The sequence below is a fragment of the Nycticebus coucang genome, chromosome 13, assembly GCF_027406575.1.
Source record: "Nycticebus coucang isolate mNycCou1 chromosome 13, mNycCou1.pri, whole genome shotgun sequence".
NCBI classification, from domain to species: domain Eukaryota; kingdom Metazoa; phylum Chordata; class Mammalia; order Primates; family Lorisidae; genus Nycticebus; species Nycticebus coucang.
In genome coordinates this window covers 89151187-89223275 of record NC_069792.1, presented here as the reverse complement: position 1 = coordinate 89223275, position 72089 = coordinate 89151187, and the positions used below count along the sequence as shown (strand labels likewise).

Sequence of the window (72089 nt, the reverse complement as noted above, 5' to 3'; positions counted from 1 at the left end):
AATACAATTTGGAGTGCTTGTATCAAACTAGTTAATATAGCTTTCCCCTCATTTACTTAATTATTGTGTTAAGACTTTTATACAAAATACTTTTAATAGATATATGAGGTCCAAGTTTAATCCCATTACATATATATTGTATGCTGATAACGTCTGGGATTAGTGTGGCCTTCACCCAAATAGTGTACATTGTACCTTATAGGTAACTTTTTGTCCCTCACACCTCCACCTTCCCCCTTTTAAGTCTCCAGTGTTTGTTATACCACCCCGTGTGTCCTTAGATAGTCAATTCAGCTTCCACTTACTTGAGAACATATGGCGTTTATTTTACTGTTTCTAAGTTTCTTCACTTAGGATAATGGGCTCCAGTTCCATCTAGGTTGCTTCAAAAGACTTTTTTTTTTTTTTTTTTTGCAGTTTTTGGCCAGGGCCAGGTTTGAACCTGCCACCTCTGGTATATGGGGCTGCACCCTACTTCTTAAGCCACAGGCGCCACCCAAAAGGCATTATTTTATTCTTTCTTATGGCTGTGTAGTACTCCATGGTATATGTACCACATTTTTTAGTTATTTTATTTTATTTGGCTTTTTACAATTTTATTTCGTGCTTATTTTTTATTTCTTTACTTTGTTGTTGTTGTTGAGACAGGGTCCCATCCTATGCCCCTGAGCAGAGTGCAGTGGGTGTGGTAGCTCACCGCAACCTCAGACTTGGGCTGCCTCAGCCTCCGGAAGCCGCTGGGATTATAGGCGCTCGCCACACACCCGGCTGGGTTTTTCCATTTTTTTCATGAGTCGGGGTCTCACTGTCGCTCAGGCGAGTCTCGAACTCCTGAGCTCAAGCAATTCTCCCTCCTTAGCCTCCCACGGTGCTGGGATTACAGGCGTGAGCAACCGCGCTGGGCTGTACCACATTTTTTAAAATCTGCTAATCTTGGTAAACAGTCTGTAAAGCTAGTGAATGATGCCCCATGATCATATCAATGTACACAGCTGTGATTTAAAAAAAAAAAAAAAAATCTGCTAATCAGTTGATGGGTACTTAATTCGATTCCATATCTTTGCCATTGTGAATTGTGTTTTGATAAACATCCAAGTGCAAGTATCTTTTTGGTATAAGAATTTCTCTTTCTTTGACGAGATACCCAGTAGTGGTATTGCAGGATTAAATAGAAGATCCTACTCACTTTTGGTTTCTGTTTGGGTGGAATAACTTTTTTTAGTCTATGTTTGTGTTTATAAATAAGGAGAGTTTCTTATTCATGTAATTAGATCTTTTTTTTAAATCCATCCTGCCAGCCCATGTATTTTAAGTAGAGCATGTAATCCGTCTATATTCAAAGTTAATACTGACCTGCCATTCGATCCTATAATTCCTTTACTAGGTTTATACCCAGAAGACCAAAAGTCACAATATAACAAAGCATCTGTACCAGAATGTTTATTGCAGCCCAATTCATAATTGCTAAGTCATGGAAGAAGCCCAAGTGCCCATGGACCCATGAATGGACTAGCAAATTGTGGTACATGTATACCATGGAATACTATGCAGCCTTAAAGAAAGATGGAGACTTTACCTCTTTCACGTTTACATGGATGGAGCTGGAACATATTCTTCTTAGCAAAGTATCTCAGGAATGGAAGAAAAAGTATCCAATGTACTCAGCCTTACTATGAAGCTAAATTATAGCTTTCACATGAAGACTATAACCCAACTATAGCACAAGACTATGGGGAATGGGCCAAGGAAGGGGAAGGGAGGGGGGAGGTTTTGGTGGAGGGAGGTTATTGGGTTGGGCCACATCTATGATGCATCTTAGAATGGGTACAGGCGATTGCACTAATGTACACAGCTATGATTTAACAATAAAAAATAAATAAATTAATTAATTAATAAATTAAATTTAAAAAAAAACAAAGTTAATACTGATACATGAGGCTTTGTTGTTGTCATATTCATTGTTTTCCAATTGTTTCCAAATTCATGGCTCTTTTCTGTTTTTCTATTTGTTGTCTTTATGGTGTGCTTAACTTCTATCATCTTGCCATTTAATTCTTTTTTCTTCTTTGTGAAAGTTTTATTAGACTTTTGAGTTTTATATTTTCATGTGCTTTTGTAATGGTGAATATTAACCTTTCATTTCCATGTTTAAGATATCTGTGAGTATTGCCTGTAGGACCAGACTATGGTGAAAAATTCTCTTAGTGTTTGTCTGGGGAAGACTTTATTTCTCCTTTGTTTATAAACCTTACCTGGCTTGATATAAAACTCTTGATAGACAGTTTTTTGCTTTTTGTTTTTTTTTCCTTTCAGCGTTTTGAAATACCATCTGATTCTCTTCTGGTGAGAAGTCTGCTGTTAGTGTTATGGGATTTCCTGCATTGGTGACTATATCTTTTTCTATTGCTCATTTTAAAATTCTTTCTTTCACTTTGACTTTTCATTCTGATTATAATATGCTGGGGTAAAGTCATTTTTGGAAAGTATATGCCTGGGGACTGTTGAACCTCCTGTATCTGACTTTCTAACTCTCCTCTTAGTCTGAGGATTTGTATTATTTATTTCCTTAAATAGATTTTTTAAACCTTTTGATTTTGCTTCCATCTTGGGAATATTAATAATTCATAAGTTTGGTTGCCTATGTAGTCCTAGATATCTCAAAGACTTCATTCTTTTTTATTATTTTTATGATTTTCATTTTTTTATTATTTTTGTCTGAATTATTTCAAAAGCCCCATTTTCAGGTTCTAAGATTCCTTCTTCTGCTTGGTCTAGTCTGTTTTGAAGTTATGTAATGTGTTTATATTTCTTTCAATGAGTTTTTCAGCTCCAGAATTTCTGAGGTTTTTTTTTTTTAAAAGATAACTATCTCCTTGGTAAAACTCTCGTTCTTATTCATTGAATCAATTCAATGAATGAATGAATCAATGATTGAATCATTAAATCAATTCAATTCATTGAATTGATTTTCTGATTTGTTGTATTGGTTTTAATATTTATCTTGCATGTCATTGAGATACTTTAAAATCAATATATAGAATTCATTATCTTATATTATAAGGAATTATTTTTGATTGGGATCTGTTGCTGGATGTTTGTTGCAGTCCTTTGATGGAGTTGTATTTTCTTTGCTTTTTAGGTTTTCTATGTCCTTCTATTGATATCTGCAGCTCAAATGTAACAATCACTTGTTCCAATATTTGAAAACTGTTTTCAAAGGATAGGATATTTTTGTGAAGATGTATATATATTGTTGATTGAGGAGAACACCTTGTCTTAGGTTTGGGATGCCTATGGTAGTATGATCTGTGTATGATTTCTTAGCACACAGGGGCACTAGTATTTATGATTTCCTTGGTGGCTTAAGGTAAAGTCATTAGTTGAGGCTGTAGTGAAGTTTTGCCGAGGATTTGCACATCAGCTAAGTCAGTCTTCAGGCTCCAGTAGTGGCAACAGTGGGCTAAGTAGCTGCATCAGCTTGAATTCAGCCTAAGGCCAGGAAGCAGCACAGCTTGAAGCGTCCCAAATCTTACCTTAGGTCTGTGACCAGAGTGGGGCCCTTCCCAGGCAGGCTGCCTTGTAAGAAACTATGGGGAATGCAGTTTGAAACTCAGTCTCACAGCAGCTCATTACAGGGTGGTGAGTATTGTCTTAGATATGGATCAGAAAGTGGTGATTTCCTGTCTCTCCCAAGCCATGAGACAGCTGCAGGCACATCACCCTAAACTCGGGCCAAGCTGCTCTAGGTTCAAATGCCTGAGGGATTCCAAATGGGTTCCCTTTTGGAAGCAACATCTCTGTGCAATCTCCAGCAGCCCTCTATGTTAGGCCCCAGACTTGTGTGGGTCAGGGGCTTCTCTTTATGATCTTGGAGCCAAGATCTTAAAAACTCATCTAGGATTGTGGAGTTTGGGGAACTTTTCTTTTACTGTTTCTCAAGTCCAGGAGCTTCTCCCACCTTTCAGCTTGTCCCCAGCTCGGCAAGTTGCCCTGAACTCTCTTATTTCCCATTTTTGGTGCTTCCTGACATTTCTTCAGGAATTCCTGGCCTTCTGTCCTAGGTGATATATTCTGAGATGTGAGAATATGCATACTCTTCTTGTTTTTCCCTGAGGAAGAGGTGTATACTACCTGTGTCTCATCGGCTATCTTGATCCTATCTTTTGTGTGTGATGCTTTTTAAACAGAAGGAAAGAGAACAGTTAGATAGAGGTGCAGCAGAAACAAAAGTAACAGATTTCTTTCAAACATTTATGTGTTCAAACATATTAGTAAATATTTATGAAATGCCTATTATATGCCATGCACTATTCTAGCTACTGAGTTTGCATTGATTAAAAAAAAAAGGCAAAAATTTTTGCACTTATCAACTTTCATTATAGAGAAAGTAGATGAACATCAAACAAAAAATATATTATATATAGAATGGTAATAATGGAGAATATCTGTAGATAACCAAAACAGTAAAAAGGTTTTACTGCAAAGGAAAAGAGGAGTTGCAACCTGGGGTAGGGTAGTCAGGTGAGAACTCCTAGATAAAGTGACACCTGGGCAGAGACCCAGAACTGAGGGAGGGAGACACGCACATATCCCAGACAGAGGGGACAGTAAACACTAAGAACCCAAAGGCAGTGAAGTTTGGACTTTTTAGGAACTATATGGAGTTCAAAATAGCCAGAGTGCAGGAAGCTAGAGTGAGTGGGAGGAACTGCAGAGAGGAATGGGAGCCAGATTAAATGTGGCTTTCAATATCATTTTAAAAACTTTGTCTTTTACTCTGAGTGAGGTGAGATGATGAAACATTTTAAGCTGAGAAGTGATATGGACTTATTTCTATTTTATTGTGAAAGTTATTACTCTGGATACTATGCTAAGTTAGCTAAAGCTAACCTTGAAGCTAAGGCCAAAAGAGCTAAAGACTCTTTTCATTAAGATAACCACTAGTGAGTGGGGCTTGCCCTCTTCCCAAAGATTTATGCAGAGCTTATAGTTTTAGAGAATCTGCCACTCCAAAAGCATTCCCCTTCATTTCATCCTACTCCTGTGTTGCCAGTATAGAGGGAAGTCTAGGGAAGAGATTGTCTTTGAGAGAGACAAGGGTTACGAAGCGTGGATATGTTATCTTTCCTCAAAGCCAAGGGAGGAAGACTTCATAAGTATTGTGTGAAAGACGGGGGCAAAGGGGCCACACACGAGAAGAGGTTTTTGTTCCCTGATTTGTTGTCTACTGTAGACTTTTGAACCTTCCCCTGTGCTGTCAGAAAGCCAAATGAAGACAGATTGGGGAGAGATGGCATGGTGTGGATCTGCTGAAAGACACACACACCACCACCTCCCAACTCATCTTGAGAAGGTATGGAAGTTGAATCCTAAGCATGCCTGCATGTTCAAAGGTTCACCACTATGATAAAAGAGACTGAAGATTTATGGTGTTGTTGGCATCACTGCAGGGACCTCTAAAGTGCCAGGGAGAAGATATGGGAGGTACTTTCTTAGCACCAGCTGTATCGCCTCCAGGATGTATACCAAATCTCGTGAGAGTGACAATGAGTTAAAACAAAGTCTTGGAAAATCAAATAAAGGACTGCAACTACATATAATAAAACAGAAGACATTAGTGCTTTTCCATCTATCACTCAAACAGTCAAATCTGGAGAGTACTACTTTCCCTCTCCACACCAACATGCATGCTGTTACATAACTCTGTGATTTCCATGGTTTTGTGTTATGCATAGGCAAATACTTAAAAAAAAAAAAACTGTCCTAGATGTAATACACATAAAGGCTCCAAAACATGAGGTGGTAAAAGAATTGTTGAAATTTAAAAATCTGTGATTCAATTCAATGTGCTTATTTTATACAACATGCAAGTGAGAGAGGGACTATGACCTTCACAAGGTTACATAGCTAGTTAGTAGTATCTCTAAGTCCAGAACACAGAGAGGTCTCTTTGCTCAGTGGATTGTAAGATCTTAAAAAGCTGATCAGAGAAAGAGACAGCAGACTAATCATGTGACGTGAGGATGTGGGCATATTTATGCTCACAGCTCCTTGTGCCATCTCCAAAAATAAATGACCGCACATACAGAAAACAAAGAGCCATGAACCAGAGCGCTGGTACACTCACTCCATGGTGTTAGGACAATAATTTATAATGCTATTGCAATTACAGTAGAATTATAGCACACTCAGCACCTAATAGAGCTGTGTGCATACTCTTGAGAAAGACAGATGTGCTGGCATCTCGAGCTGCAGAAATGAGATTAAATGGCTCCTATCCCTGATTCTGCCATTGATTTTTGTAGCCCTCCCATTAACATGAGACTTCACATACCATCCCTCTATCATTCCTCAGAGGTGAAGACATAGTTTTAGAGTATAAATAATTAGACCCTCAAAATCCAAGGTGACAAATCTTCCACACCTCCAACTGCCATGAATTAAGACACATAAATCAAAGCCTCTTTTGAGGATGTGTTCGTGAGTTGGAAGGCATGTTTACAGAATGAACCTGCATTGTGTTTCTTTTTCTTCTTCTTTCATCCTTTGTGCACATTTGACTTTGGTTGTGTTATCAGTGAGGGTAGAGTAACTATATAAATCAGAACATTATTGTAATAATAGGGAGAGCATGCCTATGCTAGGATAACTAGACCCAACAAGGACAGGTCCCAGCAAACAAGGGCATATATTTGCTCTGGTTTGGGGTCATAAACCTCTACATGAGGAATGTTGGTCTATGCTTTGGTTTCTTATAGTATGCTCTTCTATAAGTTGCTCAATATTGCTACTAGACAATGTGATAAAAGGTAATAAACTTAATACTTAGAATGGCTACCTTTTACTAAGTACTCACTTTGTGGTTCTGAATGTGTAGCTAATGATTAAGAAAATTGGACTGGTTATCAGAATTTGATAGGATGATAAACTGCTTTGTGTCTCAGTCTTTAATAACTATAAAGCACTAGTATAAAGTAAGCACTCCAAGTGGTGAGATACTATGATTGTATACATAATCTTTTACATACTTGATATCTCCTAATCTTCTCAAGGTATGATGCAGATAAAACACTAGCCCAGTTTTTCCAATGAGAAAACTGAGGCTCAGCAAAGATATCTTCTTATCTCAAGGTTACAAAACTAGCAGAAGCTGGAAAGTTGGTATTCACACTCAAGCTTGGTCTAACCTAGGTTTATATATTTGTTAATTTACTCATTTGCCCATTCGATACCTTCTAGGTGTTTTATGTATGTATTTGTTTGTTTGTTTACTATTCAATTATTTCATTTGTTTACTATTCAATTATTACTATTCAATTCATTTCATTCTAGAAAGATATACAGTAGTTTATTTTAAAAAAGCTGTATTGTTAAAGGTACATTAAAAAATCAGGAATAAAGGAAATAAGAGTTGAGAAAAATCAGATGAAGCTGAAAATGAAGCCAGTATTGAAAACGTGAACAAACTTCTACCAAGCTCATTCACTGCAGCTGACACCACATAAGAATTGGGAATTTTGTAAATGTCTTGGCAAAGTAACTAAGAAAATGCCAAGAGGGCTATATCAACCAATGAGATGAAAATGTGTCAAATATTCTATGAAACAAGTATATGGTGCCCCATGATCATATTGATGTACACAGCTATGATTTAATAAAAAAAAGAATTGGGAATTTAGAAGAAAAATAACAAAGTTCTTTCTTTACATAAATTTGGATTCTTATGGAGAAAATAAATATACAAACAATTACAAGGTACTAGGCAAAGTGGAAAAGAATGTACAAGCCCCGGGGAATCATGTAAATAGACAAAACTACATCACATACAAGTAAATGCTCATCACAATCTGGCATGTTGTGAGCTTTTTCTGTTTCCTATCTGTTTTCTTTTTGCCCTTTCCAGAATGTAAGCTTCAAGAGATGTGCTGCCTGGTAGTTAGCTATTTCTCCTGTGCCTAGAACATTGCCTGTCACATTACAGGTGCTCAATGGATGAGCAAATATGGGACTCGATGAGGCTTAAAAATTGTTCCTCTTTGCACAGCTTATAATTGCAGAACCATCCCAGTTTCTCCTGTTTCCCGCAGACTTTGGAGGTGACTGGCATAGGTGGTTACCTGTACAAACATTAAAACTAAGCATAAGATTCAAAAATGGTACATTGAGAATGGGCCAGTGAGTAAATGATCTATAAACAGTAGAGGAGACAATAGTAACTAAAGCAAGAGCAGCACTTCTGGATAAAAACAGTATAAGAGGAGTGATTTGTCTACTTTGACATATGTGGTATGAGGAAATCAAGGTGTTTGAATACAACTCTCTCTGGCTCCAGGTGTGAACACTTTCCATCACACTACATTGCAGAAATGAAATAGGGCAGGAGACCTGAGAAAATACAGAGAGAAAGAGAAAATAAGACAATTGGAGCATGAAGTAAGGACAAAGAAAGGTGGAAAGTCTAAATACACATACACTTATTGATTCACTTAGAAAAAAAGCAGATTTTAGTAACAGAAAAATTGCTATGCATTTATCAATGCTTCATTAAAATGCATCGAGACAGTGTGATGACCTTAGCCTTTTGAGAATGTTCTAGCTTTAGCTGTTTTTTTTAAAAAACTTTTTTAAATGTAGTACTCTCCCCTTGGGTCTGGGAAGTTGGTTTGCAAGTCAGAATAGACTTATTGATGAAGCTCTAGAAATTCCATATTCTTAACCTAACAGTTATAATAAAGCGGAGGCCATAACTTCCCTTCTTGGGGCTTTAGTTTCTGCTTGATGTCAACTAAAGAATTTGAAATCAGTTATTCTCCAGTTTCCATCTAGCTCTGCCTATATTTCCAGTGATCTAGATAAAAACAGGAGGGTTGGTTTTGGTTCCAACTTGGTGTCTTATTTTTAGCTCAACTCTCCTGTGTCTGTTTCCCACCCTTGCAAGTAGAGATATGATGCTGGATATTTACATAGAGCTTTGGTACTTGCAGATCCTGTTTATTAGAGCCCACTTCGAGGCAGTGCAATCATAGACACTTTCTATCTTCCAGTTCCTTTGCAGATCAAATGAGGTCATGCATATGTAAGTGCTCAGGTGACTACCACTTGCAGCCATATAAAAGAGTCAAATGTTCTCGTTACTAATACTGGTTTTTGTTGTTGTTGTTGTTTGTTTGTTTTGCAGTTTTTGGCCGGAGCTGGGTTTGAACCCACCACCTCTGGTATATGGGGCCAGCACCCTACTCCTTTGAGCCACAGGCACCGCCTGCTAATACTGTTTGTACATAGACTGACTAGTCTTTTTTTCAAGAGAGGTTAAAAGCCTTTTCCTAGGAGACAGGTTAAGACAGAAGTAGAGTCAGAAAGATAGTAAAAGGAATTTATCAATACCTTTTTTGTTCAAGTCACTCTAAAATGAATTCTGCAGTTAATTAAAAATAAAATAACATAACATAAAATAAAATGAAATCAAATAAGATAAAATAGAAGACATAATATATCTTATGTGGTTGAGAAGACAGAACACCGACCCAGACAACAAGAAACATGGTGTTTAGAGTAAAAGAAGAGGAGGCTGAGGGCCTCAATTTACTCATCTGTAACAGAAGAGGGGAAACTTGGAGAGACAGGAAGCAAGTGACCCACTCAAAAGCCTATAATGGCCCCATCCCTGGAAGCCGCATGATGTTAGGAAATGAAGAGTCTGGGATGGGGAGTGGAGGCCACCTGGACAGCTGTTGTGCATGTGCGCTGGTAGGAGAGGCATCCTCTTCAGCTCCAGCTGATGTCTGCCCTGTGTGATTTATTTAGAACATAGACCGATTTTTCTGAGATGCCAAAAATCTATATTATGATGCAAAAATCTCTTGACATGTCAATGCTAGTAATTGAACTTGAAGAAAGAGGAAGAAGGGAGGAGGAGGAAAAGGAGGAGGAAGACGTTCTCTGGATGGTTTAAAAATGTCAGGCTCATCTAACTGTTCATGGTTTTCCATCTTTGGGCTGGATGATCTCTGACTCCTCTTCCTGCTCTAACATTCTAAGACTCTGTGAGATTATAGAAGTATTATCTGAGAACAGATCAGCTGATCATGGGTGACACTGAGTAGTAATAATTACAGCAGTGACATTAACATCTTATACATATGTAACTAATAGCCACAAGCAAACCATTTTAGCGCACATCTAGTCTTCTAATTATCACAGCAACCCTATACGCTAAGCCAGGTATTCAGGGAGATGAAATCCAAGAGGAGCTAAAAGACTGGTCTACTTGTAAAAACCCACGGCAGATTAATAGTAAAGCTAGGATTGAAGAATGATGCTTAAGATGTTATGGATGAGCATTTTCCTAACTGGGTGACAAAGACATAATGGGGACCATTTTCCCTGTTGATATCTATGTATCCTCTGGAAGGGAGCATTGTGATGAAGGCTGGGGTGTGACAGCCACTGATCACTGATTGGCAGATAAGTGGGAAGTGGGCAACAGAACTTCTGTCCTGATATTGCCCACTTGGGGCTTCCAGGTCTTGAGTGGAGGCCTGGGAATGTGGGACAAGATCCTGGAGAGCCCAGTGGCATAATGCTGACTATTGTGCTACGTTGGGTATTTTTTATTTCCTTCTTTAGTGGGAGGTATAAAGATGCTGAAGGGAGTTGGAGAAGACAGGGTGGGTAGGGTGTGTGGGCGAAGCTCAGGCCTATAGCTACTTACCAAACAGCATGCTTTAATATTGGAACCAGCAACAAGGCTGTATGTCAGTACAGCCTTGAGTTGAGTCACAAAAAGCTCTAAGAGCTCAGTGTTATAAGACTTTCTCAAAGAAATGGCTAAAAATCATGTTTTGTGGATGTTTAGTTATTGGAAGGAATGTTTTGGATTGACAAGGCCAGGGCTTCTCACAAGGAATCAACAAGGAAGCTAAAGGAGCAGATCTGTGAGTTCCAAATCCTGCAGTCCAGGATGATCACATGACCTTGGTAGGTCTCTCTGGTTGGCAGTTCCTAGTGCCAGGAATGAGCACTGGTATGGTCACAAATACAAAACAATCTCACATAAACATACACAGTTATTATTGCAAAGCAAAAGTATGTCTCGAGGGAGAGATGGGTCACTCTCTGCAGTGGACAAGATCCTGACCTCTTAGCACACAGTCTTTTAGGTGCTCATTAGTTCGTCCCATCTCTCTTTGGATGGGATTGTTTGCCATTTTGTGCCTTTCAATGATTGATAGGTTAGGGTTACATGACAGGGTGGAGTTATATGTATAATAGCTTCCTTTTTAAGAAGGCATTTTTCCAGAATCCTTCATGAAAAAACCCAAAGGAGGTCAAAATTGTAATGCTAATTAGATAGTAATAAGCCAAGGTCAATTAAGGTCACTAGAAGTAACACATGGTCCAATCAGGGAAAGGTCTGTAGCCACACATATTTGATATTGTAGTTCCTTTTCAGCATTCTGATTGATTTTTGCTCTCCACCCTCTACCTGCCTTGACACTTGTTTGCCCTCTTCTCTACCTACCAACCTGGTTGGTCTTGGATAGTCCCAACTTGAACTGGACATATATTTTAGTTCTCAAAAATGTCATGGTTTGGATACTGAGTTATAGCATCAAATTAATACTGTTTTCTGGCCAATGGAAAAACATAAAAGCCAGGAATGAGAAGTGAGGAAAGATAGTGAAAGTTCACCTGACATGATCATGGCTTGACATGATGAAATGGGCCTGAACAGCACAGTTAAAGTAGAAGTAGGCTAAAAAGAAGAAGTCTAGGAAGAAAGCTATTGGACTCATCATTTTGTGAAATTCCCAGTCAAGGGGATTTCTGCAGAAGTTGAAAGTCAGGGCAAACCACACCAACAGCAGTAAGAGTAGCTACCGTTTTACTAGTGCCCCCTAAGCTCAGGGCACTTTGCTAACAATCTGAATTATAATCAGATTCATCCTTACACCAGTCATCTGAACAGAGAAGCCCCAAGTTAAAGACGAGAAACTCTGAGGTTCAAAGATGCTTAGTGACTGAATGAAAACATGCAGCAATGACAAAGTGATAAATGGCATGGCCTATGCAGCCAGCCTGCCTGGATGTCCACAGTGGTCCCCCCTGCCACATGTAAGCTCTGAACATCCATTTTATGAAGAGATTTTCTAAGGTTAAGATGAATGTACCAAAAAACTATGGAGCTACGAGTAGGAAGGCAAGGGTCATCCATTTATTCCCAGCGCAATAAAACTTGCCATTCATCAACATACATTCGGTTCTCACCATGAGTCCAAAAGAAGCAAGATTCTCCAGGCAATGCCAAGCAAGTATAAAGACACTGTGCTTGAATGAGAAGATTTGATGTCAGAAGCACTGACATTGTCAAAAGTACACAAAGTCTTGATTCGGAGGCTCTGAGATTGGTTCCAATGCTGCCTAGTAGCTGCCCCATGGCAAGTTTCTTACCTAGTCAGAGCCTTGATTTCCTCAAGTGTGAGCTGGAGCTGATAATCAGATAAGATGATGTAAAATTATCTGGTAATAATATCCTGTAAAGAAACATTCTAAAATAAGCTATCCTTCTTACATGATGCAGTTACAGGAAATTAAGAGATATAAGTGTAGCAAGTATCCAAGAAAAATTGACTTTGAAAATTACTTAGTGTCTGTTTATGGACTATAGTCTCTCAGTGCCTGGCTAAGCCATCTACCTCCACGTGTATACTTTCTTTCTCATTTTCTTTTTAATTGAGAGACTGCATTTCCTCATTCCCTTTAGCTGTTTCATGGGCCATTGCTCTTTAGGGCTGGAAGTCTTTTCTGTTATTCTGTTTCCTTTTTATGGAGCCATGTAATAATTTTTCCATATCTGGTGAGCTCACTCTGGAAAGGGGGCCAGCAAATTGCAAATCTTTGGGTACTGGGTAGAAGTCACTTGCCTAGATTTAAATCCTCAATAATATTTTTAAACTTAGTATTAACCAGGTCTATAAATATGTCTAAGATAATGGCCATCGTTTCTGTATGAGCAATGACATCCAATAAATTTCAGAATTTGTGGATTGCCTGAAATTCTATACAAAGTGTTGAAGACAGAAACAATTAGTGATTTTGCTGTCTGAGTGCCTATACTCATGTGCATATGTGCGTTTTAATTCCTCGTACGAGGAATTATTTCATATAAACTATAGCTCACATGCACAGGAACACTCCTCTCTTGTCCCCTTAGAAATAGTCATATTAGCTGATACCAAGTACAACTTCTCATTGGTTTTGTCTTCATAATGGAACACAAGAAACAAATTTATTGGTTAGTGCTATTTTAATTCACCAACCATTTCAGTAAGATAATAAATCCTGAGGATCTACGTGTCCAGTTCTGCAAAAGTTCTCTACTTCAGTCCCTTTTATGCTTATGTTGAAGGCATCTGTGGGAGTAAATGCCAAGAATTTGGAAGAAAAGAAATGGAAAGATTGTGATAAAAGGAGGGCTATGCTATGGTTTTTCACAAAGGGGATAGGAAAGAAGAAAATTGTGGCTACACCATCCTTCATGAACCCTATGCAAATCACTCAGAGCTCCTTATTTTTGTCAATAACAATTACAAACTTAGAGTAATATTAATTCCTTTCCCTGAACTGGACTAAAATTTTAGCAAGCATTATTTCATTGTGTTCTCAATAACACAAGGAATTTAAGTAATTTACTCAAGACCACATATCTGATAATTGAAGACCAGATAGGTACTTCTGTCTAATGCTATGGTTCTTTATTAGAGACTCCAACTGTCCACAGTTATAGACCACCTCCTAAGAAATACAGTATGAATTTTGTTTTCCACCCATCTACATGTTGGATATCCCAAATACTCAGATTTGATTGTTATATATTGTATACCTGTATCAAAATACAAGTACCATATAAATATATGTAACTATTAAAGCTCACAGTTTTAATCAAAGCCAATATATGAGAATAAAGCCAGAAAAATACTTCCTTAGATATGACAAAACTGTATGTATCTCTGAACACACATAAATATTTACCTGTCAAGGTATGGTGTCTGTAGTGTTACATTAAGAAATAATGCATATTTTCTAGATAAAAGCTATAAAGAATTACCATGGTAATATACAAATCGATTATTCCTTATCCAAAATGCTTAGAACCAGACATGTTTTGGATTTCAGATTTTGGGGGGAAATTTTGGAATAATTAGCATTTTCTTTGAGCATCACGTCAACGCTCGAAAGGTTTCAGATTATGGAGCATTTTGTATTTTGTATTTTCAAATCTGGGGTGCTTAATAATATGTTTATTATTATTATACTTTTCTATTTTCAACTGTGTGTATATCTAAGTTGATGGATAAATGAAACCTCCAATTTGTTGAGACAAAAACCTGCCATCTTTAATTTTCAGCGACTTTTAGAATTATGCAATGTGTCATCTTGTAGTCAGGTCATCATGTCAACATCAGAGAACCGAAGACCAAGAAGGGCAGCTCTGGCTTCAGAGGGCAAACAGCTGGATCTTCACCTGGTTTCTACTCCACTTCTTGAGTCTTTGCTAAGAAGGGGCTATACTTTCCTCAATTCCCCAATATCCAGGTGAAGACACAGGGTCACTTTCTTCAGTGTACTCTTAGGGCAAGCCCATAAGTGTCCACTCCACACATCTCAGTTGCCTTAGGTTAGGAAGTAACTGTGCTCTTTCCAACCTTCCTCCCCCAACATCCTGGCTGGATGTAGAGAGTCTTGAGGTCTTAGATGATGGAGCTGCCATAAGATGGGAAAAATCTGTGTCCCTAAGTCATCAGGAGGAAAGAATCTGCCATCAAAAAACAATAACTATATTGAACTGTTCTGGGAACCAAAAATAAACTTTATACTAAACTGCTGATACACTGGCAATGTTGCTTTCTTCTCTGGCTAGTGTTCCCTATGTAGCACAGGTCATGAGTCAGATCCAAGAGTGGAGACCAGGTTTCCTAATGGCTTTCCAGTATTTACGCTGTTATTCAGGTATGTTTGGAGCATCTGCACATCAATGTGTTTCTGAATTCCATCCAGATTCCACTCCTGGATGTATCCTTCACCTCTTTATCCCAAGATCCTAGCATAATACCAGACACATAGTAGATACTCCATAATCATTCATTGAATGAAAGAACATTGTTGAGCTCAACTGGAAAATGGGAATCAAAATCTTTTAAATACTTAAAATCAAGATACTGAAGCATATGATTTTATAAGTTCTTAATGCTCTGAAATTTGTAAAATCCCTAGTCCAGTAAATCCTTTATACTAGTCTTCCGCTTTGGCATGTTTTCAGTTTGTCCTGGGCTCTCATAAAATTCCATTCTTGTGATTTTTTTTCCTGATATTTATCTGTATTTAATGTTGTACAAATGATGCGGTCCTAGTTTAAAGAGAGGGAAACACAATTTTCTTTGGTTTTCCAATGAAAATCAGAGTAATACTTACTAAGGAGTTGATAAGAAAGGCTAAGCAAATTGTCTGATTAAGTCCAAGCATTCTGCTTAGCAAATTACATGCATCAGCTCATTTTTTTTAACAACCCTATTATCCCCAGTTTATAGGTAAGGAAACATGTTTAGAGAGATTAGCCAACTTGTCCAATTCCAAATATTTAAGAACCCGAGTTTCCAATTCTACAGGCTCTGCCACCTAGTTGCAAGTAGCAGAGGTAGTCTCTGGATGACCTAGTCAAAAAAGAATTTTATTAGGATTGAAGATGAGGATAAGAAAGCAAACATACAAACATAGAACTAAAAAGAAGCAGAGATTAAAGCAGTTTCTGGAATTCAAAAACAAACAGCATCTTCTTCAGAGAGGGCTCTAGGAATGGAAACACGTCTAGTCCATGTGTTTCCAGTGTTTGTGTGACTCTACTCAAGAGATACGTTCCATGGCAAAAGACTCAGGCTGGCCTCGCTCACGTCACCTGCCCATCTCTTGGCAAGGGGATGGTGGGACACCATGAAATGATAGTCCCACCTGCAGACAAAGGGGTGAGGTAGTCCCCAAAGTAAAATAAGGGCACTACTTCTAGAAACCAAGGAAGTGAACACTGGGAAAGCTAGACAAGAGATGTCCTCTGCAGCAGAATAGAGAACAAACACAAAGCTTATCCCCAGTCCTGTAAAACTACAAAATTGACAAAATGCAAGATGTTTTTCTATCCCCTCCATAGTCTCAACCAAGCCCTAGCTCAAATCAAATCTCCCCTTTGTTGAAGAGGATAGTTTCTGGATTGGACGGTAGGCTTAAATCATGTTCTGTCATGAAGTAGGTCTTTTTGGGAAATTTATTAAACTTTTTAAAGTCTCAGTTGCTCCCTAGAAAAAAAGGGCTAGTTCTTAGCTGTACATAAGCATAGCTAGCTTATTGAATTGCTGTGAGGATTCAATTTAATAATTCATTAAATATCTTGTGATACAATACCTAGAACATTAAAACAATTTCGTAAATATTATTTGTCACTACTACTGCTATTATGAAATGATTAGGACACAATTTCAGCCCCTCCTTGACCACAGAACATCTCTGGGAAAAATGCCATGGTCAAGCGTTCAACAATATTCAACAAAATGAAACAAATGAGTGACGATAGTTTTTTCTAATGCTAAATATATTCAGTTTTGTACATGTTATGATGTCCTTTATATATTCATGGTATTAAAGAGGAACAATTAGGGAGGATTAAAAAATATATGTTTATATACTTTTTTAATTACCAAATTAAAAAGTTGCCAATGCTTTGCCCATGTGTTTTTTCCATAATTTTACTGTGCCGGGGACCTCAGGAGATAAGAATACTCTGCACAGCCACTTCCTCAGCAGCCTGTGCAGATGCTTCTCCGTGGCATCTCAGAGGAGTTCCCACTCACCCCTTGCTGTCTTTCCCCAAATTTCTATTTTCCTGAAGCATTATCTCCCTGTGAAATTATACATTTATTCATTCATCTTTTATTGCTTGTTTCCCCCTTAGCATGTGAACTCCAGAAACTTCTATTAACTTCTGTATCTGCAGCTCTTAGCACAGCCCTTGACACATATTGGTATGTGAGCTCCATAAACACAAAAAGACTTCAAAATAAATGAATAATATTGACTTCTGTGGCTGCGGGGTCTTGGGCTCTAGGACCAGATAGAGCCCATGTACATAAATACTAGCTCTGCCACTGTGCTTGTATGCAAAATGGCCACAAGTATTACTGTGAAGGTTAAGTGAGAAAATAAAAATAAAGTTCCTGCATATAACAGTCTCCTTTCAATTGCTGTGTCTCTGGCCCTGGCTTGACTTTAGTTTTTTTCCATAGCATCTTCCAAGTCTGATGTCCCATTAGCTCTGTAAGGGAGAATAACAGAATGGCTTTTCCTCCCGTCACAGGGGTCATGGTTGATACTTTGTCAACAAATGAGAGATTGGCAAGAGAAAAACATAACAAATTTATTTATCAAAATTTTAACATGTGGGATACTACAGAAATGAAAACTCTAAGACACAGGGAAAATTGTATTTTTTAGTTCAATGAAGAATGACAGTTACGTAGAAATATGATTGGACAAAAATGGTTTGATTTAATGACAACATTTTGGGGGAAACTCAGCAAGGCCTTTTGGTTCAGATTCTTCTTGGCCTCTCTACAGCAGTCCTTCCCCCCGGGTATGGAGCAGAATCTCTCTGGAATGAAAGTCTTATGATCGACTGTTAGATAAGGCAGCTCAGAGAATTCACTTCTCACCATGGTGCACATAGACAGGCAGGGAAAGGTTGAAGCAACCTTGTTTCTTCAGCTTTCTCAAGCTTCAAAATGCCATAAAACTATTATGTTTTGAGCCCCAAATCTTTGAAATATGATGCCACTCTGTGTGAAGTGGGAAACACATCATATACTCCTCCCGCATCCCGTTACTGAGACAACACAGCCTGAATCAGAGAGCACATGGGTGCCAGCTGCATCCAGCACCCAGTCACCAGTGTCCAGAAAGACAAAAAGTCTCTGTGGCAGGGACCCTGAGGGTATCTTTCTTGCTGAGCCCCAGGGCCAAGTGCAATAACTGGCACCTGGCAGGCACCCTGCTGTCATTGACTGAACAGACAAATCCGATTAACTGGTAGTGAGGAAGAACAAGCAAGACTCAAAGACAAGAACACAGGTTTGTAGACTCTCAAAACCACAAGGCATGGGGACTGAGCTGCTAAAGAGAAAGAGGAACCCTGGAAGAAGAAATGTATGAAAGCTGTACAGGGAACACGAAGGGAGGTCTTGTCTGCAATGATCCTGGCCTGTCTGAAGACCCAAGAAGTGGGAAATAATCTCGATTGCCCATGTTGATGTTTAAAGGAGAAATCAAATCAGGTGTTATCATTTCCCACCTAGATACTAAACAGGGAGAATAGATTTGCTCATCTGTGATCAGCCCCAGGGTGGAAAGAAAGGGGAGGGCACACCATGCAGAGCACAGCAGCTGTGCTGGGGCATCCCTCAACAAAGGAGGATGCTGGGTTTATGAGTCCAGGCCCAGGCATGCCCTTGGAAATGTTTCCTCACCTTTCGGTCTTCATCTTCCACTTCTGATGGTGATGAATCAGATCTAGATCCAAAACTCTCTGAGTCATTTCAATACATAAGTTCCTGAAAACTAATATAGACAAATAAGTCCTTTTGTGATTATTATATTCACACCTTAGAGTATTTCTGATAATTTTCTTTTTTGTTTTTTCAGTTTTTGGCCGTGGCTGGGTTTGAACCCACCACCTCTGGTATATGGGGCCAGTGTCCTACTCCTTGAGCCACAGGCACCGCCCTATTGTTCTAATAATTTTCACAATTGGGGAAAAGGACGGAAGACAGGAAAGGGGAAAGGAAAGAAGAAAAAAGGAAGAGAAGAAAAAAAGGAAGAGGAGACTCCAGCTCTATCAAGCTGATCTTATGAGGTTGATTTGTACACTTTGACCACGTCTGGGAATCCACCCCAGGAAAATAATAGATGATAGATAGAGACAGATGATAGATAGATAGATAGATAGATAGATAGATAGATAGATAGATAGATAGATAGATAGATGGATGGATGATAGATAGCTGACAGGTAGGTGATAGATAAGTAGATAGATGGATGATAGATGTTAGACGTATAGATAGAGGGGTTTTCTTTGTTTCTTTAAAGTTTAGGCACAAACATATTTGTGTCTTACTTAAAAGAGTAAAGAAGAAGAAAGATTCAAAAGGTACCCTAACGTAGGTAAAGTTGTGGCATAAGTCCCCCACAAAGTCATCAATAACAATTTAAATAACACATTTTGGATTCCACAGCAACTTTATAATGTTACATTTTTTAAATGTAGAGTATAAATTGAACAAACAGTACGGCCAAAGAACTGCGTTTCTTTCTAGTTTCTTACATTTTACAAATATCCTTTAGCATGTTTTAGGAAGATATATATATATATTTCATTCACCAGGAAGCAGTTCATGCCCCTCTGCCCCTGTGATCGATGTTCACTCACCATGAGAGGTCAGGGTAGTCTTAGCTGTGCTGACATTCATCCCTTACCTTGTCTTCAGACGCTGCACTGCCTGAGAGCTGCGTTGGGAACACTAACACTTCTGCAGGGAAGGGCAGGAGAATGGCTCTCTCTGCCTGGAGATTCTAACCCCATTCATCACCTGGGACAGACCCACTGACTGCTGAGAGGAGCAACCCTGCGGAGCAAGCAACAAATGGCCAACTAATCCATGGTCTGGAAGATTACCACTCACGCTGCAGATGCATTGATTCAGGGAGCTGTGTGCAGTCACCGCACTAGATGTCCGCTTCACCAAGAGCATTTGGCCTGCTCAGATGTCCTGCTGCTTCAGATAGTGGCTCATTTGCACTCCGTTTCACTCTGTGATGCACAGGTCCAGTTGCTGTGGGTTTTCTTTAGACCTAAGAATTAACATGAATGGGGGAAGAGATTGGAAAGCATTTAAGGTTTAAAATTTTGACTTAGCTTTTTATTGGTACATCTAACTTTTAATTAACACCAGGAAAAAAGAAAAGAAGGAAAAAAAAAAAGAGCTGTGTCATCAACGTGCCCAGATGTCAGTTGCTGTTCATTTGTTAGCACTTACATTTTATTGCACCTAAAACTCTTCAGAAGCACTTTGAAATTATTTAGCCTCCTTTGTAATTAGAGTTAGCAAGATGAGCCTCTCTTAGCACAAGAATGTTCTTTAAATACTTGTCACCATTGTGAAGGTTTCCTTCCTTGTGAAATCCATAATTATAACGTGTACTGTGCTATACTGCTAAGTTTATTTTAGATGAAAAAGTCTTTGTCTCTTCAGCCATTGTCACTGAAAGCAGGCTGTAAGAATGGCTAAAGGTACCAGGATGAGAGAAGAAAGGCCAGGCACATCTACATTTTTAATGATGCAAGTTCAGTGTCAACAAAACTCTTCATTGTAGGGAGAAGTCTCTGTCACCAACAAGCAACTAGGTGTTGTGGGTTAAAGGTGGTCCCCCCAAAAGAAATATTTACATCCTAACCCTGCATGGTGTGAATGCAATCTTATCTGGAGAAGGAGTCTTTGCAGATGTAAATAAGTAAAGGATCTCAAGATGAGATCATCTTGGATTGGGTGGGCCCTAAATCCAATGACAAGTGTTTCTATAAGAGACACCAGGAGAAAAGACACAGAGAAGACTGTGTTACAACAGGGATAGAGATTAAAGAGGTGCAGCCACAGCCTAGGGATGTCTGAGGTTTGCAGATGCTTGAACAGTCCAAGGATGGGCTCTTCCCCAAGACATCAGACAAGAGTGGCCCTGATGACACCTTGACTTGCAACTTCCCGCCCCTGTGACTGTGATAGAATAAATCACTATTATTTTAAACCACCCAGTTTGTGGCAATTTGTTGCAGCAGCCTAGGAAACTATAATAAGACACCAACAGCATGGGCTGGGTCACTCTACTTCACCTCCCTTCCCCCTCCCCCCATCCTCATTTGCTAGATGAGAACAGTAATACCCACCTGTTGGATTATAAGGATTCAACCTAATATAATACAACAATTCAGTGTTTAGTTGGTGTTCAGTAAACAGTTACTGTAGTTATTACATTGTTAATACTTTCAGGTTCACAAAAGTTGAAAACAAGCAATAATCAGAGACCCAGGGAAACTTGGAACTCTGTTTTTAGCTTTTCACAACATGCACTGCAAAAGACTGGACTCCCTTAGCACACCCCTGTGGTGGGCAAAGTTTAAATTATTGAAAGATTGCACTCAAGGAGTTTTTTCAATGGCCTCCTCCTATACTGAGGTACATGGTAAGCCAAGCTTAGTAAATATTAAACTAAAGAAAGCAGTCCAGGAAACAGGTGTAATTAAGCTGGTGTTACAGTCTACTAATTCCCTTTATAGGAACAAAACAATGGGCTTTCCATAAAAGAAACCCAACTTGAATCACAGGCTGGAAAATCTTGCGCAAGTGGAGTGTTAATTTGATCGGCCAGTTACCTTTCTCCCCTCAACACTGTAGTCTAGTTAAGACCAACTGTCGCCAATTTCAGGAAGAAATATAATCTCTCTGTCTTGCACACATATCCTCTTGAGGCATTCAACCATCCTTTCATTGATATTATTACCCTCCCTCAACTTTTAGCATCTACTTTTTACTACTTTCATTTTCCTACAACCAAACTAGCCCAGGCTCTCGGAAACTATCCTGTGGATATTGGTCACAGTCTCCTGGCACACCCTGTTCTTCCCAAGTGCACACCCACCAGAGACCGTCTGTGCACAGTGAATAAACTTTTAAAAACATAAGTCCAAGCCAGCTCAAAGCCTCCAGGGCCATTCTGTAACACGTAGAAGAGAATCCAAGGGTCTTGCCTAGAACTCAATAGTGGAGGTGCTATTTCTACTCCAATCGTCTCCCCTGTGCTCAATCACCCTCATCCTCTTTCTGTTTCCCAAATGCTCCTAGCTCATTCTCTCCTTTGGGACTGTCCTCTAGTTAGTCTGGATTCCCTGCCTGTAGGACAATCCCATCCCTTTCCTATGGCTTACTCTCTCAGAAACACTGTCTCTGACTGACCATCAATCACTTTCAATTTATGGTAACCCTGTTTAATTATCTTCTTAGCATTTATCACCATCTGAATCACAGTGCTCATCAATTCGTTTATTTAGTTTCTGTCTGTCTCCCTTTAAAGAACATTAAACTTCTTGAGTGCAGGAACCCTACCCATCTTGTACCTGGTGTTGCCCTCACTGGCTAGAAAAGTGCCTGGCTCATAGAAAGTGATCCAAAATAGTTATTGAACATTGAAACAGTAGTTAAATGCTTTTGCCTTAGGATAGTAGTTCTCAAATGTGGGTGCTTTTGCCCTCTAAGGAACATTTGTTCCTTATACATTTATGGGATACAATGTGATGATTTGATATACAAAGTCTGAGGACACCTTATATTATCACCTCTGAGGTGGCATCTAGTGGATATAAGCAGAAATATTAGACAAAACCATCCAGTCCAAAATGCCAAGAATCTCCATGTTGAGAAACTCTGACTTTAGTCCATAAATTTCCTGCTGGACACTGCACAAAATGCCACAGGTACAGGAGTGAAAAAAACTCAGTGCTTTCCCACAAAATTGTTTGTGAGATAGAAGGACAATATAAGCAGATCACAGCCACAGTGATGACAACTGACTTATTGAAGGTAGACCCTCAGTGGTCCCTCCGGGATGTGGCACATTGTCAAGCAAGAGAGAGTTCGGGAAACATTTCCCAGCAGGGATGCCAAAGCTTTTCCTGCTGTACCAACTTCTCCTAAACTTCCATGATCATGTCCATATACCACATCCACAAGTATGGGCCACCACATATACCATACTATGAGGTATATAATATTTTTTCTTTAAATCTACTCAGATTTTATCTGAAATGCATTTGATCTCACTAGTTTTTTGTGATTTTATCTAAGTACATTTGATCTCAGTAGTTTTATGTTATTGTTTTATTTTTCTTCTAACTTACCTTTTAAAGAATATTTTTAAATTTAATTTTTATTAAATCATAACTGTATACATTTATGGGATACAGTGTGATGATTTGATATACAATGTGGAATGCTTAAATCAGACTGATCAACATAACAATCACCTCACTTACTTATTTTTTGTGGTAAGATGTTTATAATTTACTTTTAGTTGTTTTGAAATGTACCGTTGCATTGTGCACATCAGGTGAGGTCCCACTAAATATCCTCCCTCCCCTCACCCTCCCTTCTCTTCTCCCCTCTGCCTCCTCTTCTCTTCTTTCTGGACTGTATTTGTGTTTTATCATTCATATGAATGTGTAAGTGATTATATTTTGGTTTCATAATAGTATTTTCCATTCTTGAGATACTTTACTAAAAAGAATATGTTTCACTTCGTCCAGGTAAATATAAAAGATGTAAAGTCTCCATCTTTTTATGGCTGCATAGTATTCCATGGTATACATATACCACAATTTGTTTATCTGTTCATGGGTTTATGGGCATTTGGGCAGCTTTCATGATTTGGCAATTATGAATTGGGCTGAAATAACCATTCTGGTGCAAATGTCTTTGTTATAAAATGGTTTTGTTCATCTGGGTAGATACCTAGTAATGGAATTGCAGGATCAAACGGTAGGTCAACTTTTAGTTCCTTGAGAATTCTCCATACTTCTTTCCAAAAAGACTGTATTAATTTGCAATATCACCAGCAGTGTAGAAGTGTTCCCTTCTCTCCACATTCACTCCAACATCTGCAGTTTTGGGATTTTATAATGTAAGCCAATCTTACTTGAGTTAGGTGATATCTCAACATGGTTTTGATTTGCATTTCTCTGAAGATTAAGGATAATTAACATTTTTTCATGTATTGTTGGCCATTTGCATGTCATCTTCAGAGAAGTTTCTGTTCAAGTCTCTTGCCCACAAAGAAATGGTCTTGTTCATTCCTTTCTTATTGATTAACTTGAGTTCTCTCTAGATTCTAGTTATCAGACCTTTGTTGGAATCATAATGTGCAAAAATCTTCTCCCATTCTGAAGGCTGTCTGTTTGCTTTACTTATAGTGCCCTAGCTGTGCAGAGGGTTTTTTAGCTTGATCAGATCCCAGTAATATATTTTTGGTGTTGCTTTAATTGCCAGGGAGGTCCTCTTCATAAAATATTTTTCCCAGGCCAATATCTTCAAGTGTTTTCTCTGCATTCTCTTCTAGTATTTTTAGTTTCATGTTTTAAATTTAAATCTTTTATCCAGTGAGAATCAATTTTTGTTAGTGGTGAAAAGTGAAGGTCTTCTACAGGTCACTAGCCAGTTCTTGCACAATTTGTTAACAAAGGACGTGAAAGATCTCTATAATGAGAATTATGAACCCTGAAAAAAGAAACAGCTGAAGATGTTAACAAATAGAAAAACATACCATGTTTGTGGCTGGGAAGAATCAACATTGTTAAAATGTCCGTACTATCCAAAGCAATCTACAGTTTTAGTGCAATCCCTATCAAAGTACCAGTGTCATACTTCAAAGAACTTGAAAAAAATAGTACTTAATTTTATATGGAATCAAAAAAAAACCTTGAATAACCAATACACTACTTAGAAATAAAAACAAATCAGGAGGCATCATGTTACCAGACTTCAGGTTATACTACAAATCTATAGTGATCAAAACAGCATGGTACTGGCATAAAAACAAAGATGCAGATATATGGAACAGAACAGAGAATCTAGAGATTAACCCAACCACATATTATCATTTGATCTTTGATAAGCCTAACAAAAATATATATTTTTATTTTTTAATTGACAAATTTAAAAGTGCATATATTTATAATGTATACACATTATTGTTTATACATTATGGAATGGCTAAATCAATCTAGATAACATATACATTTCCTCATATACCCATTGTTTTTTGCAGTCTCTTAGCAATTTTCAAATATAAGAAACATTGCTATTAACCACAATCACCTGTAATGATGCTGTAAATGGCTGTAAATGGCTTTATTAAGATGTGATTCACATACTATACATATAATTCACCCATTTAAAGTGTACAATTGAGTGTTTTTAGTGTATTCCCAGATATGCATAGCCACTACCACAGAAATGTGAAAATGTTTCCATCACTACTCACCCATGTTGAAGAGTTCCCATCTTTACATTCTCTGAAGGCATCTTGGTGCCCAACAGTGATAGGAAGTGCCTCCTTTTTGGGAAACACTGCTTGACCTCTGGTTTCTGAGGTACAGAAGAAGGTAGAGGTGGCAGGCTTCTTCTGATGCATTAAGACTGTGGCCAGGGCAGACAGGGATGAGTAAAAAGTTGAAAGGTGCCGAGAAGCAATACTATCAGGCTTTGTGGTTTGTGAAGAAGTCTGTGGGCAGAGAAGAAGCCAAGAGAAAAGTGTTTGCTTTGAGGTATTCAGGATTCATATCATGGTGAGAAATTACAGGAGGGGATCAGAAGTTGGGATTCAAGGTTGAAACAAAGCTTCTCTGGGGAGTAATTGCAGAGAGATGCTCATCTCTTAAAGGTGATCAGAACAGCCCCTTGGTTCAATCACATCCTGCCTGGTCGGCCCTTTGAAGGTAAGGGTCCATGTAGTCCTTCAAGTGCATTTCCTAATCCCTTCATCCTGCAGCAAGGTGACAATCCACTGCAATGGCACATTCTCAGGAAAACAACGCCCAGAGCCCAGCTGCCTCCCTCACGATCCCTGGTGTCACATCTGAAGGTCTAGCAAAATCTGTTTACAAGGACATTGACAGCTTTACTCAGACTATTGAAAACTTTACAAGACAAAAATAGTACACTCAACCTTTACATGTAAAAAAAACAAGAGAGAGAGAGATGGCATCATTTTCACACTGGCATCATTTGGACCAAAGCATATTTGCTGAGAGATCAAGCCCTCTTTGTGTCTAGGAGGCAATGTGATAAGCATCACATAAATACAGAGTTGGCACACAGAGCTTTCACTTCTATTCTTCTGACACCAGACAGTCTGTTGCCATGGAAATCGTTCTGTCACCTCACAAATACCACTTCCAGAGGTGCAGAACAACCAAGCACGCCCGCATTTGGGAACAGAACTTGGCCGAATGTTGTCCTTCTGCCCCACGCAGGGCATGACTCTCACATCTCTGGCTTCATGATCAAGGATTTTGTCACATTAAGGACGTTTTTAAAAAGAGTAGCTTCCCCTTTATGATAAAAAGCAACTCCCTCGGTCCTGTGTCCTCTCAGCCATCAGAGGGAAGCACAGTGCCTCGCTTCTCCCAAGAATCCAGTGCCTGCAAAAGGTCCATCTACCCTGCTCTTGAATCTTGGGGAAGATACTCTTGAGATGTTTCAATATACTTATGTGGCCATCTCCTCAAAATACTCATGCAACATATTTTGATCAAAATTTCTAGCTTTCAGGCATCCTTAAAGCATCCTAGAACTCACCAAGGTGAACTCAGCCTGGCACTTGTGTCTGTGTGTTCAATAACAAATTTCTTTAAACTATGTTTCCAGCTAACAAAGTATAGCTGCAGGTTTTCTGATTAGGTTTCATAAGGCCCCTGAGGTAGTTAATACTGCTATTAGTGCCACTTGCCTAGGGAGTCTCAGAAAAGTGAAACCACTGTCTCGTGATTCCAGGTCCCTGGCTTGGAGCCCATTACATGGCCTTAGAGAACCAGACGGGCAGAATAGGATCAACGCCATCAGAGAACACAGTCAGGTGGCTCTGGGGATGCGAATGAGAGAACATGCATCACAGGTTTTAGGAGAAATCAGAAGATTTCACAGAGGAGGCAACAGTTGATGAGTGAGAAGTTTGAAATCAGAAGTCAGGAGTTAAATTCCCACCCAGAGGAAACAATCACAGGTTTCTCCTAGTCTGGCTTTTCCAGTATAGAGTAAGGGGGAGGTTTGTCCTAAACGCCTGCCCATATTCTTTACATTCGTGCTTTAAATTCACATTGTGAAGATTGATTGAGTGAATCCTATAAATCCCTGTGCACTATATTCAGTGTGAAATAGGTGTTAAAACTGTTACCTTCAGGATGGATCCTTGGTTCCGACAAATGAAAATATTGATGAGCACTAAATTTCTTCCCATATTTGTTGATATTTATGTCTTTAAAAACAACTACTAATGACGAATAGAAAGAGACAGTAAATGACCAATTGAAAGGGGGAATCGTACTACCTGGAGGGGCAGAGAAGCCAATCAAAGACTTGCAGCCAATTTCAAATAGAGAATATTCACAGTGCAACAGACCTGTGTGTCTCCATCTCTCTTTCTCCTTTTCTTCTTCACGAGAGACAGACCCACTTCCAGCTCTCTTTGGAAGTGCTCTGAACTTTCTCTTTGTTATTCCTAAATAAAATCTGTCTTTGTTTTCAGGAGTGGGGGGACTATGTTTAGGAAAGGCATAAGTGGCCACTTATCTGTCAATCTTGATTTTATACAGTTCATTCTTTATGTATTGGAGAATGAACTTCGTAACGTCAAGACAGTGAACTGGTTCATAAACACTTGTATAATGTGTATGGAAGGTAGGTCTCCACCATCATCTACCACTCCCACCACAAATCCAGATACAAGGACATATCATCTTGCCCATCACAAAGTCGATATACATTATTATTTTTAATTCACATCAATGAACTCTATTGGAGTGCCTCAATGTCTACATTATTGCCTGAATACAGAACAACTCATACTTATGGAATTCTTAGAACCTGACATACCTCCAACATAAAAATTCCTTTCTGTTTCATCAGGGAGGGAAGGGCTTAGTGCCTTATAAATAAGATGCATGTGTCACAACAATTTTCTTTTACCTATGGTTGCCTTTTTGAAACACAATGAGAATGGAGGAGCATTAATGGTTAAGACACACACACAAAAGCACTTAATATTAACCTGGCAGAATTAATTACAGAATCAGAGCTGCAGGATAAAGTATTAGGAGCAACACAGATGACAGGGCTCAATGAGAACACTGGCCTCCTGACACAGGACACCTCTGTCTTTGACAACAACAGAGAATATCTTCTCAAGAGTGTGAAGAGGTTAGACTTCAGAAGTTATTGATTTTCTGTAATTTATAGAGTTTTCCAGAATCTTACTAGTGGGATTTAGTAGGTTAATCCCCTTGAGGCATAAAACATAAAGTCTTCATAATCTTGTTTTCTCTTGGATACAAAAGACCAGAAGCGTCATTTCATCAAAACTACTCAGGAAAGTCTTGACAACATCTTTTAGCAAGAGTTGACAATACTCTATAGTCTGTGTGACAAGAAGCTTCTCCCATCTAATATCTCTTGAGGGGATCACAGTGATAAAACCTTCCTAATGGAGACGCTGAATTTTTCCAAACAGTCTAGCTCGTGTTCACAAGCAGCATAGTGTAAGGGTTAAGTCCCGAGGCTCTGAGACCAGACTGCCTGGGTTCAAACGCTGAGTTTGTAACTTAATTGCTGAAAGGCTTGGGACCTCTTTCAGGTCTCTGTGCTTCATTTCCCTCATCTACAGAAAAAAGTTAATCCAGGGATTAAATTTTTTACTTCAATAAAGCACTTTTTGCAAGCAAAATAAGTGTTAAAAATGTTGTTTAGTATTATTGTATAATCCCTGTTTGGGAAGGCAGGGGATCGTGTAATATTTTCAAAGGATTTATGTCAGAAAAAAATGTATTTACATGTTTTCATTTGGCTCTGTTTTACAAAAAGGAGTGAGTACCACTTATGTAAAAAATTAATTGCCTAACAAAAACAATAAATAAATAAACAATAATTGGTGCATGCTTGACATGTGCTAGGCAACAGTTCTAAGCCTGTGCATATTGCAGAAGGAAAAAAGGAAATCAACCAAACAAACAAAATATGAAACATCTCTGCTCTCACAGAGCTTACAAATTTGGAGGCAGCATGCAATAAACAAGATATATAAAGAAAATGGATGGCACAGTAGAGAATATTAAGGGCTTGAAAGAAAAGGTAATCCAAGGAAAAGGAACAGGACATCTCTTGCATGTTATCATTTAATCAGTCAGCTCTGCTGAGCACTTGTGGAGAGCCAGGCCTGTGTTGGCCTTGTGTATAGTGTACACAGTATACAGATCCGTGATTTTCATTGGGTGTGCCATGGCATCCTGGTGAACCGTGAAAATGTTTAAAGGTCATTAATTAACTTATTTTTGAAAGAAGTTGAAAGCACAGTAGGTATATATTTTTTTCACTCTTGTTTTTTATCAACATAATTTAAGTGCTGTGGATGTTTAACTATAGGTTCGAGTGTGCCATGAGATAAAAAAAAAAAAAAAAAAGGTTGAAAAGCACCACTGTAGATAGATGGAACAAGTGAGGAATCATGGGGATATGCATACAGCTCCTGTTTTTAAGATGAACTATCAGTGGACAAATCACCTGAAATTTTACCCAGAAAGATCAAGTTATGTCCAGGGATCCTCAGCTTGTCAGATTTGCATCTTTCTGTAGATGCCACTACGTCATTTTCAGAGCGCTGTGCTATTTTGGAATTACCTCTTATCCTTCTGAAGCTAGAAAGGAACCCTCCTATTCCTAAGAGAAGCACAGCACAATGCATATCCTGGGTTGCATCAGCCTTGAGTGGTCCAATCTCCTTGCAATGGCAGCTTCCAAGTCCTGTGGTCCAGTGTGGGCTAGTTCAAGATATCCTGCAAATTGCTGAACTATCCATGAGCTCTATGCCCCAGCCTAGGATGGGGGCTGAGAGTTGTGGGTTAAGGAATAGAGTTAGGGATATTAGCATATTGGCAACGACAGGCTGTCATAAAAAAAGTAGAAGAAGGAGAAGGTGGAAGAGGAGGAGGAGAACAGAGATAAGAACGAATATGAGACATCAAAGATGGACCTCTGGGCCTCTAAGGTCAGTAATTTGTTCAGAAAATATCAACTGAGCACTGATTCTGTGCCTGGCATTTTGCAGGGGCACTGAGGACGCAGCAGTGAAAAGATGGCAATGTTTCCTATCTTTCCAGAGCTTTCCGACGAAGGTAAAATTGCACACACATGGTCACAACAATATTTGACATTTGAACAGGTTTAACAATTTAGAAAGCCTGCACCTGATCTTCAAAAAGCCCCATGATAGAAAATATGATTATCTCCATTTTCCATGAGGACTCTGAGATCCCAAAACCTCAGAAGGGAAGGAGACCATTAAGTCATCATTATAATCAGAAATTGACAGCTAAAAAAAAGTAAAAGGATTGACCTCTACTTCTCCAGAACTAAGAAAACTATTAGAAACCAGGCAAAAGCAGGGATAAATTTAGCCTGCATGTAATTCTCCAGTAGGAAAACTAAAAGTTCTTCAGGCAGGTTGATGTGAGGTCAGGGAGGTGTGCATGGCAGGGCATCCACAGGACTTCCCCAAGGACAGCCTCTATGGGGAGCAGGGAAGGACTCCAACTTCCAATCACAAGTCTTGCCATTCCACCCCAGGAGATAGGATCTAAGAATGGTGGCATCAGTTTCATCTCGTATTGATGAGAGAAGGGAGAAAGGGAGGTAGGAGTAAATGAACGGGAATGTATCAGGCCCTCCATCCTTTGGCCAGCCCCAGGACAGCACTCACACATAGCCTCTGCCGGTTCTTCATGTGTAATGCTATTGGCAAGTTAGACATTCGTACACCCACATAGGTGAGAAAGCAGGGGATTGGCGAGACAACGCGACTTCCCGGGACTCCCTTCATGTTGGCACTGTGCTGGTCTGATGCGTTTGCTACTTACCAGTGCTAGGCTCTGACAGGCTATAAACAAGGCTACCAATAATCTTGATGAAGATGCTTCCAGTCTTGTCCTGGAGGAAAGGAAGGCCCTGGTTCCTGAAAGGCCTGGCATTTCTAACTGCAAGTAGGAGTTCAGAGGAGTGACAAACCATCTGGATCATTTTCAAGTACCCAAGAGCCTCCTCAAAAGTGCTTCACTCAGGATTGATTCCACCAGACCAGTAGAATTGTTTTTATGGGAGCCAAATGCCATCAAAGAAGCAAGCTTTCTTCCTACCATCCATCAATTGTCTCCATGACAGCAGAGGGCACAAATCCCCAAACAGTTCACTGGTGAGCAGGAAGAGTAAGATGAGGCAGAGATGTGGTGCTTGGATTTATCTATATCTTCAATTTCATTTCATGAGTATTTCATCTCATCCAATAAGTGCTGATAGCTGTCTCCATCTCCTTTGCACTCACTTTGTCTCTTTGTCACTCAAGTTTCTCTCCTGTCTCTCTTCTTTCCCTCTCTCTGCTCTGTTCTTATGCCATACCTTGGGTTTTCCTTCTGTTTTCTCTCTTTCCCTTTCCTTTCTCTATCCTTCATACTTTTCTGCTCACTCATTCTCTCGCCACCCTTCTCTCTCATGCACATACCCCATTCATCTTTCTCTCCTTTGCCATATCCCCTCACTCTATGCTTTGGAATCAGAGAGGTATCTAAATCTACAGCCACATATAACATACGACAAAGTCCCTTATGAAAAATGCATAAAGGCTGGAAGATCATTCTAGCAGGAACCATAAAAGGCCCTCTAGAAGAGAGTTATGAGTGCAGCAGGTTCAGGCCTGAAGGTTGCAACATATTCCTGTGATTCGCAGCCCAGTGGGCAGCCCATGGTGGAGTCCAGCTCACACACAGTTCATTTGATGTGAGATGAGGACTCACTCACTGTGGCCCAACAATTCACTCAGAGACAGAAGGGCCCTCAAGCCCTCTGTGCTCTTGGCTACGTAAGAGAGTATCTTTCCCACAGCAAATCTTGTCAATGTGTTACAGGAATTTATAAAGTTATTGGTGCCTTTGTATCCAAAATCCTTCTGACGTGTCTCCACACATAGCTTCCTCTGTATTTCCCCCACCCCAGACCCAAATGTCTTCTTCCTTGTCTGACCAACCCTTAGTGTTCAAATAATATTAAATAACTAGAATATTTTTCTCTTCTATTTTACCAAACTAAGTTATATATGGTACAGATTTTCCAAAAATGTTTGCAAGCATTAGTTCTGAGTAGGAAGATTAGAAATGATTTTCATTTTATTTTTTAATCCTTTCCCCTTCAATTCTCACAAGTATGCATTATTGTTGTAATAATACAATAAAACAAATTAAAGTCAGCAAATATCCAATAAATCCATTATTCCTAACCCAGCTTCTCCCCCACAAATCTCCACCGAGTCCACATCATATTAATCTCTGCCTGCTCAGAATTACCAAGACCTGTTTTCAGCTTTGCAATACTCATTTTAGCTTTTAATTGAATACTTCCATCCCCATTATCTGATCCCCCATCATAACATCCCAGTAAACTAAGGCAATTGCTCTTGTTTTATAGATGAGAAAAGGAAAGCTCAGGGAGGCCATTGATTTTCCTATGTTTATACAGAGGGTGTCCATAAAGTTCATTTTAAATGGCACACTATTTAAAATTGCACATGAACTTTATGGACAGCTTGTATTTAGTGCCACCCTCAAATCTCACACATGTCTCTTCTGGACTACTCTAGATTTTTACAGCTAGTGCACACTTGACAATGTTCACTGGACTTTTCATAATGGTCCCGCTGATCACCGAAAGTGGATTACTTAATCAGTGGTGTTAGAGACTGGATCAGGCACTATGTCTGGGTATGTCTGAACATATTCCCTATGAAGAATATACTCTCTTCCACTGAAAATACTCAAAGAAGACTCCTCCCTCCAAGCTTATTCCCTGAGACTCTAGCCACCCTTCTTTATCCTGGATGAACTCCAGGTCAAGAACTTCTGAAGAAAGATTCTGATGAGATAATAACTCTTTCTCATTCCTCTTATTCCTATAAAAAAAAATTATTTTTGTTTGTAGTGCTTTGATCTTCCTAAGAGAACTGTATTGAGACCTTAAGAACATCCTGCTTCCTGCAGTGTGGAGCAAAGCACAGTCTTGAAGGAACTGGACTGTTTCTATTCTGAGCCCATCAACCAGAAAAGGGAAGACATGCCACTACAAGTTGGGTCATGATCTATCAATCCAGTGCTCAGTCACCATCCAGACATTCCTACACTAAAGATAAACTCTTGAGTCTCAATGCAACTTATATAGAAAGAAATTTGCCTCATATTTTGGCCTGGCTTCCACTAGGAATCCTCCTAAATCAAAATATCAAAGTTGGTAAATAATTCGGGATGTCATTTCATCTTTTCATTTGACATCTCTTCTTCCAGTCAGCAGAGGAATAGATTACATTTTTATGGGTTATGATAACATGCCATAAAATGGAATTTAATCAATTCTTGTTGATTGCATCAGTTGGGAACAATTGCAAATTTCATAAATGACTAGCATAGGTTTGGATTCAAGATCAGATGGTCACAGAACCTCACCTCAACAGAAAAAAAATCCAGAAAGGGGAGAATAATAATAATAACTAACATTTTCTCCATAAAGACTTAAAAGGCCTCTTTCTCCCCATTTTACAAATGGAGACATGGCTGAACACAGTTAATTTAGCTGAGGTCATGCAACAAATAGTCAGTGCAGCTGAGATTAGAAGCCAGGTAGCTTGACTCCAAGGCAAACGTTCTTTCCACCTCTGGTATATTGCCTCACTCCAGTTTGTGCCCTTGTGTGTCAGTATGTGTACATGTGTGTGAACCAGAGAGAGATTGTACAGTCACTGAAGAAGGATACCAGTGTTTCCCTATCTTCCTCAAGACCAGCACTGTCCAATACAACTAAAATATGAACGGCATAGATATGATTAATTTTCTAGTAGCCACATTTTTAAAGTAAAAAAAGATGAAATTCATTTAATGATATATTTTATTTAACCCAGCAGATTCAAAATATTATCATTTCAAAATAGAATCAATGCACATAATTATTGCCAAGATATTTTCAATTCTTGTGTTCATTCTAAGTCTCCCAGCACATGGCAAGATGTGCTAGCCATATCGCAATAGCCACTTTTGGGCAGCAGAGATCTAGACCAAAAGTTTTACATGCCAGAAAGCTTCAGAAAACACCAATATTTAGATCTTACCAAATTCCTATTAAATTAGAAACCTGTAGTCAGGGCTAGGCTTTGGTTTGTGTTTGTTTAAATACCAGGATGTTTCTAGGATGTAGCCAGACCATGAATTCCTGGACAAAAATTCCTTATTCTTATTCCCTGCATATGTTGATTACCTTGTACAGAGCCTAGGCATTCAAAATATATTTCACAGAGAAATGAGTGAAATGGGGGCTGCATTTAAGTGTCCTAAGTTCTAGTCCTAACTGCCCTTAACTAGCTGTGTGATCATGACCTTATGCCAATAACTTCTCTCTAAGCCTAATCTTCCTTGTCTGTAGCAGCAAACCTGTGGACTCACTGCTTTCTTGGCACCTTCCATCTCTGAAATAAATAACCCACCAACCATGTGCTGAGCACCTACTATCCTCTGCAGCCCAGAAGTACATGTCCTTTTCACCAGGTCTTCACCTTGATCCAAAGCCCATAGCCTGGGATCCACAATGTCACAGCACTTGTCAATATGTGTGATTACCATGTTGATGGCATCTCCACAGCCACAGGAAATTTAAATTGCCTCTTTGAGGTCTTAATATGCTATTTCTGGGCCGTTTCGCATGCAGCTCCTAAGAAGAGAGCATCTGCTTGGCATGCTCTGCAGTCACACTGATAACGGGACGGTTGGTAGCACAAGGACAGCGGCGTCTCTGGGAGCTGCAGGTGAGGAAGAGGAGGGGAGGGGGGAAATGTCTTTGCCATGGGAGCAACATTGGCAGCTGTGGTTTTCTGCAAACATGAAAAAAAGGACTGTGAGCCTTAAATTAAGTCTGGGAATCCTGAAATGTTTGAGAGTCCATTTGTTAATACATGTAATGACTAGAAGGAAAGGAGGAGGGAGGAGGAACAGAAAGACTATTACAAGTCTTTTGAGTAAACTCGAGCTCTGAGCAGAGCGTCAGACTTCTGTCATGAGCACTGTACTGGCATTGGCTCCTTCACTCCTCTCTGTTCCTGGCTCCCAGCATGTTCCTCAGTGCTGGCCCTGTGCCCCCAGCACACTAGGACAACTGCAACAGCAACTGCTTGAATGGGCTAAAATCTCTCAAGACTCCAGGTATTTGTTGGCACATGCTTTTTTCCCATCTTCACTTTCTAAATTCTACCCAAGCTTTAAAATTAACTTGGATGCCATCCCCTCCAGAAAGTGATTTTTAGCTACTCCAGGGAGATGAGTCTGGATCAGAGATCTCACTGCTGTTTTCTTCCAGTTTCTAGCTCACTCTTATCACTTGCTCCTTCACCACATGGTACCAGTCCCAGGGAACTTCTTTTCAAAGGACTGTAATCTCTTTGAGATTAGAGATTTTACCTTTTGTCCTATGTCCCTGGCACACGAGGTGGAAGGTGGCAGGCTCTTGATAAAAAGAATGAGGGATGGAGGGAGATGAGGAAACATTTACTGAATGACATGTATGAGAGAGCTATGGACCAAGTTAGGTCCCCTCAAAATTCATACGTTAAAGCCCAAACCCCCCAATGTGATAGTATTCAGAGACAGGGACTTTAGGAGGTAATCAAAATTAAATGAGGTCATACAGGTGGGGCATTTGTGCACTAAAACTTGTGTTCTTATGAGAGGAGGAAGAGATGATCGTATTGAGTTAACAGCCACACATCTGGGCCATGTCTGTCAGCCGCCAGCCTGCCCTTTGGTCCTGCTGCTCTCTGGAGAGACTTATTAAGAACTCACCACAGTTAAAATCCACTGGTTTAGAATTTTACCAAATAGCTGCTGGCCTAAGCTAGTTACTTTCAGGTCAAAAACCATTTGCTAAGTACCTTGCATATACTTCTGTGCCAGAAGCTGAGAATACAATTTAAAGAAGACATGGTCATTGGCTTTGGGGAATTTACAATTTCTAAAGAAAGACAGTCAAGTCCTTGAGCCACAGGTGCCGCCCAACTGGAAACTTTTTTTTTTTTTTTTGCAGTTTTGTACAATTTGTACAAATAATCAACACATTGAATCCCACAAAGGCATAAATGTATTAATAATCTATGTATAGGGAGGCACCTGTGGCTCAGTGAGTAGGGCGCCGGCCCCATATGCCAAGGGTGGCAGGTTCAAACCCAGCCCCGGCCAAACTGCAACAAAAAAATAGCCGAGCATTGTGGCGGGCGTCTGTAGTCCCAGCTGCTCGGGAGGCTGAGGCAAGAGAATCGCGTAAGCCCAAGAGTTAGAGGTTGCTGTGAGCCGTGTGACGCCATGGCACTCTACCCAAGGGCAGTACAGTGAGACTCTGTCTCTACAAAAAAAAAAAAAATAATAATAATCTATGTATATATGACTTAATAAAAAAAAAAAAAGAAAGAAAGAAAGACAGGCCAGTAAATAAGCAACTCCAAAAGTGTGTGACGAGTATTAAGGTGACAAAGAAGGAGCTCTGGAAGGACCTAATGCAGCCTCAAGAGACAGAAAAGACTCCTGGAGATCCAAGTTTTGGTGCAATGATCTAGCTTGATAAAGAAAGTCACTTTGGAGTTTCCTTCAACTAAAGAAATTCATTGAAAACTTGGCACACACTGATGGCCAAAATTTAAAATGGTGGAAATTCTCTTTTGCAGAAGGCTTGTGACTAGGCAAAGATTCTGGAACTTCCACTATGTGATCTGTACAGTGTCTGATCCTAAGAATGTCACAAGAGAGTTATTCCATTTGCAAGAAGCTCTTTGGATAGTAGAAAAGATACACATCCTACCGAAACATTGTATAACAAGTGCCATGACCAGGGTGGGCCCAGGGAACATAGAATAAACTAACCCAATCCTTCCTGTTAAACCAAGCAATGTATTGAGGAGGTAGCGATGGTTTTTCACACCCAAAAAAACAGTCAAAAGCAGCAGGAGAACAAACCAGAGCTGCTTCCACAACCAGAACTCCCTAGCTAGAGCAGCCCCAGAGGAACTACACAGGGTCACTCCCTACAAAGATCCAGCAACAATAAAGTGATCCCGCTGGGGTCTAATCTTGGAGAGATACCTCCCCAACTCTGAGGACAGCCAGAGGCAACGGTGAAAAACAATCATGAGGCGAAATCAACAGAAAAACTCCGGCAATATGAATAATCAGAGTAGATCAACTCCCCCAAGGATCAATGGGGCAGAAACAGAACAAGACCCCATGCCCAAACAAATAGTTGAGATGTCAGAAATTGAATTCAGGATCTGGATAGCAAATAAGATCGAATTAGAATTCCAAAAGTTATCTCAAGAATTCAACGGATTCAAAGACCAAATGACCAAAGATTTTGACACATTGAGACAAGAAGTTGCATCCCTCAAAGATCTGAGAAACACAGTAGAATCCCTCAGTAACAGAATGGAGCAAGCAGAAGAAAGGATTTCTGACATTGAAGACAAAGCTTTCGAACGCTCCCAAACCCTCAAAGAAGAAGAGAAATGGAGATCAAAAACAGACCACTCTCTCAGAGAGCTCTAGGATAATGTGAAGAAAACCACTATTCGTCCTATAGGGATCCCTGAAAGTGACGAAGTGGCTTCACAAGGCACAGAGTCTCTTCTCCATGAGATTATGAAGGAGAACTTTCCAGACATGCCAAGAGATTCCAAAATTCAGATAGCAGACAGTTTCAGAACTCCAGCATGACTCAACCCAAATAAGACATCCCCCAGACACATCATAATCAATTTCACTAAAGTTAATATGAAGGGGAAAATTCTGAAAGCTGCCAGACGAAAGAAAACCATTATCTACAAGGGGAAGAATATCAGAATAATTGCAGATCTCTCTGCTGAAACCTTTCAAGGTAGAAGAGGATGGTCATCGACTTTTAATCTCCTAAAACAAAATAACTTTCAACCCAGGATCCTGTACCCAGCTAAACTTAGCTTCATTTATGACGGAGAAGTTAAATACTTCAATGACATTCACATGTTGAAGAAATTGGCGATAACTAAACGAGCTCTCCAGGATATTCTCAGACCTATCCTCCATAAAGATCAGTGTAATTCTCCACCACAAAAGTAAACTCACCCAGAAAATTTTGATCAAATTCCAACTTCCACAGTCGCAAAAGGATTAAAAATGTCCAGTGGATTCTCCAAAAGGATTAAAAATGTCCAGTGGCTTATCAATACTCTCAATTAATGTGAATGGTTTAAACTGTCCTCTAAAGAGGCACAGGTTGGCTAACTGGATACAAAAACTCAAGCCAGATATTTGCTGCCTACAAGAATCACATCTTATATTAAAAGACAAATATAGACTCAAGGTGAAGGGATGGTCATCTATATTCCAGGCAAATGGAAAGCAGAAAACAGGAGGTGTTGCAATCCTGTTCGCAGACACAATAGGCTTTAAACCAACCAAAATAATTAAGGATAAGGATGGACACTTCATATTTGCTAAAGGTAATATTCAATATGATGAGATCTCTATTATTAATATTTATGCACCCAACCACAACGCACCTCAATTTATAAGAGAAACTCTAATAGACATGAGCAACTCAATTTCCTCCACTTCCATAGTAGTTGGAGATTTTAACACCCATTTAGCATTCCTGGATAGAGCCTCCAAAAAGAAGCTAAGCAAAGAAATTTTAGATTTAAACTCAGCCATTCAACATCTGGACTTAACAGACATCTACAGAACATTTCATCCCAACAAAACTGAATACACGTACTTCTCATCAGCCCCCGGAACATACTCCAAAATCGACCACATCCTGGCCACAAATCTAACCTCAGCAAATTTAAAAAAATAGAAATTATTCTTTGCATCTTTTCAGACCATCATGGAATAAAAGTTGAACTCAATAACAACAGGAACCTCCATACCCATACAAGAACATGGAAGCTAAACAACCTTATGCTGAAGGATACATGGGTTATAGATGAGATTAAGAAGGAAATCACCATATTTTTGGAACTAAACAACAATCAAGACACGAATTACCAGAACCTCTGGGATACTGCAAAAGCAGTCCTAAGAGGGAAATTTATAGCACTGCAAGCCTTCCTCAAGAAAACGGAAAGAGAGGAAGTTAATAACTTAATGGGACATCTCAAGCAACTGGAGAAGGAAGAACACTCCAACCCCAAACCCAGCAGAAGAAAAGAAATAACCAAAATCAGAGCAGAGCTAAATGAAATTGAAAACAAAAGAATTATATAACAGATCAATAAATCCAAAAGCTGGTTTTTTGGAAAGATCAATAAAATAGATAAACCTTTGGCCAACCTAACCAGGAAAAAAAGAGTAAAATCTCTAATTTCATCAATCAGAAATAGTAATGATGAAATAACAACAGACCCCTCAGGAATTCAAAAAATCCTTAACAAATACTACAAGAAACTCTACTCTCACAAATATGAAAATCTGAAAGAAATCGACCAATACCTGGAAGCACGCCACCTACCAAGACTTAGCCAGAACGAAGTGGAAATGTTGAACAGGCCTATATCAAGTTCTGAAATAGTATCAACTATACAAAATCTCCCTAAAAAGAAAAGGCCAGGACCAGATGGTTTTACGTCAGAATTCTACCAAACATTTAAAGAAAAAACCTCGAATAGCCAAAACATTACTGAGCAATAAAAACAAAGCAGGAGGAATCACGCTACCAGACCTGAGACTATACTATAAATCCATAGTGATCAAAACAGCATGGTACTGGCACAAAAGCAGAAAAGTCGATGTCTGGAACAGAATAGAGAACCAAGAGATGGATCCAGCTACTTACCGTTATCTGATCTTTGACAAGCCAATTAAAAACATTCAGTGGGGAAAAGATTCCCTATTTAACAAATGGTGCTGGGTGAACTGGCTGGCAACCTGTAGAAATTGAAACTGGACCCACACCTTTCACCATTAACTAAGATAGACTCTCACTGGATAAAAGATTTAAACTTAAGACATGAAACTATAAAAATACATGAAGAAAGTGCAGGGAAAACTCTTGAAGGAATTGGCCTGGGTGAATATTTTATGAGGAGGACTCCCCAGGCAATTGAAGCAGTATCCAAAATACACTACTGGGACCTGATCAAACTAAAAAGCTTCTGCACAGCCAAGAACATAGTAAGTAAAGCAAGTAGACAGCCCTCAGAATGGGAGAAAATATTTGCAGGTTATACCTCCAATAAAGGTCTAATAACCAGAATCCACAGAGAACTCAAACATATTAACAAGAACACGTGATCCCATCTCAGGGTGGGCAAGGGACTTGAAGAGAAACTTCTCTAAAGAAGACCAACGCAAGATCTACAAACACATGAAAAAAAGCTTATCATCCTTAATCATCAGAGAAATGAAAATCGAAACTACTCTGAGATATCACCTAACCCCAGTAAGAGTAGCACACATAACAAAATCCCAAAACCAGAAATGTTGGTGTGGATGTGGAGGAAAGGGCCCACTTCTACACTGCTGGTGGGAATGCACACTAATACGTTCCTTCTGGAAGGATGTTTGGAGAACACTTAGAGACCTAAAAATAGACCTGCCATTCAATTCTATAATTCCTTTACTAGGGTTATACCCAGAAGACCAAAAGTCACAATACAATAAAGACATCTGTACCAGAATGTTTATTGCAGCCCAATTCATAATTGCTAAGTCATGGAAGAAGCCCAAGTGCCCATCGACCCACGAATGAACTAGCAAATTGTGGTACATGTATACCGTGGAATATTATGCAGCCTTAAAGAAAGATGGAGACTTTACCTCTTTCATGTTTACATGGATGGAGCTGAAACATACTCTTCTTAGCAAAGTATCTCAGGAATGGAAGAAAAAGTATCCAATGTACTCAGCCCTACTGTGAAGCTAAATTATAGCTTTCACATAAGACTATAACCCAACTATAGCACAAGACTATGGGGAAAGGCCAAGGAAGGGGAAGGGATGGGGGAGGTTTTGGTGGAGGGAGGACAATGGGTGGGGCCACGTCTATGGTGCATCTTAGAATGGGTACAGGCAATTGCACTAATGTACACAGCTATGATTTAACAATAAAAAAAAAAAAAGAAAAGAAAAAAAAGCAGCAGGAGAAATAGGTAATGAGTCAGGAAAGACTAAAGAGACTCCATGAATTGATCCCCTTTTAGGCTCCTGTGTCTGAACCCACTTCTATGTTTTGGCATCTCCCTACTTTATAAATGCTGATTAGAAATAGAACCCCACTTCCCACTATAGATGCTGAAAATTTATAGATCCTTGTTTTCTTCCTGTATTCTTAGTGCCTGAGCCATAATATATGATTTATATTCATCTAAACAAATGCATTTGCCAAGGATTTTGAACTTGGAGTAAATAATGCAAGAGGTAGAACAGGGGAATGACCTGTTCTGATGATAGTGGTGGTGGCCTGAGCAGAATTTTGGGTACTGGAGACAGTGGTGTTGGGGTAAGAGAGGAGGGGTCCTGTAGTGAAATGGTAGCTGGCTATCTTCACCGGACTAGTTTATGAAGTGATTTTGTCTGCAGTTTTTTCCATATCACTTGCCTTTGTTCCAATATTTTTGTTGCAAGTCTGATTCTCCCAACATCTTGGGAACCCTGAGAGCTACTCTCTAACTCCTTAGGCTGTATTCCCAGACGTGGACCTTGAGATAGGAGCTCAGAAAGTGATCCTGGAAGGAAACAGGGAAGGAGTAGAGAAGTGAAACAGAAAAAGAAAGAAAAAATACTATCAGCTTCCTACCAGGGGAACTTAGAGCTCAATCGTTTTGGAGCACTCTACAGAATTGTTTTATGTGAGGAATGAGGAATGTGGGTGTCCTTTTTATGAAACGACCTTTTTTTTTTTCCTTTGGACGTATATCCAGTAGCTGGATTGCTGGATTAAATGATAGGTCTACTATAGTTGCAAAGACATGGAAACTGCAAGCTTGAATACCACACAATACTACTCATATTTTATTAATATATTCATGTACTGGTGGGCACTTGGGTTGTTTTCACATTTTAGCCCATAAAAAATGGTGACCTAATATCTTTTGTGACAACCTGGATGGACGTGGAAACCATTCTTCTAAGCGAAACATCACAAGAATTGAGAGATAAGCACACATACTCGCTAACAAATTAGAACGAATCAATCAACACTTAAGTGTACATATGGAGGTAAATCTCAATAAAAATTCAGCTAGGGGAAGAGAAGCAAGGGGGTGGATAAATACCCACCTAGTGGGTTCAGGGCACACTATCCGGGTAAAGGACACACATCTTCGACCAATTTGTAGAAAAACAAAGTGTGTAAACAAAACATGTATGCCCCCTAAAAGTCTGAAATTAAAAAAAAAAAAGGAATTTCAGAGAAAATTAATGAAGATGTCTATTGAGTTGCTGAAAGAGAAAAAATATATATATTCATTATTGGCTGAGGACTGCTTTGAGGGATCAACTCCCTGGAACTTCCAGTCTACCCACAAGAAAGTCAAGAGAAATCCTGCAGGCAAAGGGTCACACATGCTCTCAGGAGGGTGCCCTCAGTTTTCATGGAAATGGGAATGATGAATGCCAAGGTATATGGTGGGGCACCTTCAGCAACTGCTGCACTATTATTCCAGCACATTATTTTTGCGTAAAGTAAGTCTAATCAATCTCTGCTGCTTGCAAGCAAGAACGCTGGCAGAATTAAAGCATGTGACCGAGCAGAAGAAGATTATGTAGTCAAAGCTAAAAGTCTGAAGTTTATCCTTACAAAGATGGGGAGCTCTTAAAAGGTTTCAAGTAAGTAAAATAAATCAGATTTATATGTTAGAATGCTGTCTTTGATGGGGCAATATGAAACCATTGACACCAGTAAGGAAGCTGTTTTATTACCTGAATAAAGATGATAATCCATGTACCCTACAAACCTCATTGTAGTGAGTCCCAAAGTGGGCTTACTTTATAGTCTCAGCTACATAGACATCAGATCTTATTGTAACAGTAGGCTCATAAGTTATAGGCTTTAAAAAGTTTAATAACAGCATAAAATACTTCTGCTATCATGACTGCAATCAACCGAGGACAATTTTTCATAAAGTCCATTGCATTGAAGTTTATTTTGGAGGTTGTGAGTTAGCAGAACAGTCTCTTATATTAAAACTTTGTTTTTTCAGGAGTTTTTCTTCCTTTCTTTCTTCCTTCTTTCCTTCCTTCCTCAGATATTTATAAATATGTAGGTACAAATATTCTGACTCATGCCATGGCACTGTGTCGGAAGTAGAAGTTGGGGGGGCTGTCTTAGTCTGTTTGTGCTGCTATAACCAAAAAACCTGAGACTAGGAAAGTCTTGTCCTGGAGGCTGGGAAGTTCACCTGAGCAGAATTTTGACACTAACCATGGCCTGTTGCTTGCCTGTCCTTCTGCTATTCTCTATCTTTGGGGCAGTGATTCTCAACCTGTAGGTTGCAAACCACAGGAACTGTGTTAAAGGCTCACAGCATTAGGAAGGTTGAGAACCACCGCTCTAGGGTGCCCTTTCCTCCCTTTACTACTTACTCACGCTTTGAGACCCAGTGCTAAAGTATTATCTATGAAACCCCTTTCTCACCTGTATCCCAGTACTTACTTTTTATTACTTCCCTAAGCATCCATGCATGACCTGTGTACCTCCATAGCAGCACCCCCACCAGTATATCAGGGCAGGTAGAGCATAGATATGACATCTCCACCCGAGTATGAGTCCCTCCCTCATTGCTCTGTCACTCAGCCATGACTTCGTGAGCACCTACTGTGTGCCAGATGCCATGCATCTGTGAATGAGATGGAGATGAAGGAGACTCAGTTTCTATCCTTAGGAGGTCCTCCACCATTTGTTGAGACAGACATCAGCTCCATTTCATGACCATATGGAGAGAGGTGTGCAAGGTTGCAATGAAAACATAAAGGCGGAAGAGCCTAACAAAGAGGATTCATGGTAGTCATTTCCTGAGATAAGACTGGAAGGGTAAACATGTCCAAACGGCAAGTGAGGGTGCAGCAGGGAGCACCTCAGCCAAGGCAAGATCACATGCCTAGAAGACTTGTGGCCAGGGAAAAGACAGCGTGGGAGGAGACTAGCTCTCCATCTGATGAGGGGGAGAAAGGTGAGGTAACAGGACTAACTACAGAGGCTTGGAGACACATCAAGGAGAAATGAGTCTTTTGATTGCTAGTTCACTAGTGCCTCAGCAATGCCTACCCCTCTGCAGGCTCTTGATAAATGTGCACTGTAGTAATCAGCCAAGAGACACAACCACTGAACTTAGAATATCAATTTGATTCCTGGGTTAAATGAACGCAGCACAAAAATGAACAGTGGTGTTATCTTCTTTCCCTTTCCTTCTGTTTCTCTTCATTGGGTCTCATGGAGGTTTGGGCTAAATTCAAGGCAAAGATGAGTCAAGAACAAGCAAGTCTGGTGAAAGAAAGCAGCTTTCTCATACCGCTGCTGGAACTTTATCTCTGTTGTTCTGGGGCTGTGCAGGGGGCAGTTTCCAAAGAGTTAACTCCTGGTGGGATTCCAAATCTGCAGCCAGGAGCCCAGTAGCTTCCTCCCTCACCTTCAAATAAATCACAGGAGATTTTCTGAAACCTTCACTCTAAGTTTTCCTTTGATCATTATCTTGTTCCCTGTTATAAACCCATTCTCTGTGTTGGCCCCAGCAGCAGGGGAGACAAAATTGAGTGTTAACAGACTGACTGCAGAGTCCTTGGAAACTGCAGCCACTGGGAGGCTGCCTGCTGATGCTTTTGCCCTGTAGGACTTCAAAGGAGGGCCCCACACTGTGAAACACCAGCAGGGGAGAAATGCTGGAAATAGATGCACACTCTACCTCCAGAGGCCTGGCAGTGCTCCCTTTCAGTTTTAAGCAGAGCTGCTCCCAAAGGAGCAGGAAAGTAACTGAAAGGTATTAGTTGAGGAAACTGGGGCTGGCCAGAGTAGAATCTTTTTTTTAATAAGTCATGTACACATAGATCAAGTATATAATAATGCATTTATGGGGTACAATGTGTTGATTTTATATGCAATTTGGAATGCTTACATCAAACTAGTTAATATAGATTTCACCTCATTTACTTAATTATCGTGTTAAGACATTTATATTCTACACTTAATAGATTTGAAATGTACCCTTGCAATATGCACCATCGGTATGGTCCCACTGTTTACCTCTGAGTAGAATTTTAACCAGTGCTTCTGTTCTGGGCAAGAAGTTTCTCTCCACTGGACCTCAATGTCCTCATCAATAAAGTGAATGGGTTGATGATATTTAAGTGCCCTTTAGACCTTGAGAATTTATCTATTCCAGAGGAGACGAATGGATGAATGAGTGGACGGGTGAGAAATGAACAAAAAGAGATTACATGGATAATGACAGATTAGCCAGTGATAGAGAATTTAAAAAGGTAACGATAGATGATAGAATTAGGTGGATAAGAAAGAGAGAAGAAAGAAGAGAAGAAAGGGAAGAAGAAGATGAAGAGAGAATAGCAGAAATGCTGAGAAGATTTGGATCAAGACAAGAATAAGACCTGGGATGGAATCCTGTTGCACCACTGGTTATTAGCAGATATTACCCAGTCCCGAAATCAGTGCGTTGTCACATGTTTTAACTTCTCCGGGTCTTAATTTTGTTATCTGAGAAGAATGTTTCAGTACTTATCCTGCTTAAATAAAATGTATAAACCACTTCTCATTACTTCATAGATACCTATTACATGGAAATTACCCAACAATTACTAGAGTAGGAAAGAAGCCGATTGGTTCTCAGAACATCAAAATAAAGGAAACGTGAAATTGCCAGACCTGTATGTGCAGTCGCCTGCCGCCATCTCATGCGAATGTCTCTCATCTATCTCAGAATCAAAGTCTGCCTCATCGGAAAGCTTCATCTCACATCCAAACTTGTCCCTTTTTCTCCCTATGTCAGAGAGAAGACTGTTACCCGTTCAGTTTTAAACCAGAAATCTGAGAGACATTCGGGAGCCCTCCATCTCCCTAACCCTTGTGTTTAATTTCTCTTAAACAATGTGACTTCCCAAATGCTCAAATCACCCACTTTCAGCCCTTCACTAATGCCATCCTAAATCAAGACGTGATAGTCTCCTTTCTGGACCACTCCAGGGCCCTCTAACTGTTCCCCTGCCTCACACTTGTCCTCTCTGCCCCTTTGAACCAATCTCCACACAGCAGCAGAGATTCTCTGAAAGCGTAAATGAAACCAGGCCTCTTGCTTACTTAAAACCTTCAGTGTCTCTGTCTGCCCTTAAGATATAATCCTCCTATGTTACCCCAGCCAGCCGGGCCCTCTCTGCCATGGCCCCTGCTGATGTCTCCAGCTCTACAATGCTCTGTGCTCCCTTCTACCCTCCTGGTTCAAACTACACTACGCTTCTTCCAGACCAATAACTATGCCAAATTATTCCTCACTTCAGAATCTACATGTCAATACTTCCATTCCTTCCAGTCTCATCCCTTACCAGCCTATCCATCCCTTCGGCTAATTTTTACTCATCTGCCGTTATGAGTATCATTCAAAAGATTTTCTCTGACTCCTGGATTAAATTAGGCTCCTGGTCACACTCTCTCTTAGAGTCCTCTGTTTTTCCTCACAAATCCCTATTACAGTGGGAAACTCTGTGTTTATATATAAGATTGCTTGTTTCAAACCTGTCTCCTGAATCAGACTATAAAGCCTTCGAGGGAAAAACTGCTATTTTTTGCTGTGGTTGTTCACTTCTGTACCCCTAGCCCTTTGCCTGGTTCCCAACACATATAAACCGTCAAACATTTGTTGAACTGTTTCTTGACTCAATGGCCAATTCAGTCATGTTATCATCAGTGGCTTTCAATGTTAAAGTGTGATGTTTTAATGTTTCATTATTACTTCATACTTAAGCCTCAAAAGTACTTGGAAAATAGGGTATCTTCAAACTGAATTTCCTAGATGGTTAGAATCAAGAAATTCAGGTTTGAAGGAAATTAAAAGCTTTCTCATTCAACCCAGGTTCTGGAAATTAAAGTTAGTTTAAACTTGGTGACATTTTTTAGGAAAGTAGCTGTGCTATAAAAAGTACCAGTGATTATATTGAAACAGTGAAATTAAAAAGATTGCTTTTTTATTTTTAAATACTTTCCAATTAATTGTTACTTTATTACTCGTAAAATGAAAATGATATGTATATATGCATTTTCCCTTCTGTGGCTCAGGTAGCAAATAGGATTAAATCTGTGTGCTTGGTGACAGATTTGCCATCATTTGTGTTCCTGTTAACAGCAGCATTATTGCCATAAACAAACATCTACTGATCAGGCACCTGCTTAACATGAAGTTCTAGGTTCTCATTTTTGCAAGTGAATTAACTATAGTGAAAAATGCTTGAGGATTTTTCCTTCAGGTCACACAACTGATAAATGCCAAAATCACAACACTAACTTGAATGTCTGACTTCAAACTCTATAAAACATACAAATTGAGAAACTGAGGCAAATCTTTGTAGCAATTCATCAATAATGGCACTGATTACTAACAGGTTCTACATTTCCATTTCTAGATTCTCAATTTTTTACCAACTGAAATACCTCTTTCTTAACTGAAATATCTTCTTTCTTAACTACTTCATACTTTATTACTTGTTTATTGTTTAGGAAAATCAATACCCATTCCATGAAAATAGCTTCAAAATGAAAAGAGATGTTAGCCCACAATTCAACCAACCAAAGGCAACATCATTCATTTTAACAAGCAGATGCATGAAGTTTCAGGCTAATAATGGCATGTCTACAATAGAGTAGAGATCATTGGTGGTAGCAATGATCTTTAAAAAGAAAAACAGATATCAGTGCTCTTGTTTATTGTTTAAAATCATCACACAGGGCAGCGCCTGTGGCTCAAGGAGTAGGGCGCTGGTCCCATATGCTGGAGGTGGTGGGTTCAAACCCAGCCCCAGCCAAAAAAAAAAAAAAAAAAACCACAAAAAAAAAAGACTTATCTAAAAAAAAAACCAACTAAAATAAAAAAAATAAAAATAAAAATAAAAAAAAATAAAATCATCACACAGCAATCAATAACTTCCCTTAAAATGCTAATCAAATAATCATTGCTAGTTAATATTGACCAACTAATTTAAAAGTTTCAAAGGAGATGTACACAATTTGCCAAAGTTAACTTCAAAACAATACCCAATCCAGTTAATGTTTACCGCCCCAGGGTGCTCACCTCCACTAAAAACCAGCCTTGCACATCAGCCTAAGGGGAAGAACAGCTCATGCCAGAGTTAAAGGTGGGCTCCAAGATAAAGAGTAACCCAGCTGGAAAGCTAAGGTTCAAACTCATCTGGTTTCCATTAACTGTGATTGCAACAGGCTCTTCAAAGGCAAAGAACATACCTTCCTCCACACCTAAAAAATGCTGCTTCCTTCAAGGTAATGGATCTAGAAAAACATCCTGGGTCATAGAGTTGAGTACTCAGTTGAAAAGTTACCTTTTTATGTCAATTTTGGAGAAGTTGTTTTTGGATTTGTTTGCTTTAATGACACTAATATATGCTTATTGCAAAGAAAAAAATAGAAAATGGTAATCATTACAAGTAAGAATTAACTGATATTCTATCATTATAAATGTTCTTGAAAATATATAAGAAAAAAAGTAGAATCTCTTTATATCTATATCTCTTGCCCACCCAAGGGTCTATAACAAACTGCTCACCATACAGAGGTGGTCAAAATAAGGAACTAGGCCTACTGTACTGATATGTCTGTGTGGTGCATAACTGGTCTATGAAAATTAAGTCAATGTAAGGAGGTGGGGAATGTATGAAGATGCTTGACTATGGAAGTTCTACTGCCTGTTTTTCACATATTACTATATTATGATCATCTTTTCTAACATTCTAATGCTACCTCCATCCAAATGAAAGGATATATATATTGTTAATCAGTCAACCCCTTTTGACTTTTGGACATTTAGGTTTCTTCTAGTTTCTCTCTATTAAAAGCATTTTATCAATGAGCATCCTTTTATTTGACAACTCATTCTAGCAAATATTCACCAATCACCTATAATGCCAGCCAGATAGCACCCAAATGTTTGCTCACATCCTTAATTATTTCTTTAAAATAAAGTTCCTGAACTTGGAGCTGTAGATGAAAGCATGCTTTTCAGATTCTGATTGGGATTGCCAATTGCTCCCACCAGCGGCTGTACCCATAGACACTTCCATCACCACGGGTAATAAATGCCTCTATCACCTTACCTTCACCAAGGGCAGCATATCTGGATTTACTCACAGTAGTCCTCAAACCAGCAGCGTCAGTACCCTGTGGAAATGCAAATGTTCAGGCCTCCACCCCTGAGACCTACTCAATCAGCAACTCTGGTAGGTGGTGCCCAATACTGTGTTTTAACAAGCTCTCTACAGGAGTCCTGAAAGTTTGAGAACCACCATGGTTGAGCACGTGACACAGAACTATGAGTGGAGCCATCAACCCAATCATGTGACCCTTGACCACCCCCACCGACTTCTTTTCTCAATAACCTTTCATGAAGCTGACGGACAGCTCACTCTTCAACAGAGGCCCAAGAAAGTAAGTTCCAGAACTGAGGGGAGATGAATATAAAGATCCGTAGAATGAAGAGAGGACAGGGGTTATCTGCAGGAGACAGAGAAGAGTGGTCACAGGGTTTCCACACAAAAAAAGCAGCACATCGAGCCTGAACCATACATGGGAAGATCAGCTTTGAACGTCTGCCCCATCTCACTTATAATTTTATGACCTTGGACAACCACTAAATTCTCATTGATCCTCAGTTTTCTCCTTAGTTTCTCTGGAACAGAATGTCACATCTTGTAGGCTGTCATGAGATCCACACACAATAAGCTACGTGAAATGCTTTGGAAACTGCAAAGTTCTGTCCTCTTTGCAAGGTAACATTATTATCAGAGACCAGGGCCTTGGCAGAGGGGAAGGTACTCATCCTGTGTGGAGCCCCTCTGCCCTTTTCTGACCATGAAATTCACTTCTTCCTGCAAACCTTCAAAGGCCCCATTTATCAGCCGTCAAAGTACAAAGCAAACAGCCTCCTCGGTCTTCTTTTAAGGGGTATCACTTACACTTCCCAGTTGGAATATTATCCTTCTTATCTCCAGACTGCAGAAATGCATTCACTACTCTGTAGGTTCTGTGGAAAAATACTTAGATGGAGCACTTTTGTTGCAGAGAAGGAAAGAAAGTTCAACACACTGATAGGGAAGGCAGAATAATATTTGCAGCCCAAAGGCAGGAACTCAAAACCTGACCCATTTACCAGGATGAAGAGAGTGTCTTTGGCCATTATAAGAATAAATGCCCAAAGTAGACCATTTCTGACTCATTTTCCCCTTGAAAACCTCCTTTTCAAACAAAGAAAATTGCTCCATAGTTTGCCCCAGCAGAAATCTGAATTATCCTTGATTCATTTCTTTCACTCACCTTCCAGGTCTAATTGATTACTAATTTCTATTGATCTTAAACAAGTTGCTTAACACACAGAGAGTCAGTTACCTCATCTGATAAATAAAAGATAATACTGTATCTCATTACAAGCTTTTAGACAACTCAGATAACATCCTTATAGTCCTTGGCCATGTACTTTGCATAAAATACTAACACTCTCTATACCATGAGAAGTAACACCTCTGCGATCCTTTGCATAAATATGCATGTGGCCCAGCTGTGTCCCAAGCACTGTAAAAGGGACATAGCAGTGACAAAGAAAGGAGGATCCCTGCTTTCTTGGAACTTTCAAACCACAGGTAGAAAAGTGGGTGGTGGAGGGAGAAATAGACAAATGAGATACGAAGAATCTCAGATCACGTTAAGTGCTGTCCAAACAGAGACTTAAAATAAGATTACTTAATAGAGAGTGGAAATGTAGCTTTCTGAAACTGGAATCCAGCAATGGCCTCCTAATGAGGTCACCTAATATTTATAAATAAGATGAGATGCACAGCCAAGGTCCTTGGAAATGAGTAAAGCCCAAGAGGTTCAGGAACACGGAGAATGCTACTATGTCTGGGACATGAAGAACACAGGGAGAGGTAAAATAGAGTCAAATGGGTGTTGGAGGTAGATCAGAGAGGATTTCACAAACCAAACGAAAGAATTTAAGCTGGTTTTATTTTGTTTTTAGTAAAAAAGGAAGCCAGCAAGGGGTTTCAAACAGGAGAGAGGTATATTCCTATTTGCTTTCTCAAAAGATTACTTTAAGTAGGATAACAGAGTGAAAGGTCAGTAGGGAAAAGACTTGCAGAAGCTCAAGGAAGAGAAGATGGCAGCTTGGACCTGGGTGGAGACAAGGGTGCTGGAGGAGGAGGACATCTTAAATGTATTTAAAATGGAAAGTCAAAAGGACATGGTCATCAACTGGAGGTGGAAGTTGGCAGAAAGAAAAAAAATCAAGAATAACTTTGATTTCTGCCACAAAAAACTATGATTCTACTTACTGGAGTGAGAAAAAACCTAATGAAAGAAGCTTTACAAAGGAAAACCTAGAGTTCTACTTGGGCCATGTTATTCTCATGATGCCAAAAGATATCTATGTGGACATGTCAAGCTGACACTTAGACATGTAAGTCTGGGCTTCCAGGATGTTCTCAGTACTGGAAGTAAGAGCTCGGTCATTATTGCAATGTCAAGTTCTATGCAAGAATCCATTTCTTAAACCTGTTTACACATTGACATGTTTCAGGCTCTTAGCTAAATCCTAGAGAAATAAAAGTGGAAGACATAGTTTCTGCCCTCAACATATTCTCACTGTCATGGAGAAAAGAAAGCAGCCAATTATACCATTTGTATGTACAAGGACAGAGATGGTTATGAGGTGTCCTAGCCTGTGGGGCCCTCAGCCACTCCAAGGCTTATCTGGTCCTTAGTTCTGCCACTCACAAATGGGGATAATACCATCTGTCTTGCCTATAGGTCAATAGACATATGAAAGAAAATAAATAGAGATGGAGGTAAATGGAAAACAAAGAATCTTGAATTATTATCCTTCTGCAAAGAGGGAGAAAGCTGGCATGGAAAGCTTATTAACAAACTTCCCAGAAAAACACAGCGCTAAGTTCTGGCTGATAGGACTTAAATGCGTCTGTCTATCTAATCACTGCAGCAGGAAATGTAATTCTTCACAAAGCTGTTGTTGCTATGGAGGAATTTGCATGAGGCCAAAGATAGGATGGAAAAGTTTCTCTGCTGCTGCTGCGGCTGGGTAATAGCTACTCAAATACAGGCACAAAGCACTTGGGGGCTATTTGTGTCAAAACAGACCACCCTTGACCTTTAGCAGATCAACCTTCAGCTTTCTACCAATGGCATCACACTGTTCCAGGGAGAGCAATGAGCTGCAGAGAAGACACATCCTGGCTTCAAACTCAGACCCTGTCCCCTCATAACTGTACTTCCTGACTGAGTCCCTCAGCCACACTGTCCTGATATGTCAAAAGGCTGCGCTAACTCTCTCCCAGGTATCCGTGAGAATTTACCAAAATATTCAAAGCACATAATGTAGTGGGTGTGGGACCTCATGAGTGCCCTAAAAATGTCTTAGTATGGAGAGTAAGTGTGGCATGTGAGAATGTTCAAATCTTTACTTACTTGGGGAGGCCGCAAATGGTTTTTATTTTTTTTTTAATCTGGGTATTGCAGGATGGAGGTTCCATAAAAGTTTGTGGAATGGACAAGTGTGACATTCAAAATAGATGTGTGATGTCCTTGAAGGCCACAGTAAGGGACCTCTGGCTAAGAATGCCTGCCTCCTTTCCTGTTGAGCCCAGCTGGTGCACAGAAGTTAGGAAAATCAACTTCATGATTCCCGACTTCAATAGCACCTTTGTTAGAGAAGACTGACACTGGAGCTCAATGGGGAGAAAAAGAAAGTTCCTGTCACTATATAATTACTTCAGTTTTCTTCCTCCCTCTAACTAAAGGAAAGGCTCACTTTGACAAAGAGAACATTAAAATCTGCTTCTGCTCTGGCAGGTTAAAAAAATGTCATTGTGAAGACTCCTGTGAACATGATCAGCTCATACAGCAGGGGGAATATTCATTGTCAAAATTTTTTTGACAATGTACAAGTTAAATTATACAAAAAATAAGTTAATAACAAATAAGTTGCTTAAGTTAAGTTAATATTTCCCAAAGTATATCAGTTGGGCCAATAGATATGTAGAACTTTAGTGGATATCACTGGGAAGAAAGGATATCTAGGTTAGGGAAAGACTCAGGTAAAAAAGAAGTTGAACAGCTATTTTTGCCTTTAAGTTGTTTCATCCTTATTATGTTAAGATGCATTGTCAATCTCCAGTAGAGAATGAATCATTGCCTGAATTCACTGGATGCCTAGAACAACTCACAGGATTGCCACACTTTGAGAAATGTTACCCGGAATTGGAGGAATGAACCAGATAAGCTTTCCCAATCTTTTCTGGCCCAAATCAGCTGTTTATTTCCTGTGACACAAAATTCAAATGGAAATGACAAATGGGCTGAACATGTGTGCATGCTCGGGGAACATTCTCTGATAATCTCTTGAATCTACTTATTTATTCATATAAGGACTCTTTCATTCATTAACATGTATTATAAATCTTGCTATGGACCAGGCACTGTGATTGAGGCAGAGATCTGTTGTAGAAAGAACAGATTCCTAAAGGTAGTGGAGAGGAGAGGGAAAACCTAGGTTGAGATGGAGGAGGAGGAATTCCAATGAGGTAGAAGGGCAGGAAGGAGATGGAGAGAGAAAAGCTCTATTCAATCACACATATTTATTGAGAGCTCACTGCAACCTGGCTGTGTGCCATGTGTTGGGAACACACTGGTGAATAGGGCACCATATCTGTCTTCAAATAGTTAACTCTTTACTGGGCAAAGAGAAGCTCAGACTTTGCTTTAGGAAGACCTTGAGGGCTGGCATGTAGATGGGACAAGACTGTGAATGCCATGTAGGTAGAGTAATCTGGAGGAAAATGGTGAAGGCCTGAGCTGGACCCATGACAGCAGAGATGGAAAATGGATACACACACAAGAAAATATTAAGAATACAGACTGGACAAAATGAGACGAGAAGGGCCAATGGTGGGAGGGTAACAAGTCCGTGATGTGAGGTGGGATAGTCAGGAGGAGATTTCAGACAGGAGGTGGAGAAACTGGGGTTACATTTGTGAAACTCAGAAGAGGAGCAGGGCAGAAGGAGAGATTTGGAAGTGATCAGCATAAGGATGGTACGTTAATTCATAAAATTAAAAGAGATCATTCAGGGAGAGTGTGGACTGAGAATCAAGGCACCTCCAAAAGGCACGCAATCCTACCAATGCATTTAATTCAGCCTACAAAATCCATTCTGAAGTTGTGACCACCAGAATTTATTCTTGTAAAAGAATAAGTTATGTTGTCTAAAATACCACTAAGTTTGTGGTAATTTGTTACAAGAGCAAAGGGAAATGCAGATAGACAAGGACGACCTTAATTCACCCTGGGACCTATAAAAGATAGACCCTAAAAAGGTGGACCCTGAAGATCCTCTTTCCTACAGAGCGAGGCATGAATGAGCCTGCCTCCTCTCCTAGATGTGCACCTGCCACGTGGTCAGAAAAGATGGAGATTACCCTCCCTTTATTACAGACTTAGGTTAAGCACTTTCACATAGCACAGAACTCAAAAGGGAAAAGTTTACATACTCAATGTTTATATGAAGTTCAGAAACAGACAAAATGAACCCACCATGTTGGAAGCCAGAGTAGGGGTTACCACAGAAGAGGAGGGAAAGATTGGTATTCAGTCTTGTCCCATCTACATGCCAGTCCTCAGGGTTTTCCTAAAGCAAAGTCTGATCTTCTCTTTGCCCAGTAAAGAGCTAGCTATTTGAAGACAAATGTGGTGCCCTATTCAAGCAAGTGGGGGACTCCTGCGCACTGGCTATGTTCTATTTCTTGAGCTGGGTGATAGTTTCCCAGTTGTGCTCACAGTGTGATAACACAGAGAATGGCAACTTTTTCTGTAAAAGACCAGAGTGTAAAGAAAGTTAATAGTTCAGACTTTGAGAATCAAGCGTACGTCTCTGGCTCAGTTACTCAACTTTGTAGTGCAAAAGCAGCCAATGACAATTCATAGATGGATGAATTAATTCTGGTAAAACCTTATTTACAAAAACAGGTGGCAGGCTTGAATTTGCCTGTAAGCGATAGTTTGCTTACTCCTGTGATAATGTATTGAACTGTATATATAATTTGTGTATTTATCCACATGCATTTTATTTGTTGAGTTTAACATATAACAAAGAAACTATAAAAGAGGGCAGATTTCTGAAGTAAGGCTGCCTAGATTTGATTTCTGTCCCTTCTATTCAATTATTCTGTGATGTGGACCTGCTTAACTTTTCTGTGCCTCCCTTTTCTCCTCTGCAACCAGGGACAATGCTACTATCTACTTCAGGGGACTGTTGTGACACTGCAATGGAATAAAGTGTGCACAGTGCTTAAAGCAGTGTCTGGTATACACCAAATCTTCAGTCAATGTTCACTCTTCTCACTCTTACTGTCAATGCTCATAATAGTTTCAGAGATGCCGGCTTTGTTAGCCTTGTGTTACATAGGAGCACCTGAAGTGTCAAGTCTCCTGCTGAAGAGTCTCCTCCTTATCTCCCTCAAAATTTTTTAAACTGGCATGCAAGGCTCTTTTAAGCCTCTAATTCTTATCTTCGCCTGCACTAAGACTGTCATGGTGACCTGCAGTTCCTAACCATGCCATGTTCTTCACGCTGCTGTACGTTTGGAAATATTGCTTCATCTGAATGGAAGGGTCTTCATCTTATAAGCCTTTACTCTTCTTTTAAAATTCTGTTCAATGCAATCTCCTCTATAAGGTGACTGAATCTTAGACACCATGGATTAGTAACCTTGAAACTTGAACTTATGTACATGTGTCAGTTACCATTTTTCTCATTCTAAGCACCCAATGCACATCTGCTGAAGGGACTGAACATCTGTGTTGCCCTATGAACTGTAAGCTCTTGTTTATTCTTCTTCCCTAACCCCTAGCATAATGCCCCACACATGGCTGGAGTGCAGTGAGTATTTGTCAGACGCATGACTGTTGGAATCCCCCCATGGCCTGGGCATCCCCACAGACATGAAGATCTAGGTGACAAGTACACAGTCCCAGTTTCAGTGAGCCCTATAGAGAATTCCAGCTATCATGAATATAAGTCATCAAAGAATAACATTAAGAGTTTTGTCTATATTTTATACCACAGGGGAAATTCAATGGATGTTACCATAATTATTTTTCACATTTCCCAGTCAAAGCAACAAATAAAATACATGCCCACCATTTCCCAAAGAGTCTGGGAAAGATAAATATCCTATTTAGGCAATTACCTCCCAACCCCCAGAGCTTCTGTGCACAAACATCCACACCTCCATAGAATCCAAGGACATGCATCAATGTCAGAAGGGGCCCCAGAGACAAACTAGCCCAGCCCCTTTATTTTACCAATGAAGAAATAGTCAGTAGAATTTTCTTTGTTCAAAATCATTTTTCTATGATGTTTTTTTCTTTTTTCTCTTCCTTCCTTCCTTCCCTCCTTCCTCCTTTCCTTCCTTCTTTCTTTCTTTTGCTGGACTTGATATGTTATCAATATTTACAAACTAAATTTTATTTCACTTATAAACTTATACATACATACATATCTGAGAGAAAAAATATAAAAATTATTTGGAAGGAATATTATTATCCAGCCAGAATCTAGAGAAGTATTTTTCAACCTTTTTATCTCATGGCACACTTAAACCTATAGTTAAACTTCCAAGGCTCACTTAAATTATGTTCATCAAAAAAAGAGTAAAAAAAATATACTTACTATGCTTTAAACTTCTTTTTGAAAATAATTTAATTAGGGATCTTTAACAATTTTTGTGGCAGACCTAAGATCCTCTCATAGTACACCAGTGTGCCACAGCCCACCGGTTGAGTGAGAAAAAAAAGACCAAATGAGTATTTGGTCTTCTCTAGAGTGAGAAAAAAGACCAAACGTACTACTTTGCCACCTGTCAATGATGACAGTTCATCCGATGAAAATCATTTTACACAACAAAATCCAGGCAGAAAGCAGAGTAACTATGAGCACACCACCATGTCTGAAGACTCACTAGATGTTAAATGCAGAAAAGCACAAATTGCTTGGTTATATCACAAATCATAGAGAGAGGAAAAAATGTGTTGTCAAGTTCACTCATCATTCTTTAGGGAGTTTCCAGTGGCACCGACAGTTGCCTCCTTCTTTGACCAACTTCTACAGCTCTGGAAGCTGGTTTCCTGTATTCTGAATCATCTAATGTGTCTCCCCTCCCTGCTGCTGGGAAGAGCGCAGGAAAAGTCAAACTAGAACTGCCAGGCCTAGTTCTAGAATCAGTTCTGGAAAAGCTGGAAGCGAGTATGTGAGAAATAAGGTTCTTCATGATCTCACCCTGCTTCTTCATTCATCTCACCACTCTTCGGTGCCCTGTTCAAAACCTGCATCCTAATCAGGGCAAACTTGTCATTTATTCTTCATTGATAGAGTTGATATGCTTCCTATTGCCTGGAATCTTCTTTTCTTGCCCTTTGGTCTGGTCAATTTTCAGGTTTAAAGAACGTGGGTCAGGTTTTCTCATTCACCTTCTTGCAAATGATTTTTGCACAGCCCGAGTCCAGGTGAGCACATCTACCAGAGCTCTCATCATGGTACTATTTATCCTCTTATTCACTTACCTATTTCCCCAGCAGACCAGGAACTACCAAAGACAGGGACTTTATTGTACACTTTGGTGTCCACCATGCTGTCAGGCAATGCTAGTTTTCTGAGTGAATTATAGAAGCATAGAGAGAATACAACATCACGTAGAAGGGGAGTGGAGAACATTACAAAATTAGCCCAATAATTTGCAGTAGCAAAATCATCTAGGCTTCTTTAAGGTCTTTTCTAGGCACATGTGTTTGGTAACCAAGGATGTGATATTTACTAATTACTTAGCAAAGAAGTGTTTCTCAGCTTATTAGTGTATGGAACACTTTGTGTATGTGTGCATGTGTGTGTCTGCATGTACATGTGCAGATGTGTGTGTGTTTGTGTCTGTGTGTTGTGTGTGTGTGTTGTGTGCTTCTGTTTCCCAGAAATGCTGCTCAGGACATACAGCTTTGGGGCATTCTCAACCAGACTGTTTCCTTAAGGGTGAGACCATCACAGGAAAGTATAATGTTTGTCAATGTCTGACTTATAAATTCTGTGTGCAGGGCTGTAAGTGCTACCACAAGGGTTGAGTTATACTTAAAAGTATCCCATCAACTTTGAGGCTGCAACTCCTATAGTGAAGAAGTTCTTTGTATGAAGTTCTGCAAAATTTATCTAAACTTTTTACCTAGAAAAATCTTGCACACTTCCTATGGAAACAAAGGAAATATTTATACCAAGTCTCCTAGCATCTGCTGTTCACACCTCCAGGGAAGAAGGCAAGTAAACGACACCAGAAATACCTTCCAACCATTGTATTTATGTAATAGAGTTGTGGGTCCTCTGAATTCAGCAAGGTAAAGGGACAAAATGCAGAAAAAGGAAAAAGAACATCTGTGTAACTCTGGTAATTTCCCTACAGATGATATTTTTGCGAGAATAAATTTCTTTCTGAAGATTTATGCATATTTTCATTCCCCCTGGTATTATATGAATAAATAAGATAGAAAGGCAATGTGATTCGTAAATTCATTTTTAAAAATTTTCTGATCACTTACTACATGCCAGTGTTGAAAGTACAAAGGTCCACTTCTAGAAGCTAGAAACAAAAACAACCTACTATGAAGAAGATTGTTGTCCCTTAATAGAGATACATTGTAATTAAAAAGGACACCCTCAGCACAAAGCCTGGCATGTCATAGATGCTCACTGTTTTGAGTGAATGGGTCAGTGAATGGACAAATGACTATGGGATGAATTCGAATGGATGTCTTAACAAAGACTTCACAAAGGACTGGGAATTGAGAGGTACCTTGCACATGGGCATCCCGGCAGACATGCTCTGGAATAGATGCATGGGGAGGGGAAGTGGGAGTCTTCCTAATAAGTGCGATGGCAGGAGATAGAAATGTTTCTAGGAAAATGACCAGAGGTCTGACCAAAGTGGAGTTTGAATTGAGATACAACATTTACACTGGACCATTACATTGGAAAAGGTTTTAAAGGACAGTTAAGTGCCATGTTATAAAGCCAGAATTTTCTCCTAAAGATAAAGGGCACCACTGCAGTATATTTTTGATGTGATGAGTGATAAATGAAGGCTATTTTTAGGCATAAAGCTGTCTCATCATGGATTACAAAGGAGGAAATATTAATTAGTTTGATGTTAAATGCAATGACCCTTTTCAAATCTGAAGTCCTTGGAAATATATAATAGATGTGAGCCAATGCTTCAGGGTTCTGTGTGTACAGAGAAATTAGTAGACAGTATCTGGGAGCAGCGGCTATGACATCAGACAGACCAATATTTAATCTCACAACTGTGAGATTTGGGGCAAGTTACTTAACCTTGCCAAACCGCAGTTTCCTCCATTGCAAATGGGGATAATAATTGTACTACCTCAGAAAGTTGGTGATGGGATTAAATTAGATAATGAGTGTCAGCCAACTATTTACAGAGTACTCAACTCACAGTAGTCAAATTATACCATCTATTAACATTGGAGTTTGAACTGCAATTAACAGTTCATCTGTTCAGCAGGTCTAGCTAAAAAGACGATGAATGAATGAACTAGCTTAAAAGATGTTAAGACCTCAGTCTTTTGAGATCTTTCAGGCAATGTTATAAATCTGAAGTGCTATTTTTATTCCTTTTGTTCACATTTTTGTTGCATTTGAGAACCCATAATTATATACTGCAGGAATTTAAGTTCTGTGACATTTAATATTTGTTTGTGTACAACTTGTTTCTTTCTGTCTAACTCAATCTCCACTTTGTTATGTTGAAGTTGAAGAAAGGTAATTCCAACTCATTCTCAATGTCCACCTGTTTGGTCAAGGGAACTTCACCAGCCAGCCACTGAGACATCCAGATCTGGCACACAGGTTTTCTCACTCCCAGGCTTGTGTCCACTAATGTGTATGAGATGGTTTTTCCAACCTTCACTAACATGGGCCAACTAAGCAGTAATACTAAGGTGAGAACAAGTACTCAAAAAGGTACAAGAATGTATGGGTGTTTACTGGCATGTAGCAAATCTGTAGAGCTCACTTTCCAAATGAGTCAGATACATATTCTAATAGCTTTATTCAATTTTTGTATTAAATATAGAAAATATTATACGGCAACCCACATGCTTTATTTGAAGTGGTGTTTTTATAGTTCATAATGCTTTCTCTGCATCTTCTAGTCAGCCAACCGGAAGTAGTACAGAAACAATATCAAAGGCTCTTACATTTTGGTTATCAGAAATTTCCAGCTGTGTGTAGCATCATCAGAAGATCTCATCCTGACATCAGTACTTCCCCAGCTGACACAGAAAACTCTGCCTTTAAAATACAGTCCCATGTTGTGGAGCAGATGCCTAAATATAGGTCATAGCCTTGTGCCTCTTAGTCTCTATTAGCAGAAATCATCAAACACTGGTCCAAAATAACACTTAAGGAGTTGGAGTTGTTTTAAGATCAGAAGGAATTCTGGACTCACAACTTTGCCACTTCCCGTAAGGAATAGGAATTATTCTATGAACAACATGCCTGTTATGAATGCTTCAACGTCCCGTCACCAGCACTAAGCACTACACTAGCTCAAAGCATCCACAGCTCTGAAGATACACACACCACGGTGTCTTCTTATCGACATACTTCCTGCATTGCTTCTTCTGCCTTGGAAGGGCGACCCCACCCTTTGTCCACCAGTCACTTTCTCAAATTCAGCTTAAAAGTCCTCTTGGTAAGAATTTCCTCACTGTACCCTACATTCCCAAATTGCTTTGCCCATGAGCCATCCATTCTTGTACTTAAAGCACTGTACTCTGTATTGACATGGAAGTCAACACCAAGCTTTGGTCCACTTAAAGGAATGATCATATTCTTTTTTCTAAAGACCAAGGGAACTTGACCAAAGCATACATTTCTGCTGTATGGGAGCAGGAGCTGGAGCAGAGCAGGCAGTTATCCAGAGAAAATACTATATTGAGGGTAAGACAATGGATGTAAATTAGAACAAAGGTCACCATGACTTTCTAAGGTCAGAAAGGCACCACCAGTGTTAGCTCCAAAGACAGAATGTGAATTCAGGACTAAAAGATGATGACAAATGTACTAGGCAAAGGGTGATGAGAAGCAGGTAGGAAAGTGAATATGAAGTGGGATGAGATAGAAAAGCTTAGGGCAGAGGTAAGGTGGAAGGGGGAAGAAAAATGTCATGTCCAGAGACCTTAGGCTCTCTGGTGATGACTTAAAGGTAAATGAGAAAGTTGGCCATTGTAAAGGAACTTAAAGCTGTTCCTTCCTACCTCCCTGGTACCTGGCACACTGCTTAAAACAAAGCTGATATACAATAACTGTTTATTGAATAAATTGTGAAAGTATCAATCAATCAAGAAAAGAGTCTTTTAAAAGTTGACCTACATATTCCAGCAAGAATTTCTGCCTTGCTTATGGAGTAAGTTGGCTCTACACTCTTTTTTTTTTTTTTTCTCACTTTGTCACCCTCAGTAGTGCCATGGTGTCATAGATCACAGCAACCTTAAACTCTTAGGCTCAAGTGATTCTCTTGCCTCAGCTTCCTGATCAGCTAGGACTACAAGCACCCACCAGAATTTCCAGCTAATTTTAGAGGCAGGATCTCACTCTGGCCCAGGCTGGTCTTGAACTCCTAAGCTCAGGCAATCCATCCACTTTGGCCTCCCAGAGTGCTAGGATTACAGACATGAGCCACCGCGCCTGGCAGCTATACACTCTTGTAGCAGTTCTCATAGGTTGATTTGTTTGCAAGTTATATATCTATGGGTCTCTATCAGTTTACTGCCCAAAATAGTAGTCCTGGTACAGAACAGAACACCATCTTTTGTACAGGGTAAATGCTCCATAAATGCCTAGAGAGTGGCACTGAACAATACTGAATTTAAATAAATTGCTTTTCAGTACAAATCACCTTAGTGGTCTAGAAGAAAAATTTAGTTTTCAGAAGAAAATTTTAGTTTTAGATCAACAGCAAAGCAGGGACATCAAAATATAATAAATATTGAATAAGTACATGAAATTATGCTCAACATCATTAATAATTAAGAAATCAACACCACAATGAGATAGTATTTCACACCCATTAGGATGAGTATTTAAAAAATAACAAATATTAGAGGGAATGTAGAAAAATTGGATCCCTGTGCACTGCTAATGTACATGTAAAATGGCACAGCTTCTGTGGATGATGGGTTGGTGATTCTTCAAAATATTAAAAATAGAATTACCACATGATCCAGAAATTCTTCTCCTGGGTATATACCCAGAAGGAAAGAAAACATGAATTTGAACAGATTTTTGTACATCTCTGTTAATAGTAGCACTATTCACAATAGCCAAACCATGGAAGCAACCCAAGTGTCCACCAATGGATGAAGGAATAAACAAAATAAGACATATACAAATAATGGGATAACCTTAACAAGAAAGGAAATTCTGACATACACCACAACATGGATGAGCCTTGAGAATCATGCTAACTGAAGTAAGCCAGTCTCAGAAAGGACAAATACTGTATGATTCCACTCACATGAAGTACCTGGAGTAATCAAACTCACAGAGACAGAAAATAGAATGGTGACCACGAGAGGCTGGGGGGTGGTGAGGAAAATTGAGAGTTACTGTTTAAGGAGTGTAGCATTTCAGTTTAGGGAGATAAAAAGAATTTTTGGAGATGATGGTGATGGCAGGACAACAATATGGATATGCTCAATGCCATTCAACTCTATAATTAAAAATAGTTAACATAGTGAATTTTATGTTGTGAACATTTTACCACAATACAAATATATCTTATTCACAAATTTTTAATGGATAAATCAGAGTCTAACTTACTAGAGATAATTGTGGACATCTCTCTTGTTTACCACTTTTTTTAAAATGGCTAATGACCACCAAAATACATACAACCACATACACACATAAATATACACAAGTTCCACAGTGCCTCCTACACACATACACATACACGCACACACACAATGAGGTTTTTTTAAAAATAAGCCAAATTGGCAAGTCAGGAAATAGAAATCAAGATATCTTACCTCTAAGACTTTTCATTTAATTGGCTTCCAAATGAGTAGGCAGCCCCAGCCCATTGTCTCTCCTTTGCTCAGAGCTCAGTCTCACCAACGACTCAAAGAGCATAAGTGGCCTTAACCATCAGGACGGTGAATGTTGAAGCTCTTACTGTTCTCAGAAAGGAAATGTTTCTCTTCTGCTTCTATAAGGTTTCCCCTTCAGTGAACTCACTCCAAGGCAGAGGTAAGGTAGAAAATGTTCTTATATATAACAACTCCCCTGCCAAACAATTAAAAAAAAAAGAAAAGAAAATGTTTTTTCTATCCACATAGAACACTGTTTCATGCCATGCATAAAATCACATCATGTGGCAACCAGACATCTGGCTCTGCCCCCAGCCAATTCTGAATGATGCACCCATATCCTAGAGTCGGATCTACCCAAGAATTCTCAGCAAGTCTGTGCTAATCAGTGGCTTTAATGAACAAGTAAATCAGTGCACAGAACCTGAGGCAAGAAAGAAGGGCCTCTTAAATCCTGCTCTCTCTAGGAAGCTTTTCTCCTCTTCCCCACCCACTTTGTCACCCATCCTGCAAGGTTGGACATTTATCCATTTAAGTGATCATAGGAACCATGATAAGCTAAGCTCCAAAGATGAACAAAGCAAGGCCTTCGAGTTCAATAATGATGGGCCAATGTGGTAAGTATCATTATTGTGAACCCTTCTAAGAATTAAAGTTTTCAGGGACCTTCCCCCCCCTCACTCCTAAATAAAGGATCATGGATACCCTTCAGCATGAAGGCTTATGTAATGGAGCCTCTTCAGAGCTGTTATTGAATTCTTGTTCTATGTATTGTTTTATCCTCAGTCAGACTGCAAGACCCTAATTGAAGCTCCCTGCCTTGCCTTGTCTTCTCTTCCCCTGGACATCAACTAAATTACAGTATATTCTTAGGAATTGGTTAAGTGATTGAAACTTCAACCACATCTTTATTGGGTAGAAGCACAATCTTCTGCAATAACATCCCCTTTTTAGCAGGTGTTGACACATAGTAAATTCTCAATAAACATCTGTTTACTAACCATTTGCAACAATATAAATTTCATTTTCGTGCTCATTAACTAACCAGGAGCAAAGAGAAGGATTCGTATAAACTAGGCCTCCTCATTGGAGGAGACACATGGACTCCTCCTGGAGTCAGAATTGTAGGAAACATTTGCACACTTAACTACCATAGTCCTCTTTTTCCAGAAAGGGAGATTAAGTCCCAAGAAAAAAAGTGGTTTGCCCAAGACGAACAATAAGTTGGGAACAGTTTTAACGCTGGAACCTAAGTCTTAACCATAGAGTAGGTAGGTAATCTAGTCAATATTCCATGTGAAAACTTCTTTCTTTGGTATCAGAGAGAAGCTGTCATGGAGCTGTTGCTTTGAGGGCATTGTAAATTGACAGAGCTGCATAGAATCTTCTCACTTTTTACTAAATATTCTTCTAAAATCCTTGTCAATCCTCCAGCAGACCTAGGAGAAAAGGATTGTGTTGCAAAGACATGGGGGAAGTTGCTGTAAAGAATTTACAATGAGATGAAAGATCTTTATAAAACCTAAGTATTCTGTACATTGCATTGTACTTCAAGATAAATAATCATTAACCCCAGAATTTTCAGAGAAGTAGAGGCTATCTACCCTCCATACCATAGTGTGGTAATTTTATTTCTTTGTTAATTATTGGCAATGTGTTTCTCATTCAAGTAACTTTTATTTTGTGCACAATCTGCCAGTTGCTGTGTTAGGTGGACAGATCCAGAGATGAACTGGGCCAAGCTTGCACCCTTGAGGAGTGCTGGAGACAACAAGTGAATGAATAAGTGTGAAAAACTGTGGTAGGTGCGCCATGGTAGAGGTTTACAAGATCCTTCAAACATTTCCAGGTACAGAAGAGACTCGTCTCGCCTGCTCTACCCAAGTGCTGCTGGGGAAGCACTGTGCTAGGTGCTTCAGATATAACAGGCAATGAGACACTGTCCCTTCCCTCAAGAACTTCAAGGCCTTATGGTCCAGCAGACCTACACCAATGGTCATGAAGCAGAAGATGCATTCTGGAGGCAGTAAACAGAAAGAACATGGAGTGATCAGGAAAAAGAGCTTCTCCATAAGCTTGCAGGCTCAGAAAATGGGATGGAGGTTGAAATGAGACTAAGAGACAATGACAGACTCACAGAAGGAGAGGAAGGAAGAGCATCCCAAGCCAGAGAATAATACCTGCAGAGACGAGGGACCTTGAAAGTACATAAAGGATTTTGACGTGTGTTAGAAGTGAAAAAAGAACTGGTAGTAGATGAGGTTAGTATGTAGGTTCCCATTCCTCATCCTTTCAGGTTGGAACTCTATCTTTATTTTTATAATTGTATGAATATCTGGGGCAGTTTTCTTTGGAAATGATGTGCTGCCTAAATTAATTGGAAAGTCCATCAATCTGTTGGTTCTGCCTAGTCCTGGCCTCCAAGAGAACAGGGAGGAGGCCCCAGCTGAGTCTGCTGCTCGGTCAGATGTATTTTTAGCCCTGGCAGAAAATAACAGCAGTGTGCATTTAATAAAAAAAAAAGAAGAAAAAAATCAAGCCCTGGGAATGATCTAGTGCCAGTGTTGGAGCAATCAGGGACAGAATATGTTTCCAATTGAATTACTACTGTGGTCATAGTTATAAAAAGAGAGAGGGAGGAGATAAATGTTAGGCTGGTCAGTTTCTTGGGAGCATTTAATCTTGGTTCACTCTAATTTTAACGTTCAAAGACACATGAGCCAACTCTGCCCTGAGGAGTTATTTCAGAGGGACTGGCCAATACCCACAACTTGCAGTCAACACTGGGCGGCTCTGCTGCCTGAAGTTTTCTTTCTTTGCTTTGCTTTCCTTCCTTCCCTCCCAGGTTTTGGCCTCCACTCGTTCTTCTACTCACAGGCTGATGAGACACAGTGTGGATAATTACGATGAGGGTAAATTTAGAACCTGGCAAGACGCAGGACTCAGAGTCAGAGGGCTCAGAGAGAGGTGGAGAGGCTTTTCAGCACCAAGAAAAAGCCCTGAGGAATTGAGGGCCTGAGCATCCCTGCCACCTCCAGATGAAATGTCTTCATATTTTAAGTGCCTCATCCCAAGCTGATCACATCTACCGAGCATAGTCTCCCTTTCTTGGTTTCCTCTGGTTCCTCCCACTTTCCATCATATCCTCTAAAGAAAAATCATGACAATTAGCTGCCACCTATTGAAGGCTCCCTTTGTGCTAGGTGCTGGCTGAGCAATTACAGAAGTTATGTCATTTCATCCTAAGACTGACATTAAGATGTAGAAACTGTCAGCTCTCTATGACCGGGGAGGAGGCTCAGAGGGATGAAATCACTTTCCAGAGGTTACTTCACTAGTAAGTGGCATAACCTGGATTCTGGCTCATTCTAAAGCCCATCTGCCTTCTGCCCCAATGGGGCCCTGACCTCTGCATTTGAGCCCAAGCATCTTCTCACCACTGTATCTTACATACACAGCCCACATCCTGCAATGCCCTTGCAACCTTTTTCCTAGAATTGACCCCTAGAAGGTCCGGCTTGGTTCCCCCGGTTGCAGCACGCATTACCATTGGTTCTGGTGATTGTAACTACGGCAGAATCCAGTTCATGTTCTATGCCAGGCGTTGTGCCAAGTGCTTCGCAAGCATGACCTAATTTTCTCAACTTTCTTATGAGGTAGTTACTTTTATTATACCCATTTTATAGAAGGGAACCTGATGCACAGAGAGATTAACCAACTTGCCCAAGTGTACAGAAATGGAAAAATAATTACTAATAATGGAGTAATTACTATGTAACAGGCACTGGAATGAGCACAAGGTGCCTAGAACTGCCCTGGATCTTCACAGCAATTGTGAGGCAGCACCATCAACTCCACTTGACAGGTGAGAAGACTGAGACTCAGAAAGTTTTGAGTAACTTGACCAAGGTCACAGAACCAACAGGGGAACTCTGGTATGAGAAAATTCCAGGCTTACTTTTCTTATTCACTGTACTATTTGTTCTTCCCAAATGTGTTTTCTGCGTAAATTGTCACCACTTCAGGGAAAAGGCCAAACTTGCCTCATTTACAGCTCCCAGCACTTCACACAGCACCCAGGTACAGAGTGGACACTCAGTAAATGCTGAATGACAGGATGAGCACATATAGGACATTGGTAAGCTTTCTCCAGTGTGATAGGTCTAGATGCGCTGGAGTAAAAAAGCAGAGCAGACACATGAGGAAAGACACTCTTAGGACAAAGGACACTCCCAGCACGTACAGCTGGTCTGGGCTGTCAGGTCAAATCAGGCTCCCATAAGGGCTCTTCCCTCAGATGGATCACTTGCTCCCATCTGAAGAGAGGTCCAGTCCTGCCAGCTGGCCCCTGGTCACTGTCCCTCAGCCCTCTGAGGCCTTCACACCCCTGCTGTGTGCTGAGCAAGTGACAGTAATGACCATGCCTCTGCAGCCTCCATGCAGCGCCCCCTGGAATCACGCTGTCCTTATCGCTGTCCTGCACTGCATTCCTTCTCTGTACTTCCACATGCACAGTGGTCAGAAAGCCATAAAGACCTACAGGAACAAACAGTGAGCGCCCTGAAAGTGGACTTGCCCTGGGAGCTCTTGAGAGCAGATGGTAGACTCCTCAGATAAGCCACCGCCTCTTCTCCATGCCTGTCAGTCCTGACCTTGCCACCAACTGGTGTGAAGAGAGCTACACAGAAGGGCCTGAGAGATGATGAGAGCTGGATTCCAAACCTTCCCCTGTTACTAATTAGTCACTAGACCCTGGATAAGTCATTAATCTCTGTGAGTGTGCACCTTCCCATCAGTAAGGGAGGCAGAACAGTCCCCAAATTGCAGTGGTTGGGACAATCAGATGTCATCGTGGATGAGAGGTAGGAGCATGCAAAGTTCAAGAACATGATCTTTGCAGTTGAAGTAGAATCTCAGATCCACCCCATGTGACCAACTGTCCCATTTATGCAGGACTGAGAGATTTCCTGTCATGTGGGACTTTGAGTGCTACATGGGGGAAATTCAAAAAAAAAAAAAAAAAAGGCATTAATTGGTCACCTGAGTCATTCAGCACACAGTAAATGAAGACAATAAGTGTCCCTTCCTTACAGATGGCTCAGCGTACATGAAAGTGTGTGCCCTCATTGTATTCTGTTCCCCAAACTTTCTCCCTGTGTGCCCCATTGATTTGTTTGCTAAACAAAGGAAAAGAATCATGCTTTTCAACAAGGCAGCTGACAGGCAAAGGAAACCCATGCTGCCCTTGCCGTTCTTGAGAGAAGGTCTCCTTCTGGGAGGTAGTGGCTGCATAGGTGACTGCCCTGTCACAAGGATGCCAAGTGATCCCTGTGAGTCCACGAGGAACAGATTTCCATGATGCTAAATTTAAGCTGACTCTACTAACCTGCTTCATGACAATCTGGTACCTCACAGCTGTTGGCTGGGAGTGGGCCAAGGCGGAACACATCCTTAGTGAAATGACTCACACCTTGGAACTGAGAGAATAAAGGAAGGAAAGTCATCTGCCTTCTGAGTTGTCATAAGAAAGATGTGTGAGGGGACAGCACCCCACTGGCAAGAGTTCATGTTGTCGTCTGCTGAAAATGCATAGTCAACTGATCTAGTGCCTAGCTTATCAACAAATACTTTTATAAAATGTGCTGATTTTAAAATGATTTTGACAACTTCCTTCGAAACAGTAACAACTAAACACATTTTGTTTTCAAATGCATTTGCCCGCAGACATTTTTTGTCAACTTGTCTCTCCTCCAATAAGTAGTACAACCTAGAAAGCGTTTACTTTAAAGTCAGGTGACCTATTTCCAAACCCGGCTTCCCTTCCTCACCTCCATTCACCACTTTGTTACGTGCTAATTGTGTGACCTAGTGCAAGTCATTTGCTTTCTTGACCTGGAAAATGGCAACAATAACTTTGCCCATTCCAGGCCTGCCTTGGAATCCAAAGAAACAGTCAATGTGAGCATGTTCGTGTCTATTGCACTAAGTGTACATGTTGGAGCCATTTATTATTTATCTTGTCCACTGTTCATACCAGCAGCTTTATTAACTGTTCAACTTTTGGCCTTACTTCTCTATATGTACTTAAAATAAGTCAGAAAGATAATGGTTTTCAGAACATAAAACATGGCACCAGATTTATAAATCAGACAGGTCTGAGTTCAAATCTAAGGCCCACTGCTTATTAGCTACTTCCCTGAGCCTTAGCCTCCTCATCTGTAAAACAGAGATTATAAGAGCTGTCACATACAGAATGATGAGAAGAGACAGTGGTCCTGTGTACACCACCCCAGGAAAGGCAGATTCACAGCAGAATCAGAGTTCAAACCCAGGACTCTTGACACCAAAACCAGGGATGTGAACCTGATGAGAACTTCAGTTCCTCCAGAACCAACATAGCACATCCATTCAGGGGCCTCCCTGACATTTCCTAAACTAATTATCTCTAGATGGGGAAAACCTTCATTTCGATATCATAATGAGGAGGTGTGTCAATGATCTTCTGCATGGTTATCATGTTGCACCGCACCAAAATGGATAAAAAGATGTAGAAAGCACAATAAGTGCTACTCCTAAGAAATTTACCCTCTGTTTGGGAAACTAAACACACACATGTACATATATATGAAAGAAAGACGATGGAGAGACAGAGATAGAGACAGCGTGACAGGGGAGTATAACTCTAAGGAGCTCTGAACCATAGAAAGTTAGGACCTAGGCTATTTTCTGAGGCCAACTTCCCAGATGAAAAATTGAACTAAAGTAGTTTACTTTGGTGACTTCGTCCATAATACTGCCTATATATGCATGCATGGGGATATGAAAATAATAATAAAGAATAATTGCAGAAGCAGTAGTTGACATCTATAGCATGCTTACTATGTGCTAGACATTATTTCGAAGTATTTTAGCTGTGATAACCTTTTAAATGTTCACAGCAATAAAACCCTAGTCTGAATATGTCAGAATTGAATGATGAAACATTATTTGGAGTGAAAGAACCGTATACAAAACAGGGACCATACAGACTGATTCAGTTTATGTGAAGTTCTAGAAGACGACAAATTAATTTATGCGGTTAAAAACAACAACAACAACAACAACAACAAAATGTTAAAACAGTGTTTGCTTCTGGTGAGGTGTAGGTGCCCAGACTGACAGACTTAAAGGGACTTTGGGGGGGGGGGGGTCCTAGCATGTGCTACGTGCTATGGAAGCTTGCATTCCATGAACCTATACATTTGTCGAAACTCATCAACGGTAGAGTTAAGATTCTACATTTCATTGTATGTTCAAAAGAACAAGAGAATATAAAAAATATTAAACTCTGGATAATGATAAAAATGCTGAAGTATTAAGGAGAAAATCCAAAATCTGCAACTTAGTGTGAATTTTATTTAAAAGACCAGATCAACTGATGATAAATGGGTACGTCAATGGATAGACCAGTGAATAATTACAAGATAATGTAAGTTATAGTCAAATAATCACGGGAGGATTTTGTTGGTGGGCATATGAATGCTTTCAACTTTTCTGTATGTTTCACTATTTTCATAGTGAAATTTATATCCACCAGCACAAACATCATAAGTCATCCTAGTTCTCGGAAGGAAACAAAATTAGTGAACTATGTCCCTAAAGTGCCCGCAAAGTTTAAACTGGGTCAGAATTGGCTGAAACGTGATTTTATACACCTGGACTGGCCAGGAGATACGTGCACCCTGAGGAAACCAGACTCATCTCTGAGAGAGGGGGCTCACCCTTGCAGAACCATCTCTGTGCTAAGATGCAGGGGTGATAGACAGAAGGGTTAAGAGCATGTAATCAGGAGCCCAGTGCCCAAGGCGGGCTGATGTCACCACAGCTCATCTCTTGGATTATCAGAATGACCTGTTTGTAGCGCCTGGACAAGGAGGAGGAGGTGGCTGAGCATTGGCAGAGCCAGCAGACAAGAAGCTCTCAGCCCAGGCAAGTGATGGCTCCACTCTTCTGTGTGATCACATCTCGGCCTTCCGTTAGCTTTTATTGGGTTAGTTATATTCAATAATCCACTCTGGCCTGGACTCTGGGTAGCTGGGCTCTAGCAGGGCTTTTGTTCAGAATGACATAACCAGCCCTGCTCTTTTCTTAAAACAAGAGACGTTGGTCAATGGAAAAGGCCCTGGATGTATTATCAGGAAGCCTGGATATGGATTCTGGAAATAACTAGCTCTGGGGCCTTACACAGTCCTTCCTATTATCTGGGCTCTGGTTTCCTCTGAGCATCCAGGCGCTGTATAAACACTGGTTGGAGACCCACCGTGACTCTTATGAGGACCGAATCGCCACCATATTTATGTCCTCAGACACTGCCCCAATGCCCCAAAGCACAGGACGCTCTTTGTAAATGCTGGTGGAACTGAACAGAAGGAGCAGTCGTCTTGTGCTTTCACACTACTATAAACGTTGATAGATTCTGAACCTGGATTTTGCTATTTCCGCTACTATAAATTCATTACCTATCAGACGTTTTGCGGAACTATTTTTCATCTTTCCTAACAACTTGATGAGATAGACAAGATCACCTCACTTTACAGTTTAGAGAAACTGAGGCATAATGAGTACTTTGCCAAGAGACACATAGCTTGTCATTCACTGAGT

At 39.9% G+C, this 72089-nt stretch overlaps 1 long non-coding RNA gene across 1 annotated transcript; it reads right to left on the bottom strand.

Annotated features, from left to right (window-relative positions):
* Nucleotides 1-19105: 19105 nt before the first annotated feature.
* On the bottom strand, nt 19106-63539 carry LOC128563749 (uncharacterized). The gene is made up of 6 exons (XR_008373875.1): nt 63390-63539; nt 49331-49394; nt 45882-45996; nt 44518-44634; nt 25183-25422; nt 19106-19947 (listed from the first exon to the last, which is right to left on the bottom strand). It is a non-coding gene; the product is annotated as an uncharacterized LOC128563749 (long non-coding RNA).
* Nucleotides 63540-72089: the final 8550 nt, after the last annotated feature.